A 60608-nucleotide genomic window follows, 5' to 3' on the forward strand; every position below is an offset into this window, starting at 1 on the left:
AGAAATGTATTTTTAATTAAAATGGGATATGGTTTATTATGCATGTGTTTAGGATTGTTAAATAGCAATGTATGGTTTGAGAACTCTGGTAAACTCAAAACTGGTAAACTGGAAAATGGGCACAGTACTATTGCAGATATTTTTTGCGGAGCTAGTGCACCCACACATCTTAGATAGAGTGTGGAGATGGGATGGTCGATTGTGCTGGGAAGGGTAGTGTCCCCCTGGAGTCCAGACCAGTGTAGGAGTAGCCAATCGGACCTACAGATAGTATAATGTGGTTGATTAGCTCTGGTAGGCCAACCAGAGTTAAGTCCAGCCTTCGGACCGCACAACCCGACATGGGGCGGAAGCATGACTACGATCTTCGATCGATATAGAGAGTTCTAAATGCATAATTGTTATTTTAACCATGGATAATATGGAAAATAGTAGATATGAGAACAACGGATATGGAAATTGGCAAATAGAAATGATATGGACAAGAATGATATGGAAATAGATTATAAGAATATGGAATATGAATATGAATGTAATGAATGATAAGAAAATAACAGATATATCATGAAGAAAAAAATGTATTATATATGGTATTATTATATGTACTTGGGGCGGGGTATACTCTTTGCTCGTGGGCTTGTTGAGAAAGGCGAGTGCCCTGATAGGTATCATATGTAGCTGTGGGCTGCATAACGTATTAGGGCAGAGGGAAGCTACTTGTATGGGTGGATAATCTTCCTTATTCTCTGGAACTTCTGTCGGTAAACTTTTGTATGAATGTGTGAGTACGAGATAAACTAATCATCTGATGGCTTACTGAGTAAAGTAAGTGCCCTGATATGCTTCAGTGGTGATCGTAGGTTGCTTAATGTATCAGAGCAGAGGGCTGCTACTTATATGGGCGGATAATCACCCCAATCCTGAGAATTCTCATTGGTAAAGTACCTTACATGTGTTTGAGTAGGAATAGAAAATGATTTTATAATTATGGTTTCATTTGAAAATGATGAATATATATATGTGTGTGTGTGTGTGTGTGTGTGTGTGTGTGTGTATTGTACACAAATCTCATGTTGGCCACACACTATTTTAATGTATTCCATTCTTACTGAGATGTGTCTCACCCGATAGTTAGATTTCATCTTTTCAGGACCTCCATGGGATCGAGCTTAGAGAACTCAACGCTGTTGTAACATTTTTGTAGAGAGAGAGATAGAGAGAGTGTGTATAAACTTTGATTATGTTTTTGGGATGTAAAATATTTATGTTTTCAGAGATGTATATGGATATTTTTGAATACTGTATGTTGGGTTATGTTTTGAGATGTATATAGATGTAGAAACTCTAGTATGTCTTTGAGGATTTGTTATTATTTCCGTTGCGTAATTGAGATTATGATATTGGATACAGGGAATATATTTCGTACAACACTCCGAACCCTAGTTTTGGGTTCGAGGGTGTTACAAAAACTCCCCAATTCAATTAATGGGTTGAACTAAATCAGTACATTAAAAATAATTTTTTTTACAAAATACATGCTTCTAAATATAAGCAAAGATGTACAATTTTAAGTTCAGTACAAATACTTTAATATGATATGCAGTAATCCTTAGTAGAGAAATGGTGTTTTCTCAAAATAATATTTTCAATCTTTTAGAAATGATGTGTAAGATAAAATACTCAAAGATGTGAACCTATTAAAATTTTCTTCCAAAAATATATTTCAAATCAAGTATAGGAGAACCTAGGGTTTGCTCTTCAAATAGTTTTTGCACAAATAAAATATATGTGAATATATAAATGATAAATACGTTCTCCAATAAGGATTTTTGCAAATAAAAATGTTTGGACAATCTTGGATTTTAAGCTCAAGAATATATATATATATATATATATATATATATATACATATATATATATATGTCTGTGTGTGTGTGTGTGTGCGCGCGCGCGCGCAATAAATATAATTAAAAACAAATGCCCAAAAAAAACAATCTCTTTAAAAAATATTTCAAGGAATGTAACAAAGAGAGTTGGAGAGTATAAAAAATTTAACCCAAAATTATTTTTGAAATAAAAGAGTATATAGGGGAACTTTGATTAAGTAAAAAATTTGAGAGAAAAAGTTTACTAATTAAAGTTGCTAATCTGAAGTAATGAATGAGTATTTATAGTTTTTATAAAAATTATAATTTTTAGGGACACGCTCAGTATTTTTAAAAATGTTTAATTTAAAATTAAGCATGTTTAGGTGCTGGAAATAAACACAACCTAAGAGGTTCGGTCGCCTGACGCCTGGCGCCTAGGGTCAGTCACCCGAACACTCACAAAGATTAAAAGTGATTTTTCGAGTTTGGTTGGCTGTGGGCAACAACCGGTCGGCTGAAGCCAAGGCGATTTCCCTACCTTCGTAGGTTCGGGCGCTCAGTGCTTGGTTCGGGTTGCCGATTCTAGCTATTTGGTTGCCCGGAATCATTTTGAACTAGAGGTTCGGGTGGCCGGGGCTGGTGAAAAGTGTTAGCATTCAAGGTTCGGTTGATTGTGGAATTTTAGTTCAAATTTGGGTCGGTCGCTCGAACCAAGTCAAAGAATTGACTTTTTACTAGTTCGGTCGACCAAGGCATTTTTAACGCCCTATGTTCGGTCGACCAAAGTCTTTTTAAAGCTATTTAGGTCATGATTTTTATTAGAATTTACCCCTGTTAATAATGGTATACTTTTAAGTTATAGAGAATTTTTCACGAAGTGTTTATGGGACCTAAAGTCAGTTTAAGGTCTATCTGAGCATTAAGTCATATCATGCAAGATGTATGCATTTATTACAGACCAAAATATGAAAACCAAATGCAATTACAATTGAAATAAACAAATGTCTTCTTTCTTCTTTACTCCTTTCTTCATGGAATATGTTAGTATAATGTGAGCTTTAAGTCCTTTCTGGCTTCCATCTTCCTCTTATATGTGTACATTTTGAATTGTAAACTTGTTCAAAACACTAGGCACACATATGAGACATTTGTGTTTGTCAACATCAAAATAGAGATCAGACTCAAAAAGCCAATAATTTTCATAGACCTTAAAGTCTCAGATACTTCTTCACACAAAAGAAATTAAACATGAGACATATAAGATAGTTAGAACTGATCAAAGATTATGATTACACCATCAACTATCACCCAGAAAAAACCAACGTGGTAGCATATGCAATGAGTCGAAAGTCATTGAATGCATAAGTTTTAGCAATGATGACCCAACATCAAATCATGATGGATTTGAAAAGATTTGGTGTGGATATAGTGGAGGGAAATTATCAGGCTCTCATTGCTATTATGGTAATCCAACCAACCTTACTGGAAAAAATTAAAGCTACACAGATGAAAGATGCAAAGTTGGTAAAGATTATAGGCAAGGTACAGTGTGGACTGAAGGTGGATTTTAACTTCTCAGATGATGGGATTTTGAGATTCCAAACCAGATTGTGTGTACCTAATGATGAAGATATAAAAAGAACAATTTTGTAATAAGCTCGTTGTTCTCTCTATATGGTGCATCTAGGAAGCACCACGATGTATTGAGGTTTGCGAGAATCTTTCAGACAGACTAACATGAAAAGAGAAATTGCACAATTCGTAAAGCAGTGCCTTACATGTTAGCAAGTGAATACTAAACACTAGAAACCAGCAGGGCCATTGCAACCACTCCACATTCCTGATTGGAAGTGGGAGCACATTTATATAGATTTTGTGATAGGGTTGCCACCAATGCTCCATGGGCAAAACGCCATTAGGGTAGTTGTTGATCATCTAACAAAAACTACCCACTTTGTTCTAATCAAAGTTAACTACCCCATGAATAAACTTGTAGAGTTGTATATTCAGGAGATAGTTAGATTACATGGTGTACCAGTATCCATAATATCGGATCGAGACTCATGATTCACATCCCACTTTTGGAAAAGTTTACAAAAAGCCCTAGGATCTTAACTTACCTTTAGCACAATATTTCATCATCAGACTAATGGATAATCAGAGAGGACAATTCATATATTAAAGGATATGTTGAGAGCATATGTGCTTGATTTCAAAGGAAGTTGGATTTAGTACCTACCGTTTGTTGAGTTCATCTACAATAACATCTATCAGTTCAACATAGAGATGATACCTTATGAAGCATTATATGGTCGGAAATGTCGGTCTCCATTATATTGGGATGAAATAGGTGAACGACAACTTTTAGGTCCAGAGATCATATAACGAACCACCGAGAAAACTGAATTCATTACGGATAGAATAAAAATAGCTCAAACTTGACAAAATGAGTTATACGGATACCCGTCAATGAGAGTTAAAGTTTGATGTAGTAGATAATATATTTCTAAAGGTGGCTCCCATGAAAGGGATTATGAAATTTGGAAAGAAGGATAAGTTAAGCTCCAGATATATTGGGTCCTTCGAGATATTTGAGATAATTGGTTTGATCACCTACAGAATAGCACTACCGCCAGCATTATCCAAAATTCATGATGTATTTCACATTTCAATATTGAAGAAGTACGTTTCAGACCCTTCTCATGTGATAAACTATGAGTTGTTGGAAGTCAACGATACCCTATCATATGAAGAAGTGACGGTCTAGATTCTGGACAGAAAGGATCATGAATTACATACCAAAAAGATTCCATTGGTAAAGGTACTCTGACGCAATTATATCATTGAGGGAGCCTCGTGTGAATTAGAAGAATAAGAAGAATAAATACATCAGAAATATCCACATTTTTCAACGAGGCATGACACTAAAGCAGGTACTCATTTAAATAATGCGATAGATTCCCATTAAATTTATAGCTAGCAAATTTTGATGATGAAATTATTATAAGGAGGGAAGAATGTAAAAATAAAATAAAATAAAATAAAATAAAATAATAATAAATAAATAAATAATATAATTAATGGATGATGTCAATTTAATAATTGAATTCATATTCAATTTTGAATCTGACACAGAACACCCCCCCTCTTCGTACATTTCTCTCTCTCTCTCTCTCTCTCTCTCTAAATTTTATCCCTTAATTAATTCAGGAAGAAGAAAAATTTATACACTTAAAATTCTTACTCCCCCACTATTTCCAAACTCATTTTAGGAATTCATCCTTAGCTGCGTAAGAGGAATAAGTTAAGGCAAGTGATTTGGATTACGTCAGTATTTTATTTAAATATACCTAATTTAATTTAAATTATAGAGATTGGATTATGTCCATTTTTATTTAAATATACCTTCTTTAAATTAAAGTACAAGAATTATATTATATTCGTTTTATTTAATTATACCTTATTTAAATTAAAATACAGGGATTGGATTATATCCATTTTTATATACATAATTTAAATTATATATTAGTTTATTATTAAATATACCTAAATTAAATTAAAGTATTTGGATTTAATTATATCGGTCTTTTATTAAATATAACTGAGTTTATTGTTTTAAAGGAAGTATTTTAATTCATTCGGGTAAATTACAGCGTTATAATATTCTATTAACAACAAATAATTATTAGCACGCAAATCATGTAGTATGAGCTTATTTTAGTACATATTAATTAAATGAATAAGGATGAAATTTTTTTATGATGTTATATTTATTACTTGTTTTATAATAAATAATGAAAGAATTTTATTACATGTTTATATTGAGAAATGATGAATTTTTATGATACTTTTTCATTGCATAAGTTATAATGGAATGTTTTAAGAACCTTGATGACTCGACGATTACGATGCTCGATACCGTAGCTTATGATTACAAATGATCATTAGTGCACCACACTATTTATAAAGTGGTTTTATATAAGAGTGAATTTCTCCTGAGTGCACACTTGGGTCGGATCATGACTTAATAAAGAAAATTGCACTTAATGATGATGTTGATTTAGTTTGACCGGCCAACCAGTTAAATCCAGTTTTCGGACCGCACAATCTAATCATAAGGGTAAACATGACTTATAGTTAATAGGTCAAAAAAGGTTTTTTTATACATATTTATATATTTATGTGAACATAACTATTGAATATACTTAAATGATGATTTGAAGGAAAAATATGCATATAGTATATATATACAAGGTCACATTTAAAGGGCCTATACAATGATTTACAGTAAAGGAAAATATATACATATTATATATGTGAACAGAGTCCTGTTTAGTAGAATTAAATAATGATTTAAAGGAAAAGTATAAAGAGAAGTATATATAGATATATGCATATTGTTATTTGGATGAAAATAATATATAAATGATTTACAGTTGTTCAAATGCTATTTTTAACAGTTACAGTTAACGGTTAATTATTAAATGAATTTTGATATTGTAAAGCTCATATTAACTACATACTGATAATAATCTTTTACACTTTTTAAGCGTCTATTGACTTTTTGAGTCTGATCCCTGTTTTGATGCTGACAAAGCACATGTTTCTTATGTGTGTATTTAGCATGTAAACAGGTCCATTTATTTAACACACACATAAGGAAACAACGATGGAAGCTTGCAGGACTTAAAGACTATACAATCAAGTGCATTCCATGAAGTCAGAAGAGCAAAAAGATGAAGAAGATGTTTATTTGTTGTAATTGCATTTAATTTTTTATATATATTGGTCTGTAATAATGCATGCATCTGCATGATATGCTTAGATGCTCAGTATTTCCGTAGTCAGACTATAAGTTAATCAAATGACTGTAGGAAAAATGGTCGACCGACGCCAGGATTTTAAGGTAAATTAAAATGCCTAGATCATATTCTGACCCTAGGACCCTTAGCCCTTTGTACAAAGTGTCATAACTTATTCACACATGGTTGAATAGGTTCAAAAGACCAAATAGGACATTCTTGTGAGGTTTCAGGCGACCGAACCAATTTGAACTGATCTTCCCCAGGTGACCGAACTCATATCAGGTACCTTTTCACCAACCCGGGTGCCCGAACCTTCTTGTTCAAATTAGACCTCGAGCAACCAAATTAGTCAGTTCGGTTAACCGAAATTAGCATCGGGCACCCGAACTTACGAACGAATGTTTCTGACTTTTGTTCAGCCGACCGAACCAAGACTCGGGCACTCAAACTTCAAAAATTCCTTTTCTCTTTGTGAGTGTTTAAGCGACTGAACCTATGGCTTGAGTGACTAAAACTCTCGGGTTGCAATTTTTTAACTGGGGTAATTAGGGTTAAAAATTAATTAAAGTTTTCTAATAATACCCAGCGTGTCCCCGACGGTCAAAAATTTCCCTGAGTCTATATATACCCCTTCATAAGCCAAGATTAGCAACTTTGATTAGCCAACTTTTCTCTCTAATTTTATCTTAATCAAAGTTCCCCAAAAAACTTTTTTATTGCAAAAACTCTTTCATTGGGGCAAATATTTTACTCTCCAAATCTCTCTTTATTATTTCTTAGAAAATCTTTTCAAAGAGAGCATACATTTTATTTAGGCATTTACTTCTTGCATTCATGCTTTTATAGAAAATATTTATCTTGCAATAATCAATTGAAAAATCAAATCCCTAGGTTCTCCAATTAATTTTTGAAAAATATTTTTAGGAGAATATTTTATTAGGGTTCAAAGCTTTGTTGTGCATATCATATAAATTACGTTTTGAAGATTGAAAACATTATGTTTAGGAAAGCACCCTTACTCTACTGAGCATCATTCCATATCATTTTAGAGTGCTTGTATTGAGCTTTATTGTGTGCGTGCTTGCTTGTATTTTCAGAAACATTTTCATGTACAAAAATGGTTTTAATGTAATGGTTGGGTTCAACCTATAAATTGAACTATGGAGTTTCAGCCCTGTAAATGAGACCAATTCGGTTCAGCCCGGAATTAAACTGGGGAGTCTCAGCCCCGTAAGTGAGACTAGTTCGGCTCAGCCTAATAATTGAGTTGAAGTTTTCCTCATCCTGTAAGGAGGGGATGTAAAAGGTTTTTACTCCACCCGGTTAAGTGAACATGTTTAGTGGAATCCTTGGGGGTTATACCTAAGGCGGGGACGTAGGCTGGTTTTAGCTGAACTTCGATAACAAATCTTGTGTCTCTCTCTCCCTATCTCATTTAAATTATTACACTTTAAATTCAACATGTGTATGCCTATTTATTTACTGTATTATTTAGTTGCATGCACACATTTACATTGAATGAGATACACGTGTATGCATGAACCAATAACTCAATCATTTTACATACACACGTTTTATTTTGTATGAGATATGATATGGGGTGAATTAGCGCAATTGTTTAAATTAGCGAAAAATGATTTAAAACCCAATTCACCCCCCTTTTGGGATCACATCAATCCCAACAACGTCGTCTCACCCCAATTATTATTCCACATTACAGATAGCTATGCAGGACTTACTGGGAATCAGATATAGCAAACATCTAGGCGGGATTAGAGAATACAATTTAGAATAAATATTTGTATAGTAATAGTTAAAGATGTTTTTATATTTCACAGAATGTAAATATTAGAGATACCCATGCATGTACAGTTGTTTAGTACTCTAGTATAAAATATTCGAGGTTTTAATTAATGGAAAATCGCACCCCAGACCTGATCGGATTTGGGGGCGCCACAGTTATTTTGTTTTAACTAGACATTATCAATATTATATTTTATCTTGTATTATATAAGTTATATTTTAATATGTAATTAGTAAATAAAAAATTCATATATTATAACACTATAACATAATTTATTATTTAATATAAAATCATAATATACTAAAGGAGCCACCATAGCATTATATTTCATAACACAATAGTATTTTATTTTTTTGTATATTATATAATTAGTAAATTTTAAAAATCAAGTTAAAAAAAATTAATGAAAATAAACTAATTAAAAATCAAATATTTAAAATTTTAAAGTGGCAAAAAATTGAATAGATCAAAATTTGTAAACTTGTCTCCTTTCTAATATTTGTATCTTATAAATTGATATGTATAAATTTGAAAATAAATATATTAGTTTTTAATATTAGTAAACAATATTGGACCAAAGTTTAAAATTTTACACTTGTACATTTACCTAGGATTTGTTTGAAGCTTAAAAATATTAGGTAAAGAAAAAAAAATAAAAGAACCAAAGTTTTCATGTATAATCACAACCAAAACGAGGCAAAAAAAAAAAAGAAGAGAAAACATATAGGAAATTAATGAACAAATTTGATTTAATGCATGATTGATGTTTATTTTTTTAAAAAAATTTAATTGTTTAATATACTTTTTAAAATTTTTAGTAAATTTAATATAAAAAAGTGAAAATAATCTTTCAAAAAAATATAAAATAAAATTGCATACTATAGACCCATATGGTTTGCGCATTTCCTAGACCCGCATGTACACTGGGTAACCTTTTTACCCACTAATCCAGGATATGATACCCCGAGTCCAAAACCAAACACTCCCCTTAAAGGGTTGAAAGCATAAAATTCAAAGTACTTTGAATCAGAGCGTGTGGGCAAGTCCACGTATACCGAAACGCTTGGCGGACTTCAACGCTCTACATTCAAATTCATTTTATAAAACCTTGCAGAATCCGACTTCAGCTCCACTTAGGGGTGGCAAAACGGGCGAGAAGGCGGGCGGGTCGCCAATGGGCCGGGTCATAAACAGATCAAAATTAAATGGGTCACAACCTTATTAACCCTAACTGGCCCGTTTATTAAACGGGCGGCTCATGGGTTACCCATTTAAAAAAATTAATTATTTTAAAATTTAAAAGTAAAAAAATTAAAATATTTAAAAAAATTAAAATTTTAAATTTTAACTCTGTTGGCCTTACAAGGCTTAAAATCTTGTTATCTTGTTTTGATGTTAACAAACAAGTGAAATTTAATGTATTTGTTTGAGTGATAATATTTAAGGGCTCACATATGAGAAAGTAAGGTGAAGGTGCTCACAAGGATTAAATAAAGCTTAAAAGAGTCAAAACATGGATTTAAAGATGATATATGAAACCTTGAAGAATATGAGGACATGAATGAGTTGTTGAAAGCCAAGACATATTAAAGTCAAAAGAGCCAAAGAAAGGTAAAGTGAGAAAGTTCAAAGAATATGGAAGCTTGAAGAAAAGATGGACTCAATCCAAGGACAAAACATGAAGACTCAAGAACCTAGAATAAGAAAAGTTTTAAAAGTTTTCATGTAAGTGCTTTAATGTTTAAAATATCGTTTGAAATATTTTAAAACTTTTAAGTTAACTTATTAGACCTAGATACCTTTTAAAATACCTGGAAAATATTTTTATAAAGTCAAAAATTATTTTAACAAGGTTAGAATTATTTTTGGAATAAAAAGTACTAAAAAGAGTTTTTCCAAATGTTATCAGTTTTTATACATCCGCATTGAGGTGAATTTTTCTCTATCAAAACTCATTATTTTAAAAAGTGGTCAACATGAAAGTTGTAGGACTTTCTCTTATCTTTCTTTTGACACCAAGAACACCTAATTTGAAGTTATACAAAAAAGTTATGGATAAAACACTGAAATGGGGTCACTGCTGTCAGACATCTGAATACTATTCATGGGAGAGACTTCAGATGACTAAACTTTAAGTTCAGACATCTGAAGAATTACTTCAGACGTCTGAAGATTAAGTGCAGACGTCTGAAGAATTTATGGAACAAGACAAAAAGTGGCAATAGCAGTTCAGACGTCTGAACTTGCAACTTTAGACATCTAAACCTGAAACTTCAGACGTTTGAACCCAGACTTCAGACATCTGACCCTGTATCTAGTTCTATTTTAAAGGGGTTTCAGGAACTTCAGACGTCTGACCTCGAATCCTCAGACGTTTGAACACTATTCAACGGACAAATTTTTAAATTCTAATATTTTAAAATATAGCTGTTTTGAGCTCCAATTTTTCTAACAACTTGGGAAATTCTCAAAGGAAACTTTTGCAACATGGAAATAAGTTTGAAAGCCTATAAATACATGGTTTTGCAAATCAAAATACATCCAAGAATTGAAAAATCTGCTTGTAAAGCTGAAAGCACTCTTGTTCTTCCAAAGCTTTCTTGTTCACTCATTGCAAAACTCTTTTACTGAGACATTCTGAAGTGCTAATCCTTCCTCCTCTGAATTTTTACTACTAATCCTCATCTAAGAAGGATATTGATGAATTCTACACTTGAGTTTCATTGTATTTCATATTGATATTTTACATTCAAGTATATAGTGCTGAAATTGTACTAACTTGCCTTTTGAGAGAGTATATTTGTACGCATATTTTATCTTGTATTTCTTGTAGTTCTTTGATGTTCCAAGGATTGTTTGGATCGTTGGCTAAGCAAGGGGATATTACTTAGAGAGGCGGGCTCTAGCCTAAAGGAGTGACCGAACGAGGGAATATCGTTTGGAGAAGGTGGGCTCTAGCCTTAACCAAGGAGTGTTGTAAAGGTTTGTTCCAGCCGTCAATGGAACAGGTTTAGTGAATCCTTTAGTGGTTTGGCCAAAGGCGAGGACGTAGGCTGTGTTGAAGCCGAACCTCGTAAAAATCTCCGTCTCATTCTCTTTTTCCCTTACTCTTTATTTTCAGCATATTTAAATTGCGTGGATAATTTATTTGATAAACATATATACTACGTAATATTTGGAAATCAAATAAACTTAAGGTTAGTTTTTGATTTGGGTTGCGGAAACCGAAAGGGAGTATGTTGGTCACACCATATCTTGCGGAAACCTTACGGGAGTACGTTACTTGGTTAACATCCTAAAGATAAATTTACCAAGAGTTTATTTGAGTTCTAAATATTTGGAAATAGTGATTTGATTCATTTATACAGGGCTTTACATCAGCAAGCATAAATTCTCATTCACTACAGGGCTTAGTTCAAATTTGGCAAATATAAACAAACAACCATCTTGAGTTGTTATATTACACAAGTGCTGTGTATTGGCTTGTTTGTTTACTTTCTAATTTTAGTTGATTGGTTTGGTTGAATGATTGGATGTTTGTATGGTTAAAAATTAAGTAAAGAAACTAAGTTCTTGAGTGCTTAACAAATTAAACAAATCAATTACGAATTGGTTAAAAGAAATAAAATAAGTTTAAGAATTCTAAAAAGGAATTAAAAGAAATTTTAAAAGCCAATTCACCCCCCCTCTTGGGAAGCTATTCATAATTTCAAACTCTAAAGCAATAACATGATGGACATAATTGGTTACATGGGTAGAAATTGGCTCTTCTTTGGGATTGTGCAGCTTAGTATGTATAAATTCATATTCTCTTATTCTTTCATAAAAAATTTCTCCCCATCCAAATAAAAAAAAGAAGAAGAAAGACATTTCAAAAGTCTTATGTTAAAATTTCCAAAAGAATATGCCAGTAATTGCAATTTATGAAGTCAGTAGCTTGCCTCTCCCAAAATATGGAAGTGTTGAGCACTAAGCAATGCAAGCCAGGCAAATTGTGTACAGGAATTTTCGTATCTCTGGATTCAACCATGTCTTCAACCAGCTCTCCTGTGCACATAACGATCGTACGACAAAGATCTTTCGACAACGCCACCTGATTACGAAAACGTGAAAGAAATGGAATGGTTGTCATTAGTACAGCACTATTCCCATTCCTTCAACACATATATTATTTTTTTGAGATGAAAAAAGAAATATATAACAGGAGAGGAAAAAGAAATTGCAAGCTGTAGGAAGGCAAGAAGTACTCAAAAGAGAAAAAATCAAAACAAAGTAAAAACCTAAACAAAATCTGACTAAGAAGGCCCATTTGAAAACATTTCCATTTGCTGTTGCTGTCATTTGGTCGAACTTCTAGGCCTCTAGGATTAGAAAGCCACAAACCCATCTTGTTTTGTTGAGCTTTTAAATCCTTCCCATTACGCTCCATTAAGGAAAGATTGGTAAGCAAAATGCCATCCCTAATCTGATCACTCACCCGCTGCTTTTTATCCTTTCCATTATCCTGAAGAAGGAGACGGAGGGAGAGATTGAGGAGGGGAGTCTGGAGCCTGGAGGAGGCAGCCGCGACGAGGATTAGGAGTGGTTCGAATGGATCGTTCGCAGCACGCAGCAGCGCACCAGAGGAGAGGACTGAGAGAGTGAAAGAGTGAGAGGCGAGAGCTGCGGATGGATTAAGGATTTAGGGTTTTTTGCATGGGTGGACTGGCCGTGTGCTCGCGTGCATTATGATGTATATAAATGATCCACGGGTGACTCGTTCCAACCCGGTTGAACCTGTTTGTAAACGGGTTAATCCGTGATCCGTACGTTTATTAAATGTGTTGACTTCCCTAAACCCAAATTCGTTTTGAACGGGCGGATTCGAATGACCCGATAGGTCATGACCCGTTTTGCCCGCCCGAGCTCCGCTCCGCTCTGCTCTCTCTCTCTCTCTTTCTCCTCCTTTCCACAACCTTTTCCCTTCCACCAACATAATAAATTAATAACAATCTTTAAAATTTTATTAATAATTTTTTTTTTGTTTTTTTCACAATAAAATTTTCACTTTTTACGACTCTCGAGTCTCGACACGCCCTTCCTCTTCCCTCCCTCCTCTCTCTCTAAAAACCCCTTCTCAATATCCCCCTCTTTTCCGGTATCTCGTGTTCTTCGTCGTTTGCTGTTTTATATCGCGGGTTTCAGGTGGGGTTTCTTGAGCTTCAACGGTGTGAAATTGGGCGTCGGCCTTGTCGGTTTCTCCTAGATCCCGAGAGAGCGAAGCAATGGTGTCATCTTCAGATAGAGAGCTCGAGGAGCAGCTTCTGGACGCTGGCAATCGCCTTCTTCAGCCTCCGTCGTCTGTCTATGAACTCCTTCCTATTCTCGACTTAATCCTTAATTCATTGTTTTTCTATGTTCTGCGTCCCTTGTTGATTTTATTTGTCATTTTAATTGATTAGTTTGATGTGTAGTGCGGTTTCTGTATTCCTTGATTTGTGATGTGTAGTGCGGTTTTGTTCTTTTTGGGAGTTTCATGTCGTTCTTATTGGATGCTTTCTGTTGTAAAATCTTTGGAGCATGTTTCATACTGGCATACACTCCCTGTCCCATCTGCTGGTCTCTTAGTTATACAATTTTGGCATCAACTTCAATGGATATGAGATGCAGAAGTTTTTCTAATATTATGTTGGACAGCACTGGCTTTGGTATGTGGGCACTTGGTATGAAGGCACATGTCCTTACATGTGAAATTATTTATTTATTTATGTCTATTGCGTTATGGGTGCTAACTTTGATACAAATATTAGACTACCATGTTGTTTTCTGTGGTGTGAATGCGGGTCGTGATTTGATTCTCAAGAGTAGTTTGATAATTTACAGGCTGATGAGGGCAGGATGGTGAGGGTTTCTTCAGACGAGGCAGTTCAGGCACGTTTTTCTTATTTTCCCATTGTTTTTTTTTTTTTTTAAACCTGTATGCTTCATTTTTTTTTTTGTGATCTGTTTAATTTTTTAATGATAGCAACTTGAAAATTAAAATGATTCATTTAAAATCAGTTGTTCATTTCTCAGGTAGCTGATAAGATTTCAAAAGAAGCTCTGCCCATAAGAAGTTGATCTTGCTGTGGACAGATCACAGAAATTTGTTATGAGCAATGTTGTCTCGCAGGCCCCACGTGATGATTCTTTGTTGGATTCTAACTCTTCAAAAAAGCGTAATAATCAGTCCCAAAGTATTAATGCATGAAGCAAGAGTGAATCGGGTGATAGGCTAGCGGTTTATGAAACAATGACAGAACAGTCTTCAAAGAGAAGGGGAAAATAGCAAAATTCTGTGATGAATTCAGCAGAACCCTCTGATTTTTCTCATATTGATGGTGATAAAGAAGCCGAGAAACTGCCCAATTGTCAAAAAATTTGTAGCATGCAAGTGCATAATCCACTTCGTGAGTGTTCATCTGCCGAGGTAGCTGCACAATTAGAAAATGAGAATGATGCAGGTGTTCGGGTTTCCTCACCAAAGGCTTCAGAGAGTGAGGCTGTGAATGTTGCTTCCTCATCCCCAAGCAAGGGCCTACCTGATGAGAGTCATTCTAGAAAGGGTGGGTGGCCAAAAAAGAAAGAAGGCTTGACTCAAGAAGCTAAACCAACAGCTGATATTGCTAAAAAGGCATCTGAAGGAGCAAGCGATTCGAAACCTCAAAGGCGTGCAGGGAAGAAAGTGCCTACTGAGATTGCTGATGAGGACAGAACTTCAGTTTCAGTTGATACTATAAAGAAAGGAAGCAAGACTGCTGGTGAGCCAGAGGGAAAACAGCCAAAGCCATCTGGGAAAAAGGTGGAATTAAGCAATAACAATGAGGATGGGCCTTCTATAAAGCAGCAAGAAGATGGGAAAAGGTGGGTATGAGGAAAAGCTATTTTGGAGAAAGATGGAAGAAAATCTTTGGCTGAAGATGAAGACAAGGTACCTTACTTTAATCAGCCTTAAAAGTGCATTTGCAATTCCTTATGTTGTTATTTTTCTTTTTGTATGCAAAATTCTATATAGCTAAGAATTGTTTTGATTATGAACATGTAACGTTGTCATCTCCAAAGTCGACCACAAAATCTATTAAAGGTGAACTTAAAATGGAGGAAATTTCTAAGGTGAACTCCAAGTGAAAGCGCACCCCTGGCAAGGAAAAAGTATGCATCCATAATCTTATTATGTTATATTATGTTTCTTTAACCAAGAATGCTATAGCTTTCAGCAAATTGTTGCATGTTACATTATCATCTTGGTGTAACTTTGCAATATTTTTGTGAACTTGTTTTGTGCTTCTGGTCTTGATGGCCAAATATAGAAGAGCTTTGTTTCCATCACTCATTTCCTTAGTCATGCTTAAATACACTAATTGATTTGTTTTGTTTATTCATGCTTAAAATACATTCATTGATTTTTTTTTTGTTATTGTATTATGATATGGAAACTTATAATTTGTATGCTACCGGTATTGTGAACTTTTATTTTGGTAACACATATTGCGTACTATTTTGCAAATTTCTTTAATTACTTGTGGTCAAATCATTCATCTGTGCATGGTCTTAAGTCTCTTTAAATTGTCGAAATGTCCAGTTGAAATGTCCATTGTTCCCACTGCTCCTGAAATTGGAACTTCAATTAATTTCTGTTTTAGAAAATTTTGTTGAAATTTCCATTAATCATTTAAATTATCGAAATCTTGATATTTCAGCAAAATTTTTCAAAAATTTGACTATGAAACAAATTTCATTAAAATTGAAATTCATGTTTGAAGACCTACATTTCAAAATTCTCTTAAGAAATATTCAATTTTATTGCAAATACGGAATATGACAAGAAGGATAGAAATGATAATTTTCATTTTTTTTTTTGAAATTTATGTGAAAAATGGAGTTTAAATATTGGCTACATTAGTTTATTCCGATTTCTCTCTCAAAAGTAGTATTTACCAATTACATGACACAAATATTTATGTCATTTATGTCTTTTATTTATAATACTATATAATTCTAAATCTTGCATTATAATGTTTAAGCCAGATTCTTTAATTTTCATTAAAAATTCCATGCTTTAGATCTAATGCTTGTTATAGTTAAGAATGGAAATCGAAAATTGACATCAACACTGAAACCTCAAAATTCTAGTCAAGAATTAAGAGTCGAAATTTAAAATGTTGCTTTCATGTTACTCAAATGTTGCTGTAGTTTTGAATCAATTCTCTCCTTTGTTTCTTGTCCTTGTCTAGGGTTGCTGTGGGGTTGGCAGCCATACTGGAGATGGGGATATAAGGCTTTGTTAGTTGGGAGACGGTGTATAGGCCTAAACTAAGGCTATGTGTTGGGATTTAGGTAATTTGGTCTCCAAAATGTCACTATAGTTGGGAAGTCGCTATGTTGTCCAGAGCGATATTTCATTTGCCATAGTGTGATCAAGAGCTAGTATGGACTTAGGCACTCAAATCTCATTGTACTATTCGATAGCATGAAGCATCCAGAATCATTTTTTGGTATTTTTGATAAAGATTGGGAAATTATCAATATTTTAAAAGGCAAAGGCATAAGCAGGGGTGTTTTAACTCTTAAGAAGCAAGGCGTAAGTTAAAGCAACCCTTAAGGCATTGGAGCATAAGCCTTTTGAGAATTTTATTTTTAGATAAAAATGTGTAAATGATTTGCATATAGTTTAAAAATAAATACTAATGAATAAAATCACAAATATAATGCAAAAAAAAAAAATCAAATATAAGTTGCAAATTACTTGTTGGACATTAAAAAATTGGTAACTTGAATTGATTAGATTAATTATGACGAGATATAGTTAACAACTTCAAAGTTTAAATTCTTTTCAAGATCTAAGATTCTCTCACTTATTTTGGAAATGTTGAGGTTCAAGAGTTTTAGAAGGCACGTCGTATTATGACATTCCTTCGATATAAAACATGCAGTTAAATATTCTAGACAAATCTAACATGAGAACCACACACCCAAAATGTGTAGGCATCAATTTAAAAGATGCAAAAGGTGTGTTTTTTTGTACAAATGCATAAAACCTCAATTGTGTAATGCAGTAGCCTTTTCAAGATTTGATATTTTAGATTGAGTGCCAATGTGTTCTAGGCATGCCCTGCCTTAAGGTGAGCCTCAATTAATCCTTCTAAAACATTGGAAATCATCATAAACTTGATCTTGTTCTTTCTTTTCTTTTTATGCAGTTTCCATTTTCCCAATGTTATCTCCTTTGCTTTGTACATCTTTCTATTTTTTCTTAATTATGTTCTTTTTGCATCTGAATAAGAAATTAATGTTTTATGTTAAGACACCTGATGTGAGAGAGTTTGGTGAGAACCTGGTTGGCTTGAAGATTAAAGTTTGGTGGCCACGTCATCAGACGTAAATATCCATTGTATGCTCTAAGTCATACTCTTAGTAAGTTTTTAAAGTGTATTATGCTCTATTTTAAATTGGCTTTGTGCTTGCTTTTATGTGCTTTATTACCTAATGCATTGCAAAACTTTTCCTGCTTTTCTTTTTGTTCTTCAATTCTATGACAATCAAAATATCGTGTTGTTGTAACGTGTATATTAGTATGTCTTTGAAGAATCATCAACCATGCATTCTTAATTCATTTTTAATTTTTAACAAGGATGCACCAATAAATACATGCTTGTGTTCTTTTCGTGGGTTTTGCATGCATGCATTATGCATATGTCAGTGTTGCACTTGATGTTGTTAATATCGGGATACTACCTTGAATTGTTAGAAATGTTTTGGGGTTGAGTTATGGGTTTGGTAGACACTACAAACTAAAAATTCAAAATTTTTATGTGAATGTTGCACTCAATGTTGTTAATGTTGGGATACTACCTTGAATTGTTAGGAATTTTTTAGGGCTGAATTATGGGATCGGTAGACTTTATGAACTAGAAATTCAACATTTATTTGATGAACTAAACATCAGTCTAGCATTTAAAGAATTTAAGCAATTGCCAAAAATGAGTTGGGCATTAAATGGGATTATGGATAAAGCTTAGGAAAATAACATTATTCTTTATTACCCCATTGGCGTGAATTTGGTTTCCATCGCTGTAGTTCCTAGGAAAAAGACCACATTGTTAGTGTTAGTGACTTTCATCCTCTTAGTTTAGAGTCTTGACTATAGCTTGTTTATAAGATGATTGCTAAGGTTCTTGGCAATAGAATTAAGGAGGTGATAAGGAGTACAATTTCAAACTTCCAAATGGCCTTTGTGGGGTTAGATATGGCCTAGATGTTGTCCTTGTGTTAATGAGACTAGGGAGGATCAGGGTTTGGAGGAAGAAGCAGCAGAGCCTTAATCTTTAAGCTATATTTTAAGAAGGTGTATGATAGTTAGCTATTTTTTGAATAGGTTCTTGGATAGGAAGGGTAAGTGGTGAGGATGGATTTGGTTGCCTTTCTTCTGCTCCTTTTGTATAATCATTGATTGAGAGCTAGATTGTCGATTTTCAATATCTTGGGTGTGAGGCTGTGGGAATCTCTCCCCTTTTCTTCTTATTTTGGTTGCTGATGTTTTGAGTAGGATGGTTGAGAGGGATATCGGTAGGGGTTAGCAATTGTCTGTCATATGTGCAGTTTTACAACGATATTATTATCTTCTTGACTAGTGACTGACCATGTTTTTGCCACAGTCTTTCTATTTTACTAGTTTTTGGTATAGTTTTAGGGTTTAAGATTAATTTAGGCTAGTGTGATTTAGTTGCTATTATTTAAGCCTGGAAACAACATTTAGACATTCTGCTTTTGTAGCTTGTGGGATTGTGCAGTGGCTTTTTTTAAAGTATTTAAGAGTCATGTTTGGTTGGAATCATAGTGGTCAAAAGCGTGCTTGATGCGCGCCTAGGTGCGAGGCGCATATGGGCGACGAGGCCATCGCCTCATCACTGGTGAGGCAAGGCGACCTTTAAAAGGTGCAGAGGCGCCGTGGGTCGCGCCTTGAAAGTTTTGATGCTATTAGCCTATTAATAAAGAAAGATCTAGAACGAGCCCTAGCCCTTGTTCGACTCGAACCAACAGGATTCATCTGCAACTCTTCAAGCCAGCATGACTCCAATCGGAACCCTTCTTCTTCGAACCTTCGAAGCGGCACGACACCAATAGGAGCCCTTCGCAAAATCGTCTTCCAGCCTTCAAACCAACTAGAGCCATGGTTTTAAATCACGATAGTGGGTAGTGTAACGTAATGGTAACAGGTGTAATGGGAAGCAGGAGTAGCGGATCTTACATAATGGGAAGCGGGTGTAACGACTGTGAATTTTTTGAAGCACGCACAACCTTGTGCATATTAGCATATACTTGCATGTTTGAAGCTTTTAGCCCTTATTATAAAGAGTTTTAGTGTATTTTGGATCCTTTAGTTTAGTTTGAGTAACTAAGTTATTTGGTAAGGGCAACAAGTTTACATTTGTTTTAAACCACCATTGATAGAAAAATTACATGTGTGTGCGTATTTATACTTCTCATTGTTCTTCTCGTGATAAGTTCTTATGTGTGCTAAATTAATTAATAAAACAAAATTCATTATACACTCAATTAATCTATTAGACACATAAGACATACGAATGATACAAATATAAAATAGCTAGAAAAGAAAGAAGGTTGAAGTTGAAAAATATATGACATAAATATAACATTACTAATATTATCAAAATAAAATATTTTGCTAACAAGTTAGTATTTTTAAATTGTTAATCAATGCATCTCTTATGTTTACTTAAAGAAATAGTAAATTTGTTTCATTGTTATCCTCATTATAATTTTTTCCCCCTCTCGCCACATGGTATATGATTTATGAAAGAAGGAAAAAGTGAAAAGAAAAAGTAAAAAAAATTTTTTTTTTGGGGTGTAACAGTCTTGCAGCGGTTACGTAACAGCTGTAGCGGCCTTTACATAACGGTTGTGGTCTGTAACGGCCGCTACAGCCGTGATTTTTTTTTTATTCACTAATTTTGCGGTCTGTATCGGTATCGGTAACCCAAAAAACTGTTGCGTAATGGTTAGGTCTGTTATTTAATTGCATGGCTGGAGCCCTTCGTGAGCTCATCTTCAAGCCTTTGAACCAGCAGGAGCCCTTCGCTAGTTTGTCTTCGATTGAACCAGAAGGAGCCCTACGGGAGCTCGTCTTCAAGCCTTCAAACCAGCTGGAGCCCTTCGTCTTCAAGGTTCGAGCTTTCGTGAGTCGTCAGGCTGCTTCAATTTTCAAACTAGTAAGTCGTTGTCATCTTCTTCTTCTTCTTCTTCTTCTTCTTCTTCGTCAGTTCTTCTACTTCTTCCTCTTCTTCTTTATCAGTTCTTCTTCAGTTCTGCTGCCTCCTGCCGGCTGCTTCTTCTTATAACATTAAGTTGCATTAAGCCTCTAAGTTAATATTATATAATGTGTAATTAATTATGTTGTTTAATGCAAGTTAATACTTTATAATTAATATATAACATTTGTTTACTGAATTTTGCTGCTGTTTTGTAATTTGTTTGGAAGTGCAGTATACAAACTATACATTTTTCTGAAATATATTAATATATAACATTTTTTTGCTGAATTTAGCTGCTGTTTTATTGCACTCTTTTCTTTTGATATTGAAGATGCTTTTTCTGAAATATATATGTAACATTTTTTTTTTTATATTGAAGATGCTTTTGGGCCTTCAGCCTGGCAATTTTATTTCATTTCAAATTTGAAACTCTTGCATGCCTAATTACTTATGTTGAACTATGCTTGTTTCACTTGGAACTTGGTACTTAGTTGTCATAATTACTATTGAATATTTTGCCATTTAAACTTCTAATATTACTATTGATGTGTTTTTTATATCAATTACCCACCAAATAGGCATTGTACACAATTTATTAATTGTGCACCTCACCTTCGTGAATCGTGCGACTTCGCCTCGTGCTTTGCGCCTTGGCTTCATGTACCCTCTGCGCCTCAGTGTGCCTTGTGCCTTTGACTGCTATGGTTGGAATACTCTTCCTAAGATTTTTGGGATCTGGTGATTGCTAAAATGTCTAAACATTTTGATAGGTGGAAGGGTGCGCTTCTCTTGAGGAGGTTGCATTATTCTAGCCCAGGCTTGTCTTTCTTTAATTGCCCTGTATTTTATCCTTGCTTAAGATTCTGGAGGGGGTTTTCTATAGACTTGATAGGATTGAGTGAGATTTTCTTTGACCAGGAGTGGCTGAGTGGGACGGGTCATCTTGTGAGTTTGGAGGTTGTTTGCAGGCCAAATGAAGATGGGGGCTTGGGTCTTGGTAATTTGGTGTATAAAAAATTTTCTTTGGTGGGTAATTGGTTTTGACATTTTCCTTTGGGAATTAATTGATTACCTTCATAGGATAATTAAAAGTAAATTCGGTTTGCAATAGAATGGATGGATTGCTAATGTTGCAACTAGAGTGTTTTGTGCATGCTCACGAAGATTTATTTTGTATGAAGATCATTTCTTATTTCGTTGCACCAAATGAAAAGTTGGGAATGGTAGTGATTATGGTTGTGGGATTCACTTGTGAAGGGCCTTTTGGCTTGGGGAAGCATATACTTGTTTTGTTTGCTTTGCCTTCCATTTTCTGCCTTTGTGTGTTTTGTGCATCTATTTCTTTTTTACTCATTACTTGTAGGATTACAATAACAACAGCAGCAACAACCGGCCTTAAGTCCTATATGAATCCTTTTTTGCCAATTCACACAATCGGGAGTGTTTTCCTCAACTAAATATATCTCCTTCTAGGCTAATTTAACTCTACCCCTGCCTCTTCTATCAGCGCTACACCTAATTTGTTGCAAATATGTTAATTCTTTAATTTATCCATTAATTTTATGCCACTCATTTCTGTTTATCCTAAAACCTCGAGAGTAAGCTGTTCTCCTTGGTTCTAACTTAGGAACACCCACTCCTTTCTTTCATCAATCAAAGCAATATCGTCTGCAACAATACTTGTAGTATTATTTATTGTGGATTTTTTGTTTTGAAGGAATCTGAATAGAAGAGAGGTGGAGGAGCTTTCTTTGCTCTTTGGATTGTTGATCCCTATTTGCATTCTCCTTGTAGGCATCTTAGGATTTAGTGTTTGGATACATTTTTTTTTTCCTGTGTAGATCTCTTTGTTCTCAATTTCTCATGTAATTTGACTTGCCCATTCATATCCTCTCGCTAGTCGCCTAAACCCCTTCAAACTTCAAAGGTGAAGGAGATTATGTGGGTGACCATTAACACTGACAATCTGGTTAAGAATGACGTATATTGCCCTCTCTCATGAAGCTATTAATTTGTTTTGATTAGCAAAGAAATAAAAAAAAAAAAACAAAACCAAGCCTTAGTCCCACTAAGTGGGGTTGGCTATATGAATCATTTTCCGCCAATTTATGCGATCATGGACCATTTCTTTCGATAGATTTTAGGATATTAAATCCTTACTATCTTCTCTCAAGTTATTTTAGGTCTACCCCTACCCCTTCTACTGCCCCCCATAGTAACTAAGTCACTCTTCCTCACAGGTGCACTATGTGGCTTACATTGCAAGTGTCCATACTATCTGAGTCGTCCCTCTCTTATCTTATCTTCTATAGGAGTTACACCTAACTTACCACGAATATGTTCATTACTTAATTTATCTTTCAATGTTATACCACTCATCCATCTAAGCATTCTCATCTTGGAAACTATTATTTTTTGAATATTATGTTTCTTCGTCACCCAACATTCCGATCCATATAGCATAGCTGGTCTTATAGCTGTCCTATAAAACTTCCCTTTCAATTTTAAGGGTATTCTACGATCACATAGCACACTTGAAGCACTTCTCCATTTTACCCAACTTGCTTTAACTCTATGCATTACATCATCTTCAATTTCTTCTTCAGCTTGCATAATAGATCCAAGGTATCGAAATCTACAAGTTCTATTTATTTCTTCATCATCAAGTTTAACTTTATCTCCAATATTCCTCCTCCTATCATTACTAAAATTACATTTCATATATTTTGTTTTATTTCTACTAATCCTAAAGCCTCTAGATTCCAAAGCTTCTTTCCATAATTCTAACTCAGTGAGAACAACAAATAGCAAAGGTAACAACTGGTCATAGAAGTACACAAAGGAAATAGAGAATAACAGAGAAGTCTCCCCCTCCATCCCTCCTCGGGCATCCCATCATGCCAACTAGAGATCATAGATATCCAGTTATCCAAAATAGCTTGCAAAGAAGACTTTGTTCCCTTGAAAGCCTTTCTATTCCTGTCTTTCCAACATGCCCAAACAATAGCAAGGGGGATAAGGGGAAGGGACCTCCTTTTGATCTTGCTGGAGTGGATCCCTTTCCAAGCCCAAACTTCACCCCCAACCAACGCTGCCATGGCCCATTTCTGCTTGACCATATAAATGGCCAAGGTCTAGATACCTTGGCCATGGGCAGTGGAGAAGGATGTGCTCACCAATTCTGCTTCTTCTAGGCACAGAAAACGCTTATTAACAGCAGTCAAGCTCTTTCTTTGAAGATTATCAAATATGAGGATCTTCCTCTGTGCAGCCTACCAAGTGAAAAAAGCTACTTCCGAAGGGCGGCTTTTTTCCAAATGAGCTTCCAAGGAAAATTGCTGATGCACTCCACGGGGCAGCTAAGGTGATTATAATATGACTTGGCCATGAAAATTCCCTCCTTGCTCAGGGTCCAAATGTGCTTATCAGAGGAGGTTTGGCTCTGAACATTGTAAAGGCTACCGTAATAATTTATAAGATTATCAATCTCCCAAGCAGAAACATTCCTGATAGGGGGAACGTTCAAGAAGGTCCCATGATTAGTGCATTCCGTGTGACGGCATATGGGGCATCTTTACTGCAGTCAAGTTTATAAATGAATGGGAATGAAAAGCTAAATTGGGACTTGCTACACCAAATACCTTGCCAAGGACATCCTACCCATCTCATGATGCTACTTGTGAGGATCATGCTCATTTATGTCATCACTCCTTTGTGGCTTGGTGCTTATGGAAGCAACTTTTCTTTTTGCTGGGGCGTGTTAGGTTAGGACCCGTTCTCTGGAGGCAGCTGATTGGATTTAGCAGTTTTCAGAGCCAACAAATTGAACGAATTTTGTGGGAGAATGCAGTTTTTGCTGTTATATTGGGTACTTTGGTCATGGGGGTGCTCATCCATCCCACAACCCCACTTCCCCGCTCCTCCTCAAAAAAACACCACCACCAAAAAAAAAAAGACACAAACACACACACAAAAATAAGATCCATGTTTCTGTAGGTAGCTTAATTGGGCTGAAGCAATTAAAACACATAGAATATGAGCTAGGCTTATTGAATTCAAGTATGTTTATAAAAATAAAAAGTGCCTTTACTGATTTGTAACCACCTTCGCTTTCTTTCTCATTAAATTACTATTGGTAACCAATTTAACAATGAATTTAGTAATTAGCATGTAAGCTTCCCCTTCGCATGGAATTTTAATTGAATGGTAGATTTTTTGTTTTTTTTTGAATTTGTTCACCACCATTTCCACCTCCCCTGCGGGGTCGATGCTATTAATCACTGAATAATATATTTTGCTGAGTAATATTTCTAGAAAAGGACAAGTAGGAATATTATGTTCATGTTTTCTTCTTCTTCTTATTATTATTATTATTTATTTTGCAGGTGTTACGAGGGCCGTATTGAATCTTTTGATCCTGCTAGAAAGAAACATAGGGTGATACAGTTCTTGCTGATTATAGATGTCATCATTGTGCATGCATGTTTTTGAGTTCCTTGAGTGCTACGCATTTGCATGTGGTCTGTTGGTCTCATTTTTGGCATGCAGATGATTATTTTTCCCTTCAAATTTTAGTGGTTGTCATTATTATTATAGGTTGCGTACACTGATGGTGATGAGGAGATATTATTTCTTAGAAATGAGAAGTGGGAGATTATTGAAGGCCAATCTGTGCCAGATGAGGTGGGAGATATTATTTCGTCAATGACTTGGAGAGAATTTGAAGTTGCAAATTGCTTGTTGGACATTCAAAAATTGGTAACTTGAATTGATTAGATTAATTATGACAAGATATAGTTAACAACATCAAAGTTTAAATTTTTTTTCAAGATCTAAGATTCTCTCACTTATTTTGGAAAGGTTGAGGTTCAAGAGTTTTAGAAGGCACGTCGTATTATGACATTCCTTCGATATAAAACATGCAGTTAAATATTCTAGACAAATCTAAGATGAGAACCACACACCCAAAATACGTAGGCATCAATTTAAAAGGTGCAAAAGGCGTGTTTTTTTGTACAAATGCATAAAACCTCAATTGTGTAGTGCATTAGCCTTTTCAAGATTTGATATTTTAGATTTGAGTGCCAATGTGTTCTAGGCATGCCCTGCCTTAAGGTGAGCCTCGATTAATCCTTCTAAAACATTGGAAATCGTCATAAACTTGATCTTGTTCTTTCTTTTATTTTTATTCAGTTTCCATTTTCCCAATGTTATCTCCTTTGCTTTGTGCATCTTTCTATCTTTGCTTAATTATATTCTTTTTGCATCTGAATAAGAAATTAATGTTTTATGCTAGAAACCTGATGTGAGAGAGTGTGGTGAGAACCTGGTTGGCTTGAAGATTAAAGTTTGGTGGCCACATCATCAGATGTAAGTATCCATTGTATGCTCTAAGTCATACTCTTAGTAAGTTTTTAAAGTGTATTATGCTCTATTTTAAATTGGCTTTGTGCTTCCTTTTATGTGCTTTATTACCTAATGCATTGCAAAACTTTTCCTGTTTTTTTTTTTGTTCTTCAATTTTATGACAATCATAATATCGTGTTGTTGTAACATGTATATTAGTATGTCTTTAAAGAATCATCAACCATGCATTCTTAATTCCTTTTTAATTTTTAACAAGGATGCACGTATTAATACATGCTTGCTTTCTTTTCGTGGGTTTTGCATGCATGCATTGTGCATATGTCACTGTTGCACTTGATGTTGTTAATATCGGGATACTACCTTGAATTTTTAGAAATTTTTTGGGGTTGAATTATGGGTTTGGCAGACACTACAAACTAAAAATTCAAAATTTTTATGTGAATGCTGCACTCAATGTTGTTAATGTTGGGATACTACCTTGAATTGTTAGAAATTTTTTGGGGTTGAATTATGGGATGGGTAGACTCAATGAACTAGAAATTCAACATTTAAATTTGATAAACTGAATCAGTCCAGCATTTAAAGAATTTAAGCAATTGCCAAAAATGAGTCGAGCATTAAATGGGATTATGGATAAAGCTTAGGAAAATAACATTATTCTTTATCCCCCTTTTTGCATGAATTTGGTTTCCATCAGTGTAGTTCCTAGGAAAAAACCACATTGTTAGTGTTAGTGACTTTCATCCTATTAGTTTTGAGTCTTGACTATAACTTGTTTATAAGATGATTGCTAAGGTTCTTGGCATATGAGGGCATCTTTACTGCAGTCAAGTTTATAAATGAATGGGAATGAAAAGCGAAACTGGGTCTTGCTACACCAAATACCTTGCCAAGGACATCCTATCCATCTCATAATGCTACTAGTGAAGATCATGCTCGTTTCTGTCTTCACTCCTTTGTGGCTTGGGGCTTATGGAAGCAACTTTTCTTTTTGCTGGGACATGTTATGTTAGAACCCATTCTCTGTAGGCAGCTGATTGGATTTAGCAGTTTTCAGAGCCAACAAATTGAATGAATTTTGTGGGAGAGTGCAGTTTTGCTGTTATATTGGGTACTTTGGTCATGGGGGTGCTCATCCATTCCACAACCCCACTCCTCGCTCCTCCCGAAAAAAACACCACCACCAAAAAAAAAAAGACACAAACACACACACAAAAATAAGATCCATGTTTCTGTAGGTAGCTTAATTGGGCTGAAGCAATTAAAACACACAGAATATGAGCTAGGCTTATTGAATTCAAGTATGTTTATAAAAATAAAAAGTGCCTTTACTGATTTGTAACCACCTTCGCTTTCTTTCTCATTAAATTACTATTGGTAATCAATTTAACAATGAATTTAGTAATTGGCATGTAAGCTTCCCCTTCGCATGGAATCTTAACTGAATGGTAGGTTTTTTGTTTTTTTTTTGAATTTGTTCACCACCATTTCCACCTCCCCTGCGGGGTCGATGCTATTAATCCCTGAATAATATATTTTTCTGAGTAATATTTCTAGAAAAGGACAAGTAGGAATATTATGTTCATGTTTTCTTCTTCTTCTTCTTCTTCTTATTTCTTTTGCAGGTTTTTCGAGGGCCGTATTGAATCTTTTGATCCTGCTAGAAAGAAACATAGGGTGGGACAGTTCTTGCTGATTATAGATGTCATCATTGTGCATGCATGTTTTTGAGTTCCTCGAGTGCTAAGCATATGCATGTGGTCTGTTGGTCTCCTTTTTGGCATGCCGATGATTATTTTTCCCTTCAAATTTTAGTGGTTGTCATTATTATTATAGGTTGTATACACTGATGGTGATGAAGAGAAATTATTTCTCAGAAAGGAGAAGTGGGAGATTATTGAAGGCGAGTCTGTGCCAAATGAGGTGGGTTACTTTTTTGGTTTTATATTCTTCCTACACTTTATGTTGTTCTCAAGATTTATGCTAAAGCATTTTGTTAACAGGAGCAGGCAGCTGATCATCCAAGCCCCCAATCAAATTGAAAAAGTTGATAAAAGTATGTTCAAGTGTATAATAAAGAAAAAATTGGAAAATTTTAAATATTTAAGTTAAAGTAACTGAATATGTTTACGTACATATTGACATAGAAAATAGGTTGATAATTTGTCATTTATTTCTTGTTTCCATTTTGAGGTTGCTTCTTTCCTCCTGAGCTCTGTCATGTTCTTACCATTCCCAGTGAGTTCTCATGTCATATTTGGGCTCAATAAGCTCTGTGTATCGTCCTGCAATATTATAATTCCTAGCAGAGAAAATTCATTTTATAGTGAAATAAAAAAATTGAAAAAAGTAGTATCATCTTAAAATTATTTTCAAGATCTAAGATACTCTCACTTATTTTGGAAAGGTTGAGGTTCAAGTGTTTTAGAAGGCACGTCATGTTATGACATTCCTTCCATATAAAACACGCAGTTAAATATTCTAGACAAATCTAACATGAGAACCACGCACCCAAAATGTGTAGGCATCTATTTAAAAGGTGCAATAGGCGTGTTTTCTGTACAAATGCATAAACCTCATTTGTGTAATGCATTAGCCTTTTCAAGATTTGATATTTTAGATTGAGTGCCAATGTGTTCTAGGCATGCCCTGCCTTGAGGTGAGCCTCAATTATTCATTCTAAAACATTGGAAATCATCATAAACTTTATCTTGTTCTTTTGTTTTGTTTTAGTCGGTTTCCATTTTCACAATGTTATCTCCTCTGCTTTATCTTTCTATCTTTGCTTAATTATATTCTTTTTGCATCTGAATAAGAAGTTAATGTTTTATGTTAGACACCTCATGTGAGAGAGTTTGGTGAGAACCTGGTTGGCTTGAAGATTAAAGTTTGGTGGCCACGTCATCAGATGTAAGTATCCATTGTATGCTCTAAGTCATACTCTTAGTAAGTTTTTAAAGTGTATTATGCTCTATTTTAAATTGGCTTTGTGCTTGCTTTTATGTGCTTTATTACCTAATGCATTGCAAAACTTTTCCTGCTTTTCTTTTTGTTCTTCAATTCTATGACAATCAAAATATCGTGTTGTTGTAGCGTGTATATTAGTATGTCTTTGAAGAATCATCAACCATGCATTCTTAATTCATTTTTAATTTTTAACAAGGATGCACCAATAAATACATGCTTGTGTTCTTTTCGTGGGTTTTGCATGCATGCATTATGCATATGTCAGTGTTGCACTTGATGTTGTTAATATCGGGATACTACCTTGAATTGTTAGAAATGTTTTGGGGTTGAGTTATGGGTTTGGTAGACACTACAAACTAAAAATTCAAAATTTTTATGTGAATGTTGCACTCAATGTTGTTAATGTTGGGATACTACCTTGAATTGTTAGGAATTTTTTAGGGCTGAATTATGGGATCGGTAGACTTTATGAACTAGAAATTCAACATTTATTTGATGAACTAAACATCAGTCTAGCATTTAAAGAATTTAAGCAATTGCCAAAAATGAGTTGGGCATTAAATGGGATTATGGATAAAGCTTAGGAAAATAACATTATTCTTTATTACCCCATTGGCGTGAATTTGGTTTCCATCACTGTAGTTCCTAGGAAAAAGACCACATTGTTAGTGTTAGTGACTTTCATCCTATTAGTTTAGAGTCTTGACTATAGCTTGTTTATAAGATGATTGCTAAGGTTCTTGGCAATAGAATTAAGGAGGTGATAAGGAGTACAATTTCAAACTTCCAAATGGCCTTTGTGGGGTTAGATATGGCCTAGATGTTGTCCTTGTGTTAATGAGACTAGGGAGGATCAGGGTTTGGAGGAAGAAGCAGCAGAGCCTTAATCTTTAAGCTATATTTTAAGAAGGCGTATGATAATTAGCTATTTTTTGACTAGGTTCTTGGATAGGAAGGGTAAGTGGCGGGGATGGATTTGGCTGCCTTTCTTCTGCTCCTTTTGCAGGATCATTGATTGAGAACTAGATTGTCGATTTTCAACATCTTGGGTGTGAGGCAGTGGGAATCTCTCCCCCTTTCTTCTTATTTTGGTTGCTGATGTTTTGAGTAGGATGGTTGAGAGGGATATCGTTAGGGGTTCTGTACAGTATATGCAATTGTCTGTCTTATGTGCAGTTTTACAACGTTATTATTATCTTGTCTAGTGATTGACCATGTTTTTGCAACATTCTTACCATTTTACCAGTTTTTGATTTAGTTTTAGGGTTTAAGATTAATTTAGGCTAGTGTGATTTAGTTTCTATTATTTAAGCCTGGAAACGGCATTTAGTCTTGCTGCTTTTGTAGCTTGTGGGATTTTGCAGTGGCCTTTTCAACATATTTAAGAGTTCTGTTTGGTTGGAATACTCTTCCTAAGATTTTTGGGATCTGGTGATTGCTAAAATGTCTAAACATTTTGATGGGTGGAAGGGTGCGCTTCTCTTGAGGAGGTTGCATTATTCTAGCCCTGGCTTGTCTTTCTTTAATTCCCGTGTATTTTATCCCTGCTTAAGATTCTGGAGGGGGTTTTCTATATACTTGATAGGATTGAGTGAGATTTTCTTTGACCAGGGGTGGCTGAGTGGGAGGGGTCATCTTGTGAGTTTGGAGGTTGTTTGCTGGCTAAATGAAGATGGGGGCTTGGGTCTTGTTAATTCGGTGTATAAAAAATTTTCTTTGGTGGGTAAGTGGTTTTGGCATTTTCCTTTGGGAATTAATTGATTACCTTTGGCATAGGATAATGAAAAGTAAATTCGGTTTGTAATAGAATTGATGGGTTGCTAATTTCGCAACTAGAGTTTCTTGTGGATGATCATGAAGATTTATTTTGTAGGAAGATCATTTCTTATTTCGTTGCGCCAAATGAAAAGTGGGGAATGGTTGTGATATGGTTGTGGGACTCACTGGTGAAGGGACTTGGCTTGGGGAAGTATGCTTGTTTTGCTTGCTTTGCCTTCCCTTTTCTGTCTTCGGGTGTTTTGTGGCACTAATTTCTTTTTTACTCATTACTTGTACTATTACAATAACAACGGCAACAACAACCGACCCTAAGTCCTATATGAATCCTTTTTTGCCAATTCACACGATTGAGGGTGTTTTTTACGACTAAATATACCTCTTTCTAGGATAATTTAACTCTACTCTTGCCTCTTTTATCAGTGCTACACCTAATTTATTGCGAATATGTTAATTATTTAATTTATCCTTTAATTTTATGTCACTCATTTCAATTTATCCTAAAACCTCTAGACTCTAAAGCTGTTCACCTTGGTTCTAACTTAGGAACACCCACTCCTTTCTTTCATCAATCGAAACAATATCCTCTGCAGCAATACTTTTAGTATTATTGCTTTTGGATTTTTTGTTTTGAAGGAATCTGAATAGAAGAGAGGTGGAGGAGCTTTCTTTGCTCTTCAGAGTGTTGATCCCTATCTGCATTCTCCTTGTAGGCATCTTAGGATTTAGTGCTCAGATACATTTTTTTCCCCGTGTGGATCTCTTTATTCTCAATTTCTCATGTAATTCGACTTGCTCATTCATATCCTCTCGCTAGTCGCCTAAACCCCTTCAAACTTCAAAGCTGAAGGAAATTATGTGGGTGACCATTAATACGAACAATCTGGTCAAGAATGACATATATTGCCCTCTCTGGCATAGATTGCCCTCTCTCATGATGCTATTAATTTGTTTTGATCAGCAAAGAAATATTATTAGAAAAAGCAGGGCATCAAGGGGATGCCAATCAAGTGCAGTGAGAACAACAAATAACAATGGTAACAACTGGTCATAGAACTAAATCAAGGAAATCCATAATAACACAGAAGTCTCCCCCTCCATCCCCCCTCATGCATCCCACTATGCCAAATAGAGATCATAGATATCTAGTTATCCAAAACAGATCGCAAAGAAGAAACTGTTCCCTTGAAAGCCCTTCTATTCCTGTCTTTCCAAATTGCTCAAAAAATAGCAAGGGGGATAAGGGGAAGGGCCCTTCTTTTGATCTTGGTGGAAGCCCAAATTTCACCCTCGACCAACGCTTCCATGGCCCACTTCATCCTCACTAGTAGCGTCATGAGATGGGTCGGATGTCCTTGGCAGCCTACCAAGTGAAAAAAGCTACTTCTGAAGGGCTGCTTTGCTTTAAATGAGCTTCCAAGGAAAATTGCTGATGCACTCCATGGGGCAGCTAAGGTGATTATAATATGACTTGGCCATGAAAATTCCCTCCTTGCTCAGGGTCCAAATGTGCTTATCGGAGGAGGTTTGGCTCTGAACATTGTAAAGGCTACCGTAATAATTTATAAGATTATCAATCTCCCAAGCAGAAACATTCCTGATAGGGGGAACGTTCAAGAAGGTCCCATGATTAGTGCATTCCAAGTGATGGCATATGAGGGCATCTTTAGCGCAGTCAAGTTTATAAATGAATGGGAATGAAAAGCTAAATTGGGACTTGCTACACCAAATAACTTGCCAAGGACATCCAAGCCATCTCATGATGCTACTAGTGAGGATCATGCTCATTTATGTCATCACTCCTTTGTGGCTTGGTGCTTATGGAAGCAACTTTTCTTTTTGCTGGGGCGTGTTAGGTTAGGACCCGTTCTCTGGAGGCAGCTGATTGGATTTAGCAGTTTTCAGAGCCAACAAATTGAACGAATTTTGTGGGAGAGTGCAGTTTTTGCTGTTATATCGGGTACTTTGGCCATAGGGGTGCTCATCCATCCCATAACCCCACTCCCCCGCCCCTCCCCAAAAAAACACCACCACCAAAAAAAAAAGACACAAACACACACACAAAAATAAGATCCATGTTTCTGTAGGTACCTTAATTAGGCTGAAGCAATTAAAACACATAGAATATGAGCTAGGCTTATTGAATTCAAGTATGTTTATAAAAATAAAAAGTGCCTTTACTGATTTGTAACCACCTTCGCTTTCTTTCTCATTAAATTACTATTGGTAACCAATTTAACAATGAATTTAGTAATTGGCATGTAAGCTTCCCCTTCGCATGGAATTTTAATTGGATGGTAGATTTTTTGTTTTTTTTTTGAATTTGTTCACCACCATTTCCACTTCCCCTGCGGGGTCGATGCTATTAATAACTGAATAATATATTTGCTGAGTAATATTTCTAGAAAAGGACAAGTAGGAATATTATGTTCATGTTTTCTTCTTGTTCTTCTCATTATTATTTATTTTGCAGGTTTTGCGAGGGCCGTATTGAATCTTTTGATCCTGCTGGAAAGAAACATAGGGTGAGACAGTTCTTGCTGATTATAGATGTCATCATTGTGCATGCATGTTTTTGAGTTCCTCAAGTGCTAAGCATTTGCATGTGGTCTGTTGGTCTCATTTTTGGCATGCAGATGATTATTTTTCCCTTCAAATTTTAGTGGTTGTCATTATTATTATTATAGGTTATATACACTGATGGTGGTGAAGAGAAATTATTTCTTAGAAAGGAGAAGTGGGAGATTATTGAAGGCGAGTCTGTGCCAAATGAGGTGGGTTACTTTTTTGGTTTTATATTCTTCCTGCACTTTATGTTCTCAAGATTTATGCTCAGGCATTTTGTTAACAGGAGCAGGCAGCTGATCAAAGCCCTGATGCTTCACCTGAAATGTATGTGCTGTTTTTTGTTGGTATAAACAATATTTAACTGTGCCAGTGTCTTTGGTGATCCTCTGTAAATTATTGGTGACAAAATTATAATATATTGATTCAATGGATCTCTCGTTGTGCCTTTAACTCCCAAATTTGTGTGTTACCGAAACAATTGTTAATTTTGTATCTAATTTTTTTTTCTTGATAAAAGTTTGTGTTGCATGCTTTGTTTGTTTGCAAATCAGTGATTCAATGAAGATGTTTGTTGTCAGTGCATGTCTGAGCCAGATGGTAAAATGTTTAATATGAGCAGGAGTTCATGTTTCTACTGCTGCCTTCTCTTGTACTTCTAGTTAAAAATAGTAACTGATTGGGGGCTCTGGCTTCATGGTATCGATTAGCAGATATGAATTATCTGGATTTGCTTTTAACGGACAGCCTTGAAGGGATTAGGTGGGAGACCAGTCTATGACTTGGTTGGGGTTAAATTTCTTCAAGGGAAGAAACTGTTCAAGGTTTGTGCTCAAAGATCTTGCCAAGTTGATGCTAACCAAAGGGAACCCTCCTTTTGTGAATGTTGAGAAGAGGAAGAGGAAGAAATGAAGAAAAAGAAAAGCTTTTTGTTGAAGGAAGAAAAGCTTTTTGTTAGTTGAAAAGAGAAGTATATGCTCTCTGCTTTGGGTGAAAAAAAAGGGTCTATGGCTTGTCGATAATAGGACAAAAGAAGGGAACGAAGGTAAAATACTACAAAGATGATGCATCTGCTACAAACCTGCAACTTTGAGCTCTCAGCATGACTGTAAGCTCCATGGTTGTTGAAGATATCTGCTGATCTCAAAGCTCTCAGTTGGTAGACAACTCAGAGTCTTCAAATGAAGAGGTCTCCGAGCTCACAGAGAGCTTTTGGTTTCGAAGGAAGAGAGCTTTCAGGGGTTGCTCAGCTGCTTTCTTGGCTTGGAATGAACTGACCGAAGGAGATTCTACTTATTTTGCCTAATTTTGATGTATTTGGGCCAACTAGACCAAATTTTTGCTATTGTAAAAATAAAGTGTTGGGCCTTTCTCTTAATTGCGAGCAGAATCCCCATATTTTGTTGCACAGTAGGATCAGTAGGATCTAATTAGGATTGCGATCCTACTATTCTGATTAGATCCTACTGTGAATATGTGATCCTGCTTTATTTGATTCTTCATATGATCTGGATCGATTAGGCAAGTTTGGATCGTAGGCAATCCTGATTGGGATTTTAATGACCAGGATCAAAACTCATTGGAACTTCTGAAATAATTTTTAACTGAACATAGAGTTATATGTTGCCTCCTATGTCTGCATTAGGACATTCTGTTCTAAGTTACTGCCATTAAGTATTGAGGCCAAAAGAGTTCTGGTTACAATCTCTTTAAATGGTCTCTAAGATGACTCACCCACAAAAAATGCCTCATCATTTGGAAATAATCATGAATTGGCATTCGGTTTTTCCTCATTTTTATCTGTTATCTGCTGTTTGGTTCATTTAATGTACACCCTCATCTGTTCTTTCACTCTGCTTTCTTGTAGATCTCGTCCCCCCCCCCCCCTCCCCGACCCCTCTCCTAAATCATCCATACAGGTGGTTCCTTTTTCTTTTTCTTCGCTTCTATTTTAGGGTATAACTCTGGTTTATTAAGGAAAGCTTTTATTTGTATAGCATGTCATCCATGTCCAGATTCATTGATGACAAAATACTGAGGGTTTCCTGTTTGTGTAGTCCCATTATGGTGGTGCTTGGGATTGCTAAAAGAGCATATTGATATAGATTTGGATTCTGGTGAGGAAAGCTTCAATGATGCATGAGAAGCCACCATCGAGAGTCTTTTTGTTGGGGAAAAACAGGGAAACAGAAAGTACATCCCTGGAAGTTCCATATGGATGAAATGGGGATGAAAGAGGCATTCAATTCATGGCTATCAAGTGGCCCTTGGACTGAATTTGAATTTTTTATTTAAAATTTTTCCATTTCTTTGTGAAATTGATATAGTTTTTCAATAAAAACAAGCCCTGCAGCTAAGTCAGGAATTAGTTTCAGTATTGAGGTTCTGTGTTCTTGTGCCCCTATTCCTAAGCATCCAGTTTTGCACATGGGGTATTTTTGTAATTTCTGAATAAAGTGCTTTATTTTTCTCTGTTTTTCTGATGGATGTGTTATGTTTTTACGGTGTACTTTATTGATTTTCACACATACTTACATTAGGTTGCTCTTGAATTAGCTGCAAGATGGATGGTGTGTTTGTGTGGACTTGAATACTGTAGACAAATCACATACTTCTGATTTGTTTGTTAAAACATATTGTAGACTAAGTGTTTAGATGATTTCAATTCTTATTTTTTCTTTTATCATGTTCATGTCAAAACTGTAGATTTAGTCTTGTAACTAATTGACTGTTTATTTGTTTTATTTATTGTTTCTTGAAATAAGATTTGGTTGTTTTATGTAATTAGTTCTGTGCACTATTACTTAGATTTAGTTTTGTAATATTTCCACTTATCATTTCAGCTTTCAACATTGTGCTCTCGAAGCTTTGTTCCCCCCCCCCCCCCCCCCCTAAATAAGCTGTTTCATTGCTGTAGGTTTTTAAATTTTTTGATGAATACATGGTTAATATGGAAAATAGTAAATCAGTCTACACTGTACAGAGTATTAAGCAGTGGAAAGGAATCAATTACAATGAAAAAGATTCCAGGACTGAGTAAAGGTTCCTTATAGTAGTTAGTTTGCTATCCCCGTTATTCCAAATACTTCAACAAAGGCGTGTATTGCCCACTGCAAGTCCCAAAATGACTGCAATCCACACCATATAATAAATCATTTCTCAAACTTTCTGTCACAAGACAATTTCTTAGTGGGTGTAAGGAGTGCTAAACTGTTTATGATGTAGATATGGACCTGCACAACCTTGTGCATTGTGGATGGTTTAGAGGCCTTGGATTGGTGGCTGTTAGTGGGGTTTCACAATGCACTTCTTCATCCTAGATTGGTGAGAAACTCTGAACTTTCAGCCTCCTGAGATTGGATGAGCTGCACCAGCTGTATCATTCAATCATTGGGTGGACATCTGTGATGCAGCCTTTCGGTAGGGGTATGAGATTCCTACTTGTCCCGTCTGAGGGTGCTTATGCACCATTACACCCCTTGTTTCTGTAGTAAATGTTGTTCCGACATACCGCCTTTAATTTGCTGTACTTTTAGAGTGGATATATGACTCCCTAACAAGTATTCGTCTATATGAAGCCCAGAAAATCTAGACCTAGATGAGGATGTTGTGGCATTATTTGGATCGGAGGAAGAGGAGCTACTAGAGATTTCAAACTGGCATATGTATTTTGATGGGGCAGCTAATGCATTATGTTATGGTATCGGAGCTATTCTGGTCTCTCTGAAAGGAATGCAATATCCCGTTGCTGTCAGGTTAACTTTCCCATGCACAAATAACATTACTTTGCAGATTATGAAATCTTCATTACTGGTGGCTTTGGAAATGATATAAGAGACTTGGAAGTGTATGGGATTCATCCCTGATTATCTTTAAACAATTAGGAGAATGAGAGAACATTCCCTTGTTCTACTACAGTGCCTGTTGCTCCCCAGATTTTCTCTTGCCCCCTCAACAAGAAGTCATCCAGCTATTGTGGCAGGCATCATCTGTCAACCCTTGTGCTTGAGCAAAAAAAATTTGAGAAAACTAATTTCTACTAGTAAGATGGTCCACTGTTGAAAACTCGCCCAACATAAACTACCAAGTTGGTAATTTTTTATTTTATTTTTAATGCTAATGTGAGTATCAAAATCATTTTAGCTGGCAAGCTTCTCTATTCCCTTCCAAATTTAGTGTTGGACAACTCAAAATATAGGTTTCTCTAGTAACTTGCCTTTTATTTTTGGGTGGGGAGGTGTTTTGGGAAAATAGCATATTAAAAAGGCAGTGGCTTCCATTAGGAAATGAGTTGAAGTTGGCAATATACAAGATTTTTTCTACTCGATTGAAATCCACCCTGAAAGCTTTGACGCCTTAAGTAATTTTCTCAACCATACAAGGACCCATCATCTTTCCTTTTGACAGCTTCCACTGTCATCTTGTAATCAACTCCAATTTCATCATACATGTTCACCTCTTGGTTAGTGCCTCATTTTAGTTGCTCTTGATCTACTAACTTGTCATTCTAACCATGAATGATTAGTCTTCCAGCTTCTTTGTCAATATTGGTCCATCAAAGTGTTAATATGACGAGGCGATTTAGCACCAGCATGTCTGTTTTACTCATTGGGAATTGTTGGTCCATTTCAACCTGCCTAATTCCTTAAATCATCTTTCGTTGTTGTGCTGCAATCTTTAGAAAACATTTTTCATGCATACTCATAATAGATTCATAGTCCTATGAACACATTCAAACCAAGCAGTTACGATCCCGTTAAATTGACAAGTTAGGATTGATGATGTATTATCTTGGCCAAATGCTTCTAATAAAATGTACTTTAATACACCAATGAAATTCTTTTTGTTGCTGGTTGTAAAGGTCAATCAATATCTAAATTGCTTTTGCTATAATTTGATTCATAAATACTTGAGAATTTTAGTCCTGGGTATTATAGAAATTTTGATCTTGGGTATTATTCGAGTTCCAAAATAAATTAAGGGTAGCTTGAGAAAGGAGCTTTCTATATTTCTATATATATCCAAATCATCTTATCCCCAATATTAATCATTGTGTTGGAATATTATAAATCTCTCAAATTAGTCCTGCAATCCTTTCTATAGTTTATGAAATCATAATCATTCATATGAAATATTGATCTTTTAGTCCCAGGAATTTATTAATTACAGAGTTCTCTTTGGAGAACTTATTAGATTGGAACAATGCCGATTTCATTTTGAAGTGTGGACCGGCAATTGAATTTTTATTCCATGGTATATTTGTCCTTTTGGATTGTTGGCGATTGTAGTCGTTCAAACTTTAGGAAGTCAATTCTTTAAATGTTTAATTATTGCATTTGATTCTAAAGGATTTTATGCTTGACTTATCTAGTTCTTGCAATGCCTCTTGTCTAATAGTTTTTATATATCTGTTTTGTTTTGGTTGGTCATTGAAAGCAGGCAGCAGAAGGCAAAAACAAATTCTGATGTGCCAACGAAACCAAGCCGGATAGATGCTTCGTCAAAAAAGTAACCAATTCTTCATTTGTCAACGCTTATGAGTTATTATTCTTGACTAATGTCTAAAAATTCAAATATTGGTTTCCTAGGGTTGGAGGCACTTCCTCGGGCAAACCTAAAGTTGCTTTTGCAAAAACTAGTCGAAAATTGAAGGATGATGACAAAAATGATGGGAAGTTGCAAGACAATGCGTCGAAAAAGACTAAAAAATCCGAGATAGATGCTTCGTCAAAAAAGTAACCAATTCTTCATTTGTCAATGCTTTTGAGTTATTATTCTTGACTAATGTCTAAAAACTCAAATATTGGTTTCCTAGGGCTGGAGGCACTTCCTCGGGCAAACCTAAAGTTGCTTCTACAAAAATTGGTCGAAAATTGAAGGATGATGGCAAAAATGATGGGAAATTGCAAGACAATGCGTCGAAAAAGACTGAAAAATCTGAGAATGTCAATGGTGGTAAATCCAAAGGTCATACTGCAAAAAGTGATAGCAAGGCACCAGAGGATGTCAAAGTTTGAATGCTTTAAAAACTACAGAGCCTTGTTTTTGGCTCATCCGAGCCACTTTGGCATGCCGAGTCATGTGCTCAAGCTGCATATTTTAACTGGATCCGCGACCTTCAGCCAATCCAAGCTACCTTGGTTTCTACTGAACATTTATTGACTCGTCCAAGTCGTTTTTGACTCATCTAAGCCGTCATCAGTTTGTCTGTGCCATATATTCTGTTGATGAACTGTTCGAGCTGCGTTGGCTCATTCGAGCCATTTATGGTTCTGTTGAGCCGTGTTTCGACCTGCTGTACACTGCTTTCGGTCGGGCCGGTGATTGGTGCAATTCGAGCAACTGTTCGGTTGTACCCTTGTATCTAAACAATCCAAGCAACTGTTTGGCTGGGCCTTTTTTTTTCAAATGATTCGAGTAGCTGTTCGCCTAGACCTTTGTTTTTTCAAACAATCTGAGCAGCTGTTCAGCTGGGCCTTTAGTTTTTCCCAAATGATTTGAGTAGCTGTTCGATTGGACATTTGTTTTTTCAAACGATCTCAACATATGTTTCGTTGTTTTTCAACAATCCGAGCAGCTCTTTCGTTGTCTTTCAACATTCTGAGCATCTCTTTCATTGTCTTTGAACAATTCAAGTAGCCCTTCTATTGAATTTTCAACAATCCGAGCAGCTTTCTCATTGTCTTTCAACAATAAGAGCAGCTCTTTCGTTGTCTTTCAACAATACGAGCAGCTCTTTCGTTGTCTTTCAACAATTCAAGCTTCTCTTTTGTTGTCTTTCAACAATCCGAGTAGATCTTTTGTTGAATTTTTAGTTTTTCGTGCAACTTTTCTTTCAGGCGTCATGAGTTGTGCTCATTAGTTGGGCCAAGTTTTCAGGCCTCAAGAGTTGTGCTCATGAGTTGGGTCGGTTCTTCTAGTCTCGTGAGCTGTGCTCATAAGTTGGGTCGATTCTTTAGGCCTCATTACTTGTGCTCATCATTTGGGGCGGTTCTTCAAATATCATGAGTTGTGCTCATCAATTCGGCCAATTTCTTCAGGCCTTATAAGCCGTGCTTATCGGTTAGGCCAATTCTTCAGGCCTCAAGAGTTGTTCTCATCCGAGTTGCTCTTTTTTTGTCTTTCAACAACCCGAGTAGCTCTTTTGTTGAATTATTAGTTTTCTGAGCAACGTTTCTTTCAAGCCTCATGAGCTGTGCTCATTAGTTGAGCCAAGTTTTTAGGTCTCATGAGTTGTGCTCATTAGTTGAGCCAGTTTTTCTAGTCTCATGAGCTGTGCTCATAAGTTGGGGCAATTCTTTAGGCTTCATGAGTTGTGCTCATCAGATGAGTCAACTTCTTTAAGGCATATGAGTTGTGCTCATCAGTTGGGCCAATTTCTTTTAGCCTCATGAGCTGTGCTCATCATTTGAGCCGATTCTTCATGATTTGCACCTCTCTGGGGTTCGCGCTTTTTTGGGAATCGTGGTTTTTTTGAGATTTATGCCATATGTTCATTTTAGCACCAACTTTGGGCCTTATCCCATTCATTCTTTCCTTGTCTCCAATGGAAGTCTTTGACACTTGGGTATGCCTTTTTTCCCTTTCCTCTTTATCTTTTGTTCTTTTGCTTAGCATACTTTTTGTTTTGTATGCATCAGTCTTTTCATAACTTTTGGCATTTCGCTCACACGTTCTTCACATGTTCTTCATATTCTTCGCGTGTTCTTCAAAAGTGTTCTGAAGGATAGTTCTTTTTATTTTTATCTTTAGTTAATAAGAGTAAAAGTTGTTTTCATCTGCCTTCTTTTAGGAGCCCCCCTTTGTTTAGGATGGACACGTCTGAAGCACAGTCTTCAACAATATTTAGCATAAGTAGTGCTAGGTCTCGCCTTACCCATGCGGATCTATTGCACCTGTGTCATTTATATTTCATTCAAGCCACTGTCCACCTCAGGTTGCTTGGTAGCTCAGAATCACCCCTTCAGGCTAGTTCAAACATGGTCTGTTTATATGCAGACTATTTCGATACCGGGCTTAGGTTACCCTTTCATCCATTTATATCCGATGTCTTGCGATTTTATAACCTATCCTTTTGTCAATTGGCCCCCAACTCATACCTTGCCATGGTATGCTTTGCAACTCTCCTCATCCGAAAGGGCTACCAGCCTTAGTTGCATTTTTTCGATCTTGCCATCAGCTAAGGAAGCACTCTGTAGAGAATGAGGTGTTATTTCAATTGCCTCCTAGAGTTCAAGTTGTTTACACCCAGTGCTTCGTCTATCCATGACTGGAAGCATAGTTTCTTCTTACTTCTGGGGAGCTAAACTTCCATGGGCCCCGCATCTGGTCTACCTTTCTTGATGGTGATATCTTTTATCCTATCTTTTCATTTGTCTTTTTATTAATCTTCCTCCACATGTAACTCTTACCTATCTTTTCAGCCCAGCAGTGCCACATGTTGTAATGCCCCGACTCGCTATGTGGGCTCGGGGTGTTATTTGTGAAATAAAATTCTCTGATACCATAATACCACCACCCGCCCTAATAAGAGAAAATCGGATGGCTCTATCATAACTAAAAATAAAATCATACAACGGAAGAAAAACACCTCAATCACATTACCAGAGTGCTAACTGTCCCCAGATACATGTATAAAACTACCTATCAATATTTTACAACCCAAAAATAACAAGCATAATACTTGGTGGCCCACCAGCTTTATCTACCACTCCCAAAAGTTTAATCCTAGCCCCGCAGTAAGTTGGGTACGGTTCCTTGTAGGACCTGAAAAGTGAAATGGATAATGGGGTGAGACACTTCTTAGCAAGGCCAATTAAACTATTGTGAGTGAGTGACAGATGAGTTTTACTGCAACAGTTATCTATAAACATTTCTTATGTAATCCTCACTAAATATGATTTTCATATAATTGAATCGTAACCATAAAATTCATGACACACATATCATTGCAATTTATAATAAACCTACCAACATGTATATATATATATATTCAATAGCCTATCATAGATAGTACGATACAATTTAATAAATTTACACTCTACATGATCCATTCATGGTTCACATTCGTCGAGATTGAGGCGTTATGTCTAGTCATCCCTCAATCCAGCCATACTCATCGGGCATTTGCTGAGAGGCATTACGTCTTACCATCCCTTACATCAGCAAGCCCTCAGGCTAAATCCTGAGAATCGGGACGTTACGTATCGCCGTCCCCCTTTGCCTTTATCATTAATCATCATTAGGGTGTTACGTATCGCTATCCCTTGAGACCTTTTTCAATAATCATCATCTGGGCATTACGTATCGTCGTCCTCTGAGACCTTTTCCAAGAATCATCATCGGGGTGTTACGTATCGCCGTCTCTGAGACCTTTTTCAATAATCATCATCGGGGCATTACGTATTGCCGTCACCTAAGACATTTTTTCAATAATCATCATCGAACCATTACGTATCACCGTCTCTCGAGACCTTTTTCAATAATCATCATCGGGACGTTACGTATCGTCATCTCTTGAGACCTTTTTCACACTTACTTTAACAACACCAGTATTTTCACAATTTCCAATCATTCAAGCAAAGTCTATCATATCAAGAAACGAAATTAAACTGTCATATCATATCTGTCATAACATAATTGTCTAACCCACTCTGTTTATTTATACAATTTTAAATCGTTCTCATGCCACACAAATTTTCATATGGTAAATCATTAATATACATAACTATCTGGGAAACATATAAGTTACTGAACATAGGATATGAGTATTTACATGGTTTAATTTAATTAAAACTATACATTTTACTGAAAATAAGAGATGTTCAACCCATTAACGTTAGTTTTCCCAAAAAAACGTATAAAAGTCAAAACAACTATTTTTATCTGTTTGATTCATTCAGGAAATCATAAATATTATTTCTATAAACATATACTGCAATTTAAACGGTTCATGAAAATAACTGACATAATCTAATCCCCTTACTTGTTCTTAAAGAAACTGCCTAAAACCTTCAAAATTACGAAACCTAACCGCTCGAATCTACTGAAGATCAACAACCTACGTACCGGAGGAGGGAGAGAGGATCGAGGAGCACTCGTGAGTGATCCAGGAGGCCTAGGAGAGAGAGAGAGAGAGAGTTCCAAAGTCCTAATTAGAGAGAGAGCAAATGAGAGTCATGAAAAAAATAATGTTACTTAGCCCTTAAGTAACTCAGCTTGCAGGAAAACCGTCGACGATTGGTTTGCTTGAAACTGTCAACGATTTGGCCACTTACCAAACCTGAATACCCGCGTAATGCTCTCGGTAGTTTGCCCTACAAGAAAATCGTCGACGGTTTTTCTGAGTCTCTCCAAACTGTCGACGATTTGGTTTTGGCCAAACCCCTTTCCTTCAATTTCTTTTCTTTTTTATTTTTATTTATTTCTTATATTTTCTTGGTTCGGGTTACTACACTTGCTTCCTATGTTATCTCTCACGGAGTAAGTCATCCTTGAGGAGTTCCGAGCTGAGGCCCACTTGGGAATTATTCCCAATTCCAAGCTGCTCAAGGAGCGGAATCTTGTGCAATGTAGTTTCAATCCCATTCCATTTGGTCCTTACCTTTCATTCCCGTAAACTTTGCAGTGTTATAATATTTGCGCTTTCATCATTTCTAATATGTCTTTTTTTTTCTTTTTCTTTTTCTTTTTTTAGGCATGGACTGGAGTCACTTTGAGGACCTACTTGCCAAAAAGAAGGGAAAGAAAGCCAGTAAGAAGAAAGCTTCTTTAGGTGGATCTTCCCAGATGAAAGACACACTTGGGACTACTGATGAAGCCCTCGCTACACCACCTCCGCCAACTACACTTGAGGGGTCAGGTTTACATGATCCCATGGTTTCAGGTATGGTCCTCCGACGTGCTGTGCTACCGAAGGATTCTTACGAGCTGAAGATGATGCTCCCAGAAGCCCTTACTTCAGCTGCCCGTCATGCCGCTTACCAGGCATGTTTTTGGTGTGTTTATGGGTTTATTTGTTTGTTCACTCCCTTATTGTTTTTTTGTTATTTTTCAGCTGTCAGCCATGAATCTTACTTTGGAAGATAAGGTAGGTGAAATATACCGAGTTTCAATGGAATTGCGGCAGCAAGCCCTGGCCTTACAAGAACAGCTGAATGCTAGTGCCACCCGGGAGAAAGCTCTCGAAGAAGTGATCACCCGGATCCGGAAAGTGGAGATCCCAACTGCTGTTAACGCTGCTATTGAATGTGCTATTTCTGATTACCACAACTCCGACAAGTTTTTGCAGGACAAGGGGAAATTCGTTCTCCAATCTTACCAAGGGGGTTTTCAAAGATGTTGGGAACAGTTCAAGATAAAGTATCCTAACATTGATACAACTGGTATCTGTTCGGCTGGTTATGGCAATGTAAGCCCTCCATCAGGAGAAGAGGATAAGGAAGATGACGATGAAGATGGTGAATCTATGAATTAAGAATTTTGTCGGGGAATTTATTATTATGTTGTTGCTTTTAAAAATATATAACTATGATGAATATATATTTTCAATTAATTCAAATTCTATGTGTTCTAAATCTCTTTCCCCTTTAAATATTTCAATGTGTATTGTCCCTGGTTTGATTTTCGTTGCTATTTAATATGACCCTTTCCAGTTAGGTTTCAGTTTGCTTGGCCTTGATTCGGCAGGATTGTTCTGCACGTTCCTATCTCTTGGCTTGAAAATCTGTGTTTTGACTCGGGCATTGTAATATTTGGCCACCCTTTGTTGGTATAACGCAACCTTGATCCAGGCTTGATCCTATTTTTCTTCTAGAAGATCTAATTTTGCTCTCAGCTCCACATTGTTCCCTTCTTTGTCGAAATGTTAGTCTCTGCCAAAAAGGAATTCCTATATTGTAGGGATGACCGCTTCTGCTCCAAAGACAAGCAGGAAAGGAGTTTCTCCCGTAGTCGTTCGTCGAGTTGTGTGGTATGCCAAGGGAGTTCCTACACCCACCTACTTGTGCCGACTCCAAGCGTGCCTTCAAGCCATGTAGAATTGTTCTGTTCATGTTTTCTACCTGCCTGTTGCTTTGCGGATGTGCTACGATTGAAAAAGTAGTCTTATGCCAAGGTTGGCGCAAAAAGTTTTGAAACGATTGCTGTCAAATTGCGTTCCATGGTTTGTCACTATTGCCTAAGGTACTCCGTATCTGTATATGATTGATGTCCAGACGAACTTGGTGATGTTCTACTCTATTTTATAAGACAAAACTTCAACCTCCACCCATTTTATGAAATAATCAATTGCGACCAATAAGAACTTTCGTTGCCCCATTGTTAGTAGCCATGACCTCAGTATATCTAGTTCCCATTGAGCAAAGGGACACGGACTGGTCAAGGGAGATAATGTGCTTGCAAGTAAGTGAGGTATGTTGGCATATTTTTGACATCTATTACATCGTTTCACCAGCTCAAGCATGTCTTTTCTTATAGTGGGCCAATAATACCTTTGTCGTAAAGCCTTGTGAGCCAAAGCTCTACCGGCCAAATGGTTGCCGCAAATCTCTTCATGAATTTCTCTCAATATATACTCTCCTTCTTTGCTGCCCAGACATCGTAAATATGGCAACGTCAAAGAATGCATGTACAACTCTTTGTCAATGATCGTATACCTGGCTGCCTTCCTCCTTATCTTCAGAGATTGCTTCTTGTTATCAAGTAAAGACCCCTCCCGAAGCTACTATATTAGGATGGTCCTCCAATCTTCTTCAACCTCTTCTATTATTGCTATGTTGACCCGGGTCTCCTCGTAGGTTGGCTTCTCTATTCGCTCTAAGTGAATAACATTCTCTTCATCTGGTTTCAAAGTTGAAGCCAGCTTTGCTACTGCATTAGCGTTTGCATTTGCTACTCGAGGAATGTGCTCAATTGTAAATTCAGAGAATGCCTTAATATAATCCTGTGCTTTAGCTAGATATCTTTTCATTTTTTGATATCTGGCTTCAAATTCACCCTTCACCTGCTCAACCACAAGTTCGGAATCGCTCGAGACTGGAAGCCTCTTTACTTTGAGGGACATTGAGTCGCAACATTGCTAGTGAGGCTTCATACTCCGCATTGTTATTGGTCATTGCGAACTCTAGCCGCAATGCGTATTGTACTTTAGATCCATTTGGGGCTGTAAGGATTAAACTTGCACCTCCTCCTGTCCCATTTGAGGACCCGTCCACATGTAGCATCCAGACTTCTAACTCTTTTGAATTTTCATGGACCTGCTCAGCCACAAAATTAGAAAAGACTTGGGTCTTAATTGCTGGTCTTGACTTGTAATGGATATCAATTCTCTCAATTCAACCAACCACTTCACCATCCTTCCTGAGGTTCCCGGCCACTGAAGGATTTGACTTAGTGGTATATTGGTCAACACGACCACCTTGTGTGCCAGAAAATAGGGTCTTAACCTTCTAGCTGCATAGATGATTGCGAAAGCAACATTTTCTGCTACTGTATAGTTAATCTTTGCTCCACGCAACACCTTGTTAGTATAAAATATGGGCTTGTGTAGCCTATCGTCCTCCCGGACTAGGAATGCACTCACCGCGCATCGAGTAGAGGCCAAACACAAGTATAGATCCTTTCCAGTTCTTGATTTTGTCAAAAGAGGTGGAGAACTAGGGTATTATTTGAGCTTTTCGAAAGCTTTATCCTGCTCTGCTCCTCATTCAAACCTTTCTGCCTTTCGCAACGCCTTGAAGAACGACATACACTTATCCCTTGAATAGGAGACAAACCTGTTTAGTGAGGCAATTCTCCTCATTAACACTTGAACTTCCTTCTTCGTCTAAGGAGCCTGCATCTCCATCAAGACTCTTATCATACCAAGGTTAGCTTATATTCCCTTGTGGGTTACCATAAACCCTAAAAACTTTCCTGCAGACACGTTGAATACACATTTGGCTAGATTCCACCTCATTTTGTACCTGTGTAACAATTCAAATGCTCCACCCAAATCCTTGCCATGATCATTCGCTTTTAGGCTTTTTACTAGTGTGTCTTCCACATAAGCCTCTATGTGTTCTTCAAAAGATCTTTGAATATTTTGTTCACCAACCTCTGGTAGGTTGCTCCAGCTTTTTTTAATCCAAACAACATTATTTTTTTAGCAATAAAGCCCTCTTTCAGTAATGAGTGTAATTTTCTCTTCATCTTGTGGATGCATACAAATTTGGTTGTAACCTGAGTACACAACTATAAAGCTCAAAAGTTCATGTTTAGATGTGGAGTCCACCAACTAGTCAATTTGTGGAAGAGGAAAGTTGTCTTTGGGGCATGCCTTATTTAAATATGTAAAATCAATGCAGGTCCCCCACTTCCCATTTGACTTCTTAACTAGGACCACATTGCTAAGTCACTCTGGATAATTGACCTCCCTAATGAAATTAGCTTTTAAAAGCTTGTTTACCTCCTCGTCAATTATCTTGACTCATCCTAGAGCGAAACTTTTCTTCTTCTACTTCTCGGGACAATGGTTTGGATCTACCTATAATCTATGCTTAATGACTGTAGGCTTGATTCCTGACATATCATCAGCATACTAGGCAAAAATATTTGCGTATTCATTTAATAATCTTATTAGCTCCTCCTTCAATGACTTTGGAAATTGCTTCTAATCTGAATGCACCTCTCCTGATTGCCTTTTTTTGGGATACTGAGCAGGTCCTCATCTAGCGTGCTGATCTGGGGGTACTCACCTCTTACCTCCAAATCTTCTATTGTTAAGGTCTCCCATCCCTTCGTCTTCCCTTTTAGCGCCATCACATAACAGTTACGTGCCGCCATCTTATCTCCTTTGACTACTCCGACCTCGTTTGGGGTAGGAAACTTGACCTTCATATGATAAGTAGAGGCCACAACTTAGGCTGCAGGGAGTGTTGGACGACCCAATATTATGTTGTAGACTGAAGGGGCAATCAACCACTAGAAACTCTGTCATAAAGGTAACTTGGTTTGGAGGTGTCCCCATTGCCAATAGGAGTGTAATCATGTCCAAAGGATGGACTACGTCTCCTTCGAATCCCACCAAAGGTGTTGAAATAGGTTTCAAGTGCTCCCTTCCAATCTTCATCTCCTGTAGTATTGACCAAAATATTATGTTAGTTGAACTTTTGTTATTAATCATCACCTCCTTACTCGATAATTGGCAACAAGTAACGGCACCATCAGGGTGTCATCATGTGCCTGTTGCACGCCTTCTTCATCTTCTTTGGTGAAGGTGATGGTCTCTTCCTGCTTTTGTTTCTATTCTTCCATCAGGAGCGCCTATTTTGCATACTTCTTTCGGATACCTCCGCTATCACCCCCACTAGCTGGTCCCCCAAAGATTATGATGATCTCTCCCGCGATCTGATCTTTCTTCTACTAGTCCTCTGGTTTTTTATGATTGTAGGCCTTTGCTTGGAGGTCACCTCTTTTAAGTATCTTCTTCTTATTAGGGCCACAATTTCATTTTTCAGCTGGATATATTCTTTCATATCATGCCCATGATCCTTGTAGAACTTGCAGAATTTAGATGTGTTTCGTTTTTATGGTGGTGCGCACATGGGCTTTGACCACGAAACATAACCTTTTTCCTTGATGTGCATCGGGACGTTTGCTTAGGAGACGTTCAAGGGAGTGTAGGTTTGGAATTCCTTTGAGCTGCTAGGCGGTCAACTATTCTTTTGCCTTTTCCTTACTCTGGCCATTTCTTCCGTATCTTTCGGGCCTTTTTTTTTTTTTAGGTTGGTTTGGCTGCTCCTTGTGATCATCACCTCTTCTAGGTTAATGTATTTCTGGGCACGTGCCATGCTCTCCCATATAGGCTGGGGGCTTCTTTCCTAGTGAATTTAGGAAATCCCTTGGGTTGGAGAGTCGTTGTTAAGGCTACTACTACTACTTCGTGATCTAAGTTCCAAATCTCCAGGGTTGTATTGACGAAATGATGCATGAATTTCTTTAATGCTTCCCTTTTTCATTGAACAAGGCTCATCAGATGAGCCAAAGTTTTTGCTATCCTTCGGCTGCTGATGAAGTGTCCAGTGATCTGTTGCTCCCTTTTGGAAAAAGATCCATTGGAACCAGGCTTCAAGGTTTGATACCATGCTTTGACATTCCCTTTTAAAGTGGCTTTAACATGTGATTGCATCTGGTGCGCCTTGCAATTGCATCAACATTTTAAATGTATCTAAGTGATCAACAGGATCAGACAAACCATTGTACCCTTCTATATTTGACATTTTAAACTTAATGGGTAGCGGAACATCCATTACCTCTTTAGTGAAAGGTGGATCTGAAGATTTGACTGATGACTCCCCAAAGGATGGGTTGCTGCGAGCTTCCTTCATCATTTTCTCCAATTGATCAAGTTTTTAAAATTTTTCTTCTAGTTCGTGTGATCGTTGTTCATAGATACCCATGCTATTCGAACCTTCAATCTTCTTTGTTGTATCAGAAGCCTTGTCAACGATCTTTGGTGGGACTGCAACCTTTTCATGTGACTCAGGTTCTACTTGGTTAGGGTGAGGGACAAGTTCCTTATGATCTCTTTTCTGTTGCAGGATCATATTGAACATGTCCTCCATCCTTTTCTAGAATGCAATAGTAGAAAGAAGTGGATATGAAATAGATGCTTATAGACCTAGCAAAATTGATACAAATCTGTTAATTTGAACCAAATCCTTCCCATTTTAACCAACTTATAATCAACTCGCTTGTTAAATGAGTCGAATTTGATTTTCCATTTTGTATCTGCCTCCCTTAGCAAGTCGGGTTGGGTTTATCCGACGGATATCCACTAACCCGCTTAATAGTCCATTAACTGATTAACCATAAAAGCCCAACACCCCCCCCCCCCCTAAAAGCCCCAACCCACCCAGCCCATTGCCTAGCCCACAATCCAATTCCCGCGCCCCACGACCACGTGCATGCATGTTGCATCACAGGACAATGGAATACAGCTCATAGCCTCACAATGTTCATTGTTCAGTAATCAGTGCTATAGTGCTACTCCTCACACTCACGTTGTTAACAATAAGTATTCATTTATATTGATATTGAATCATTGATATTGATAAAAAAAAACTTGTATTGAATAAATATTGAAGCTACTGCTCACAACCTCACAATGTTAATATGTATTTGTTTTAATTGATATTGATATTGATAAAAAAATCTTGAATTGAATAAATATTGAAGCAATTTTTTTATTGCATAAAAATATATATATATATATATATATATTAATTTAAGGTACAATTAAGATTGATGTTTAAAATAAAATTTAAATTTTCAGTTTATAACATGGTTGTACTAACTTAGAATTAGTTAATACAAAAACTAATCACAAGTTGTCGAATACAACTTTAATTATTATGACACAAAATAAATTATTGATAAAATAATAATAAAATTATATTTGAGAATGGCGGATTATCCGTCATCCGCCATGAATTATTCAACCCGAATTCGCTTAATTCGCCACTTAAATGAGTCCAATATGAATTATGATTTCTTCACCTGATAATCTGCCAAATCCACCACTTATTATCTGACTTGATTCGCTTTGCCAGGCTTACATGCTCATCTCTTCTCCACATCTCTTTTTATAGTGGTGGAAGTTGACTATTGTATAATCGAATTGCACAACGGAATATTGAAGTAATCAAATGCTGCAATATATGGTAAAAGTACAGAACAATCTAATCACGCAGTACGTATGAAAGCAATAGAAACAATACAAGGAATTATGTGGTTTGATAATGCCTATATCCATGGGAGCAATTGACAGAGATTTCTATCTAGTGTCAAAGACACAACATACAAATACATTGGGAACAAGTATTTATAAAGTTTCCTGAGGTTTTTCCTCCAAACCCCAACCAAATTAACGTCCATTTTTCAAAATTCAAAAATCTGTGTTGGGTTCCTGAGCCAAACTGTCAACGGTTTCAAACAAAATGAAATTCTCCAAAATTAGGAGCAAAACTGTTGACGGTTATAGTCAATCTGTCGACGGTTTCCCTGCTGCTTCCACCAACACTTTGATCTCATTCAGTATATGAGTCACATATCACAACAATTTTCACCATGGCGAGTACATGCCCCTTAGGAGAAATCGAAAACATAGCCCGCTGTTCCACCTTGACCTTAGGACATTAGGTTGGGACCGCTTTCTGTCTAGCAACTATAGACAAAAATCAAGTCTAAGCATGACTTGAACTTGCCTATGGGAGCTTCGGCTTATGCCAACAACCTCGATTTAGTTGTAAATGTAACAACTTAAGACTATGCCCTAGGCTTTCAACAAGGCCTTACCATAATAGTAAACACAAAACCCGTTGTAAGTCTTCTATCATCAAAGCCCCTTACATAGTCTTCAACAAATCTCACAACTGACGGACCACTCTGTTGCCTGCCGAAACACCCCATTGCACCAGTATAGGGGGACCTTTTACATATCCTAGACAACATCATTCGTCCTTGGGTACCGAGCGGTAGACATTTTACATTGATTCTTTACAAAACCCTCTTGAGACGACAAACAAAGTCTCCCTGCAGTTCTGTCTACAAAACGACTTTGAAATAACACCAATCTCCTTGCAGCTCTGTCCACAAAGCCACCCTGAAATAATACTAATTTTCCTGTAGCTCTGTCCATGTGAATTTTCAAACCAAGATCTTTCTTGGCTGTACCCAAAACATTCATGTAAAATACACTTGTCAATAGAGTTCCCAACTAATTAGTCTCAGTTAAAACCTTTCCCGCCAATAACATTTCATTCACAAACAATAGATACCTCACCCCATTGCATCCTATCACCCTCTTCCCTATTGGAAGCCTCACAAACTCCCACATCTGGTTCTTATGCAATATTTCCATTTCCTTTACCATAACACTCATCCATCTATTTTTCCATTTACTGTGCACTGTAACTTGAAAAATAGTAGGAACGTTGCTACTGGAATGCATAAAACACTAAAATGTCAAATTTATACCTGAGTGGTGGTCTGATAGTGCATTTGGGCCCATCGTGATTCTGCTGGTCTCCCAAGCTAAAACTCTCTGCAATATGAACAATGTCATCTCTACCCTGAGTCTATAGCTCCACCTGCATCACATGCCCATTTATACCTTGATACTGTTGACCCGAGATAGAACTCCCTGCTTTTCTGTCCTGAGTATCTAACTCCACATAAACCACATGTTTGTTGTTGCTGCAGTTTTTTGACATTTGTTTCTTTTTCTTTATCTAAGTACATTGTCCCATGACTTTCTCATCAAAAGTCCTATCTCCGTTTATCACCCTTTTGTTTGCCACATGATCACCCAGTTTAAACACACCTTTCTTATACCTCAGAAAGATTTACTGTGCAAACATAACACCAAACCTAGATCCTACATCACTAGAAATGTACACACGTGGACATCCACTTAAACTCGAGTAGTCTACCGCAAAACATGCCCACAATTCTCCTGCAACTCTCCCATCTAGTGATACCTTTGGGGATCGGTCAAACGAGAAACACATCATACTCACTAACTTCACCAAGAAGTTTCCTGCAAGCCTTATATATAACCTGCCTTGCTCACAAAACGTCTTGAATAAAACCAGTGTACTCAGTCCCAATGTCTGATTTGAGGATCTCTCTCCTAGTTTGGTTCTCCACCTCAACAACAAGTTAAACCTGGTAAACACCTCAAATTTATGCCACATGAGATACACCAAGACCTTTCGTGATAAACTAATGAAAAACATATGTTTACCCCGTGATGCTATCCTCACTGCTCCCCAAACATTTGAATACATGTAGTCGTGCATATGCCCTAATTGCATATGCCACAGAACATTTGACTCAGATTCTACAGCTACAACTCCACCTACAACTATGAGACCCTACAGTGCATAGATATTGTTAGCTTTACCGTGATCCCAAGAGGGGGGGTGAATTGGTATTTTTAAAATTTATCTCCTAGGTATTCCTCCTAACAGCAGTATGTTCACAAGCCTAGGGTCAATCTAGTGCAAATAATGTAAATATACCAGAAATTAAATAAAGCAGTTTAAACAGTCATACAAGCACTAGAAAGCAGTAAGGAGAGGATGACATGAAGATATGTTATCGAGGTTCGGCCAACTGCCTACGTCCCTGCCTTGGCTAACCAGCACAAGGATTATCACAATAACTTATTCACTTAAACGGGTGGAGCGACACCTATACAAACCAGGTCAAATTACCACAGGGCTGACCTCAACCTTTACACTAATCCTTACCGGGCTGGATTACCGCCCCCTCAGGCCACGCTTGGAATCTCTCAGATATACAATCAAAGGTACAATACAAGAGTGCTTTCACGTAAAGCAAATTTGTACCACAAATGCGCACAAACACAGACACCACAGATGATTTAATAATGTAAGCTCTGTGTGGTCTAAATATTTCAACTCTCAACTATATTTTCTATCAGTGTAGTAAGTACGTGAGAGTGTCAATAATAATTTGTGTACCTCAAAATATTCAATCAAATATGTTTACACATAACACCAAACAAGCCTCAAGAATATTAATCAGAGAATATCTTAATCATACGAATGTGTATATGCTTGGATTGCAAAATAAATAATCTTTGTTTTCGGCAAATGATATACATACTTGTATAAATATTACCACAAAGATTAATGTAACAAGCACAAATATCTTTCCACAAATAGTTCAATAAATTCCATAAGATATTTGAGTAAGCTTGAAATATGTTTTTGCAAATCAAAACAAATACAAACTTCCAAAGTTATTGCAATGATAATGCAACACTCAGAAGTTTACCACAAGTCTTCTTAGGCTTATTAGCAAAGCCTCTTAAGAAAACTTAGGTTATGCTCTCGGGAGAAAGATCGATTCAAACACTTTAAACAATGAGAGCAAAACCTATTATACTATACACTCAAAGCACTTACAAATGATTTTGACCTTGAAGAAGTAAGCTAGAGTGTTTTTAGGAAAGGTATGAGCAAATGGGAATCAAAAGAAATTGTTTTTGCTTGAGAGAGATTTTCTTAATCCTTTTTGCTAATCGATGCTTAATCCACCAAATGAAAGAGTATATATAGACATACTGAAAATTTTGACCGTTGGGGACCTATTAGGGATTATTGGAAAAGATTAATGATGTTTAAATCAATTTAACCCTATTTAAAATTATTTAACCGCAGTAAAAAATAGGAGCAACCCGAGAGGTCCGGTCGACCAGAAATGGTTCGGTCGACAAAGACTCAAGTAGCTCGGTCGACCGGGGGTATTTTGAACTAAGTGGTCGGTCGACCGAGGCAAGGTGATTTTCTAAATATTCTGAGGTTCGGTCAATCGGGCCTTTTTGAACTGTGTGGTTTGGTCGATCAGACCGCTGGGAATTCTGCTGAGACCCTTTGGTCGACCAGGTTGTTGGAGTACAAAGTTGGTCGGTTGACCGGGAGGTCAAAATGTTGACTCCCAGGTGGTTCGGTCGACCGGGGTCAAATGAACTGTAAGGGCTCAATCGACAGGGCCTTGGTCAAACTGTTGAGCCAGGGCCGGTTCGGTCGACCATGCCAAAGTGAACTACTTTGGCCGGTTCGGTCGACCATGCCAAAGTGAACTACTTTGGCCGGTCGACCGAAAGTGCACCAAGTGTGCATTTCAGTCTCGTATTGATACAATAAAGCCCTATGTAAGTGCCTACCACATAAATGTGAAAGTGTGAGTGTCCTAGAGGCATTTGGGGTTCAATTTTGAAGACACCGAAAAAGTCCGGTGTCGGTCGACCGAAGGTGCACCCTAAGGTCTTTCTATGGTTCTTTCTCATTCATGGTTTGGTTTGAGCTTACAAAATAAATCATGCATGTAATGTGTGTGCTTATTACAAACCGAATACCTTAATTACTATTACAGACAAATTTCACTAAGATTATTACAATTAAGATCAAGAGTTTGTCTTCAAGCTTTTGAGCTTTCACGTGCCATTGATGATATACTAATATGAACCTGCACATGAACTAGATATTTATTAAATACAAGAGTATTTGTCATTATCAGAACCAGGGCGTGACCTATAAGGTTAACAGATATTACCCGCTACCTTTTGTCCTTTCATCACCGTCAAGTCGCCTTCACACACTTTCATTTCCCACTTTCAGACTTGTAACTATATTCGTTACATTCTTCCATAGATCCGATATATGTCGTACATCACATAAGGTTCTCAGAACACCATCATACATTTTGATTTTGACATTTTGAATACCAATTATTTTGTATGAAATATCATTTCCCATCAAAACAGAACTTGTATTAACTCACCTGTAGGTGTTAAACCATTTTCTATTTGTTGTCATGTGATAAGAGCATCTGAAATCTAGGATCTAAGAATCCGTTAGGCATTTTGAACCCGATCAAACATATAGCATATCACCATCACTGCTCCCCGAGTCTCCTTCCATTGCATTTGCAGATTTTGACGGACCTTGCTAATTTTTCAGCATTCACTTTCTTCCACTTCAGACATTCTAGTCATATGTGCTAAATTTTACCGCACTTAAAACACTTTTTCATTTCTTTTCCTGGACTACAACCGAGATTCGCTCCGAGACTTGCGCTATCCACATTCTTGGTTACTTTTCACCACAAGCTCTTCAACATATGAAACTTCATCGTTGACCATCTTTCTTTAATGAAAATCGAGCAATGCGCTTGTCACCTCTTCCAAAATCAGGGTCTCTTTGCTCCATGTTAGAGTCATAACCAAATTCTTATATGTGTGAGATGCTGGCTGGGAATTCAGTAGCTTGAATTTCACATCAACCCGCATTAAATCACTTATGATTTAATTGAATGCGTTGATGTGTTGGTTAATATGAACCTTCCACCATTTTAAGCCAATATAACTTTTGCTTAAGAAAAAGTTTATTCATAAGAGATTTAGACATGTACTGACTTTCAAGCTTTTGCCAAACAGTCGCAGGAGAATCCTCTTCCATGACGTGATACAACACGTCATTTTCCAAACACAATCTGATAGTAGCCACAACCTTTGCCTCCAATTCCTTCCAATTTGCTTCGCCCATGCCTTCCGGTTGAACTCCTTGCAAGGTTTTCATCATCTTTTGTACACAAGCAAATCCTTCACCCATCGCTGGCACAGACTAAAATCAAATTTGATAATGTCAAATTTTGCAAACGAAGTACCCGAAGCCATTACAACAATGTTCTGATACCAATTTGTTATATAAACGAATTGCACAATGGAATATTGAAACAATCAAATGCAGCAATCAATGATAAAATTATAGAACAACACAACCATGCAATATGTATGAAAGCAAGAGAAACAACACAATGAATTATGTGGTTCGGCAATGCCTACATCCACGGGAGCAATCGACAAAGGTTTTTTACTATCTGGTGTCAAAGACACTTACAACATTACAAATACATCAATAATAATGTATATATAAAGTTCCTAGAAGTTTTCCCTCCAAACCACCAACCATATTAACGTTCCTTTTTCAAAATTCAAAAATCTGTGCTGGGTTTCCAAGCCAAACCGTTGACGATATCCGCCAGAATGAAATTGTCTGAAATCAGGTGTCAAACTATCGATGGTTATAGCCAATTTGCCAATGATTTCCCAACTGCTCCACCAACACTTTGATTTTCCACCATGTTCTCTCTTTGTACATGCATTTCATTCAGTATATTGCTACATATCACAACATTGACCGTCCATCAATCCAACATTAATGGACATTATTGTGTTTGTGGGGGGTTACATAGGTTTTATGAGCATTTATGTGGAGGTTTTGAATATAGTTTTGTAACCATCCCTCCCATCAATGTATATATTAAGTTCTGCCCGTTGGTTTTGTAAGGAGGTTTAATGACGCTTTCGAAACCATTTCCCCTTTTTAACGAGGATATTTTGATGTGTATGAGATACTTATTAAATTCTATATTTTTTACTTGTTCATGAGTTGTTCCAAATGATCTTTTAAACAGTGCATGCATCATATATGCCCTAATACTAATCCTTTTAAAGAGATATTAGAGTCCCAATTTAACAAATGCAACTAGTGTTCCTGACTGTAGGAGTTCATGTTTCTACTAGGGGTGAGCATAATTCGGGGAAACCCGAATTAACCGATCAATTTCGGTCGGTTCGGTTTGGTTAACAAATAAGGGTCGGTCGGTTCGGTTATGGGTTCGCTAAATTTCGGGTAATCGGTTATTGGGTCGATTATGAAAAAATTTAATTCGGTTAACCGAATTATCCGAATTAAGAATTAATTAAAATTTAAATATAAAATAGATATATATATATATATATATATGCTAAGTCCTCTCCACTCTCCTCTGTGCCAGACGCCCCGACTGGCCAACTGCTCGTGTCCTCTCAACTCTCAAGACTCATCTGCGTCGCAGCTTCCGCCTTCTCGATGAGACGATGACTCCGTCTCGGCATCTCGGACTTGGACCCTTAGCTTTCCTTCTCCAGTTCTCCTTCAAAGTCTCTTCTGCGCCGCAGCCTCTCCAGTCTCCCCTCTCGGTCTCGGACCGCGCCGCAACCTCTGCAGTCTCCCCTCTTGGTCTCGGACCTCAGTTCTCCTTCTCCTTCAGATTTTAGTCCTTCAGATTTCAGTCCTTCTTTTGTTTCCCTCTGCCAGACTTAGCAGACAGTCCTTCTCCACTTCTCCTTCTCCCTCTTCGCAAATCGTCTCTTCAATCTTCGTTGCTTTGCTTGAGGCTTAGGCCCTAAGCGCCGGCGGCTACGCCCCTCCTCCCACTTCCCACTTCCCAGTTCTCTGTTCTCGTCCCGATCCCGATCCCAAATCCCTCTTCCAGTAGTTGGATGGATGGATTAAGTGACTCAGGTACATATTTAATTAATTTTAATTATTTCGGTTAGATTCGGTTAACCGAATTACCCGAAAAGGAATTCGGTCGGGTTTGGTTCGGGTAGCTTTCCTTGTTCGGTCGGTTCAGTTAACAGAATTTATTAACCGAAATTTTCGGTTAATTAACCGAATCTGGCCGAACCGACCGTTTACTCACCCCTAGTTTCTACTGCTGCCTTCTCTTGTAATTCTCGTTAAAAATTGTAACTGATTGGGAGCTCTGGCTTCATGGTATCGATTAGCAGATATGAATTATATGGATTTACTTTTAACAGACAACCTTGAAGGGATTAGGTGGGAGACCAGTCTAAGACTTGGTTGCCGCCCTTCAACAATTTTGATTCTCTAAATGGTCTGGATTGCAGAGGGCAAACTATTGCTAGCTTCTTTATTAAATAGTTTAATATAGTTATCAATGCTATTTAACATAAATAAATGTGATAATCATATCTTACAAATATACATTAATAACAAAATTATTGTCAATTAAAAAATAAATATAATATTATTCTACTTACCATAAAATATTTTTAAATTTTAATTAAAAATAATTAGCATAATTTCCAATTTAAAATTTGGTAAAAAAATAATATATTTGAAATAATCATATAATACTTTATTGTGTATTTGATATATTAGTTATTAATAAACTATAATTTAATTATGGAATGAAGAAGAACCATCCGCTAATTTAAAGTAATAGTAAATAAATTTAAATTTAAATTTAATATGTAATATTATGTTTAGCATAAATTAATATGGCAATCACGTATTATAAATATACATTAATAACCCTGTTATTTTTTAATAAAAATAATTACCATAATTATCAATAAAAATAAAAATATTATTATTTTTACTTTAAAATACATATTTTTAAATTACATATTACTTTATTACATATATATTATAACACACTAATTATCACTGAAACATAAAAGCATAAATTCATATAATGCCTATATTACAAGTGGATATTTAAATACCACTAATTTTAAATAAAATCAAACGCCACTTATGAGTTTTAACGTTTTTTAAGTTCAATACATCGGTACTTATTAAATTCTATACCTTTTTTTTTTTTAAAGTACTTATGCATGAGTTGTTTCAAATGATCTCTTAAAAAATATGCACATCGCACATGCCCTAATACTAATCCTTGTAAAGAGATATTAGACGTAGGACAATTTAACAAATGCAACCAGTGTTCCTAATAAGTTAACTTTATCATGACGCTTCTCATACTCAAAAAAAGTTTAAAATATTTATTATTTTAAAACCGAGTTTAAAAAGTTAATAAAAAGCAATCTAATTACAAAAAATATATTTGAAATTTTAAAATCGCAAAAGTTCCCCGATCCTTTGTATATAAAAGGATGTTTTAAAAAAAAAAAAATTTTTCTTAAACCAAATAGAAGAATTTTTTTTTTAAAATTGCCTCCTTTTGGAATAATATTGGAAATGATAGACCAGATTGATGGCCCTACTAAAAAAATCGATAATTTATTTGAAAATATATATTATAACATATTAATTATTGATATGTTTTGTTTTGTTTATTAATTATTGATGAAATATGAATATATAAATTCATATAACACCTATAACTAAAATGGTATTTAAATATCACTTATTTTAAATAAAATCAAACGATCTCTTAAATAACATGTGTAATGCACGTGCAGTAATACTGATCCTTATAAAGAGATATTGCATTATTAGGATCATTTAATAAATGTTCCCCATATAATAACTTTATCTTGAGGCTTCTTATACTCAAAAAGAGTTTAAGATATTTATTTTTTTAAAAAAAATAAAGTTTAAAAAATTAATGAAAAATAGTCTAATTAAAAATCAAATATTTAAAATTTTAAAGTGGCAAAAAATTCATTTGTCGAACAACATTATAATTGAATACATCAGTATCTTTAAACTTAAAAATAAATATAATAGTTTTTAATATTCGTAAGCTTACCGGACCAAAGTTTAAAATTTTACACTTGCATATTTACCTAAGGTTTGTTTGAAGCTTTAAAAATATTAGGTAAAGAAAAAATTTGAAAGAGCCAAAGTTTTCATGTTGGATTATCAACCAAAATGAGGTAAAAAAAAAGAAACATATAGGAAATTAATGAACAAATTTATGATTGATGTTTAATTTTTTTTAAAATTTTTAATTGTATAGTATACTTTTTTTTAAAAATTTTTTTCAGCAAATTTAA

The 60608-nt window shown here is 36.3% G+C and overlaps 1 protein-coding gene across 12 annotated transcripts; it reads left to right on the forward strand.

The window, feature by feature from the left end:
• The first annotated feature begins 13561 nt into the window (after positions 1-13561).
• Positions 13562-45018, forward strand: LOC131150816 (sister chromatid cohesion protein PDS5 homolog C-like). 12 transcript variants are annotated; one of them, XM_058101807.1, is made up of 20 exons: positions 13575-13815; positions 14340-14391; positions 14536-15426; positions 15558-15647; positions 17800-17886; positions 20582-20725; positions 25153-25204; positions 25364-25525; positions 26064-26137; positions 27760-27811; positions 27971-28057; positions 28971-29044; positions 33351-33402; positions 33565-33651; positions 33729-33769; positions 38882-38950; positions 39031-39177; positions 39258-39409; positions 44139-44428; positions 44499-45018. In XM_058101807.1, the coding sequence occupies exons 8-20, from the start codon at positions 25472-25474 to the stop codon at positions 44916-44918; spliced, it is 1599 nt and encodes a 532-aa protein (XP_057957790.1). In that variant the 5' UTR covers positions 13575-13815; positions 14340-14391; positions 14536-15426; positions 15558-15647; positions 17800-17886; positions 20582-20725; positions 25153-25204; positions 25364-25471; the 3' UTR covers positions 44919-45018. The 12 variants fall into 12 exon arrangements, with proteins under 12 accessions (XP_057957783.1, XP_057957790.1, XP_057957788.1 ...); XM_058101805.1 differs by lacking the exon at positions 20582-20725 and having other exon boundaries at positions 17800-17909; XM_058101809.1 differs by lacking the exon at positions 20582-20725 and having other exon boundaries at positions 17800-17909; positions 25364-25450.
• Positions 45019-60608: the final 15590 nt, after the last annotated feature.

Source organism: Malania oleifera, chromosome 3 (genome assembly GCF_029873635.1).
Source record: "Malania oleifera isolate guangnan ecotype guangnan chromosome 3, ASM2987363v1, whole genome shotgun sequence".
NCBI lineage: Eukaryota > Viridiplantae > Streptophyta > Magnoliopsida > Santalales > Ximeniaceae > Malania > Malania oleifera.

Coding starts and splice junctions, on each gene's coding strand:
- LOC131150816 (XM_058101800.1), top strand. CDS start 20,537: ATGGCTGGAGCCCTTCGTGAGCTCATCTTCAAGCCTTTGAACCAGCAG. Junction 29,045..33,350: donor TGGTGGCCACGTCATCAGAT/GTAAGTATCCAT, acceptor TTTATTTTGCAG/GTTTTGCGAGGGCCGTATTG. Junction 33,652..33,728: donor GCGAGTCTGTGCCAAATGAG/GTGGGTTACTTT, acceptor TTTTGTTAACAG/GAGCAGGCAGCTGATCAAAG.